At 43.5% G+C, this 72,089-nt stretch overlaps 2 protein-coding genes and 1 long non-coding RNA gene across 4 annotated transcripts; 1 reads left to right on the forward strand and 2 right to left on the reverse strand.

The window, feature by feature from the left end:
• Window positions 1-13,830: 13,830 nt before the first annotated feature.
• LOC121870292 (extensin-like) lies at window positions 13,831-15,449 on the reverse strand. The gene is made up of 2 exons (XM_042372082.1): window positions 15,436-15,449; window positions 13,831-14,614 (listed from the first exon to the last, which is right to left on the reverse strand). Exons 1-2 carry the CDS (start codon window positions 15,447-15,449, stop codon window positions 13,831-13,833), a joined length of 798 nt encoding a protein of 265 aa, XP_042228016.1.
• A 6,221-nt stretch (window positions 15,450-21,670) lies between these two features.
• LOC121870269 lies at window positions 21,671-28,220 on the forward strand. The gene is made up of 3 exons (XR_006089686.1): window positions 21,671-21,789; window positions 25,028-25,213; window positions 27,614-28,220. It is a non-coding gene; the product is annotated as an uncharacterized LOC121870269 (long non-coding RNA).
• Window positions 28,221-40,464: 12,244 nt separating this feature from the next.
• Window positions 40,465-52,144, reverse strand: LOC121870290 (estradiol 17-beta-dehydrogenase 8-like). 2 transcript variants are annotated; one of them, XM_042372079.1, is made up of 6 exons: window positions 52,033-52,144; window positions 48,803-48,919; window positions 48,406-48,599; window positions 44,514-44,695; window positions 43,044-43,171; window positions 40,465-40,695 (listed from the first exon to the last, which is right to left on the reverse strand). In XM_042372079.1, exons 1-6 carry the CDS (start codon window positions 52,073-52,075, stop codon window positions 40,553-40,555), a joined length of 807 nt encoding a protein of 268 aa, XP_042228013.1. In that variant the 5' UTR covers window positions 52,076-52,144; the 3' UTR covers window positions 40,465-40,552. The 2 variants fall into 2 exon arrangements, with proteins under 2 accessions (XP_042228013.1, XP_042228014.1); XM_042372080.1 differs by having other exon boundaries at window positions 40,465-40,644; window positions 52,033-52,141.
• Window positions 52,145-72,089: the final 19,945 nt, after the last annotated feature.

Here is a 72,089-nt window from a genome sequence, read left to right on the forward strand (position 1 = left end):
AGGATCGTGACCTAAATGCCTGTAACAAGTGATATATAACCCAACCTAGATGACCTGTTATCTTCATGACCTCTGTGAAGGGTCATATAAAGGTCAAGGTCATATTATACTACACGTATTGGTCATGTACAGTATTCCTATGTTATGTTATGTTATGTTATGTTATGTTAGGTTAGGGTTAGGTTAGTTAGGTTAGTTAGGTTAGTTAGGCTAGGCTAGTTAGGTTATGTTAGGTTAGGTTAGGTTAGGTTAGGTTAGGTTGGCTATGTTATTTAGTACAGTATATGAATCTATCGATAGTTATTTATTTCAGTTCATTTTACTAAATTACCTTAAAATCCGTCATTAAATTTGACCCTAAATTACACTTAAAATTAAAAAAATCTAGAATTTATTGGTTGGAAAATTTAATTCCTTTGAACACGTGTCTGTGAATGCATTTCTTTCCCTACCTAAAACCGTCCCAACTTTCCCGCGAACAAGACTCATATCTCGTAAATCTCTCTAGGAAATTCGATCTTATGTGTCACTGTGGGTTAGCGTTGAGTTGCCCCGAGGTGAACTGGGTTTACAAGACTCATATCTCGTAAATCTCTCTAGGAAATTCGATCTTATGTGTCACTGTGGGTTAGCGTTGAGTTGCCCCGAGGTGAACTGGGTTTACGTGTAAGCCGCCTCGTACAATAGGTGTGGGGGGGAGGAGGGCAGTCTATATGGGGGGAGTTTCCAACGTCCCCAGAATAAGGTATTTAGGGGTGATTGAATCTCAGGTGTCCATAAATTGGGTTTTCAGGGGAATGGGGGAGAGGTGGTGGGTGGAAAGTGAAAGAAGATGGAGGTCAGTGTTGATGGATTAGACAGGTGGGTGAGGGGGAGATGGGTGGGTGAAATGGGGAAATGGGGTGAGTGGTAGGTAGGTGAGAAAGAGGTGGGTGAGAGGTAGGTAGGTAAGAGATAGGTGGATGAAGGTAGGTGGGTGACATGGATGAGGTGATGGATGAGGTGGGGATAGAGGAAGAACGTGAATGAATGTGGATAAAGTCTGCGTGGCGGATTTGTGGGGAGGGCGGGGGGGGGAGGGGGGTTATAATAGGCCAATTTTCTAAACTGTTATGGGTCACAGAACCAGCTGGTGATAACCCCCTCCCCTCTTCCCCTCCCTCCTGTCTTCCCCTCCCTCCCCCCCTCTTCCCCTTCCTCCCCTCTTCCACTTCCTCCTCTTCTTCTCTCTCATGGTCTTCCTCTTTCCTATCTCCCCTTTTATTCTCTCTCTCTTCATGTGTTTCACGTTTACAGGACTGTGTGTATGTGTGTGTGTGTGTGTGTGTGTGTGTGTGTGTAACTTAGAGGCTGGTTAGATTAAGTTAACATAGGTAAGAGGTTAGTTAGATAACATTAAGTTGAATTAGGGATTAAGTTAAGTTATGTTAGAGATTGGTTAGGTTAGGTTAGGTTAGGTTAGGCTGTGATGTAAAGACGACAGATTAAAACAGTCATTTACCGTAACTAACTCTACGTCTCGCCCTGTGGAGTTTTAATTTGGTTTTTATTGTCGAATTAATTTTTAAAAACTTGTGTCTGGGTTAAGGTGACGTGAAGTAACTTAATAATGGTTACTCAGTCAGAGGAGCTTGTGATGATTGAGGTGTATGGGAGGAATACAAGAAGATTTGTCTCTCTTCCTCCTTCTTCTCCTTCTTCCTCCTGCTCCTTTTCCCTTCTTCTTCCTCCTCCTTCTTCCTCCTTCTTCCTGCTCCTCCTCTTCCTCCTTCTTCTCCTCCTCCTTCCTCACAAGTTTATGTCACCTGATACTACCTGGGGTTTAGGTGTGTGTGTGTGTGTGTGTGTGTGTGTGTGTGTGTGATCAATAATATCTCCCTTCACCATCTTTATCAAGTTTTCCCTTCATTATCTTTCTATTTCCTCAATTCTTCTCCTCTTATTAATGTTGTGTTATATAAGTCTTCATTCTCTCTCTTCTCTTCTTTGTTAATCCTCCATCTCTCTCTCTCTCTCTCTCTCTCTCTCTCTATTTCTCTGTCTCTCTCTCCCTCGCCATGTCAGAAAATGATACCCTATGATTAACGTATTATCCCTCCTGCCCCCTTCTCTCCACCTTGTCCTCCCCTTCCCTTCACCCCTACACGGCCTCCCCTTCACCTCCTTTGTTCCTCCTCCTTTTCCTCCACCCCTACACGGCCCCCCACCTCCCCTTTGTCCCCTCCCCTTCCCTTCACCCCTACACGACCCCCCACACTCCTTTGTTCCTCTCCTCCCCCTCACCCATTCCTTCTTGGCCTTCCCTTACCCTCCCCTGTCCCTCCTTCCCTCCACATGACCTGTAAGTGACCTGTTATGGCGTTGACAAGTGGGCGGGGCGAGTCACGAGACCTATCTCTCCTCCCCTTTCCTGCCCTTTTTCTCTCCCCTTCCCTCCCATCTCTCTTTTCCAGGTCACGTGACAGTGCCCTATTGCTATGTATGTATGTATGTATGTATGTATGTATGTATGTATGTATGTATGTTTACGTCATCCCGTCCATGATAACACCTGCTATGATCACGTGACTATCTTTAAGTCCTCTGATAGGTTGTTTAAATCACGTGGCCGCTTCTGGGCTTCTTATTGGCTATCCCTATAGTCACGTGATCGCCTCCAGGCCTCTCATTGGATATCCCTAGTCACGTGATCGCCTCTGGGCCTTTCATTGGATATCCCTAGTCACGTGATCGCCTCCGGGCCACCTGATTGGATGTCCCTCGTCACGTGACCTCCATATGGGCAGCTAAGTGGACGTCTCCTCTTAATGGCGCTGCAGTAAGGCACTCTGTCTGATTAATGTGTACCTTTGATGTTAGTGGCGCTGTGTGTCCATTATGTCCACTCCCGCCATGTTGAATCAATTACATAATGGTGTACATGGCATCACGGTGACTTCACATGACATCTCTTGACTTTATATGGTCTTTCATGACTTCACGACTTAAGGGGGGACATCACGGTGACTTCACATGACATCTCTCGACTGTATATGGTCTTTCATGACTTCACGACTTAAGGGGGACATCACGGTGACTTCACATGACATTTCTTGACTTCATATGGTCTTTCATGACTTCACGACTTAAGGGGGACATCACGGTGACTTCACATGACATCTCTTGACTTCATATGGTCTTACATGACGTCACGACTTAAGGGGGACATCACGGTGACTTCACATGACTCGTTAGATACAACACATGGCACTTCACTCAACCACTTTCACTTCCTCATCTGTAAAAGAAGATAAACATTTATAGTTGACATCATTTGACATCATGTGACTTCAGACTCTACATACATCCTTACGTGACATCATAAAACACCAAAATTGAGTGTAAATGGGACTGCCCAGTATGGACCAATAGACCCGCTGCAGTTTCCTCCATTCTTATGTTCTTATGTGTGTTAAACAGAGGGTAATATACACCGTCTGCCTATGATACTAATAATAATAATAATAATAATAATAATAATAATAATAAGCCAGGTAATAGCAGTAATGAGTTATATAATAAACAAAGGTAATTATCCAGGTAGGGCCTTAATGACTTCATTATTCACCTGCACTAAATGAGTGGATTAATTAGCACTTAACCTGATTAGTCCAGGTAATTAATTAAGGTCGGGTTGTTTTGCTTTCCAATTTAGAAAGTTGGTCACCGAGAGCTGGACTTTCTTTTCACTTTATTTTGGGTGTAGATAGGTGTAGATAGGTGTAGGGAGGTGTAGAAGTAATGTAGAATATTCCATAGGCAAGGTGTAGGTGAGTGTAGAGTGGTGTAGAAACAGTAGTAGTAGTAGTGTAAAGTGAAGTCATAAACACGATTAGGGGTGTAGGAGAGTGTATTGAGGTGTAGAAGCAGCAGCGGTAGTGTGTAGAAGTGAGGTCGGGTCATGGTAAAGGTGTAGGTGGGTGTACTGTGTGTATGGTAGTGTAGTGATGGGAGAATATGGTACATTTTATAAAGGAACACTTGGTTATAGGTTAGGTTATGGTAAGGTTAGGGTAGGGTAGGGTTAGGTTAGGGTAGGGTTAGGGTAGGGTAGGGTTAGGGTTAGGGTAGGTTAGGGTTAGGGGAGGGTAGGGTTAGGGTAGGTTAGGGTAGGTGGGATTAGTGTTGGGGAGGAGGTTAGGGGTTAGGGCTGGGTAGGGTATGGTATGTAGGTTAGGTTAGGTAGGGTAGGGTAAGGGGGTTAGGGTTAGGGTTAGGGTAGGTAGGGTTAGGGTAGTAGGTTAGGTTAGGGTAGGGTTTGGTAAAGGTGGTTAATCTTCGAGTGATGGAAGGTGGGGTGTCTAATCTTCATATGACCTTAGATGTTGTTGAACGCTTAAACTACAACAACAAGAGGACAGTGTGTGTGTGTGTGTGTGTGTGTGTGTGTGTGTGTGTGTGTGTGTGTGTGTGTGTGTGTGTGTGTGTGTGTGTGTGTAAGATCTTCGTGAATATCAACACCAACAAGATATTTGGTATTCATGGAAGACCCGGTATCCTGTTAGATCTTTTTCCCTCTCCAAAATAACGTTCTGGGCCTTGATTTACATATTATAAACCACAATCTTAATTTAGAGGTGATTATCATTTATTGAGAGAGAAAAATTTGGCCTTTTTTGTCGTCTTAAAAGTTGTTTGTGGTTTTAAGTTATACCTGGTGTATGTTATAGGTAAGGTTGTAGTATATTGTGGGTCTATTTAAGTAGCGGTTGTGTCTCAGGTTATACTTGTAACTGTGTCTACCAGGGAAACTATGGGTAAGTTTCTTTACGCCATTTACCTCTGTCTACCCAGCAGTAATTGGGGGCCTGGATGTTAACCCGATTTACTGATCTTATTTCGGGGTCATGGTTAGCCGGTGCAGTTGGTGGGTTGTCCGGTCTTCTCGGACTATACCTTGGCACTGGGTCATGCAACTCGTTAACTTAGGGTGTGGTTGTTGTGTTGGCGACAGCTTCTACACCTTAAACAAATTCACACCTAGGTGGCCCTTGAGCCGGCCATCCTCGTTACACAAGGGGCAACCATTATTGTATTTATCTGTTCTTAACCTAACCTAACCTTACCTACCAAAATAAGAAGGAAATTGATCAAGACGTGACAGTAACGAAGACAGTCAAATTTTTTCTCTGTCTCGCCCATTGAGTGAGTTAAAAAGTGGTAGTGCAGAGACCTGGTGAGGGAGATCTCTTTCTTTGAGACAGTGTGTTGAGTGAGAGACAGAGAGCTGGATAGGGTGAGAATGACGATGATGGAGTGTGAAGAATTAAAGAGAGAGAGAGAGAGAGAGAGAGAGAGAGAGAGAGAGAGAGAGAGAGAGAGACAAATCATACCCAAATAAAGGACTGAACAATAAATTAGCCAACTGGGAAAAGAGAGGAGAGGGGGAGGGGGAAGAAGAAAGAAGGGGAAGAGGAAGGAGAGGAAGAGAAGAGGGAAGAAAAGAAGGGGAGAGAGAAGAGGAAAAAAGAAACACACCTGTAATATCCCCAAGTTATATAAACACTTACCTGTGGCTGGGCAAATAATGAAACCCCCCCCACCCAACACTAACCACTACCACACTTAATTAGCATATAGAGTGTGGGCCATCCTACTCAGGTGACACGTAAGATATACACCTGCTGTTTATTCCTTTAATGATGGTCGTCTTGAACTCTTGTACACCTTTGCAAAGATATTTATTTGAGACACTGGTGAAATAATGACAAAAATGTGTGTGTGTGTGTGTGTGTGTGTGTGTGTGTGTGTGTGTGTGTGTGTGACTGTATACATGTGTATTTCTATCTATCTGTGACTGTATGTGTATGCATATGTATGTGTGTGTGTTTGTATACATACTATCAACACCAACTAAACAATATACACATTCTTTTATCGATCACAGGTGAATGTAAATAAGTTCCCAACATTCAAAAATTACCCCCAAAAAATAATATTAAAATTCTACAAAAAACACAATTTCTACGTGAAAAAAAATTCGAGAGTCGGTAATTTTATGTAAACTCAGAGTCGCGGAAAATTTGTCTCAGGCAATAAAAGTTTTAATGAATATGCAAATTAGGTTTAACAACAGGCAGACGAAATGGGAGACAACTTGTTCTGTGGGGGAGTAGACGAGGTGAGTGGAGGGAGGGGGAATAGGGGAGAAGGAGGGGGAATGGGGAGAAGGTAGGGGGGAACTGAGGAAGGCAAGGGAAATGGGGAAGAAGTGAGGGTTAATGGAAGAGATGGGAAGCAGGAGAAAAATCAAGAGAGAATCAAGAGAAAAAGAAGCAGAGGGAGAGAACGAAAGAGAGAGAGAGAGAGAGAGAGAGAGAGAGAGAGAGAGACAACAAAGAAAAAATAACCCACCAGTACTTTCTAAAACAACTCCGCTAAATTTCCTCTCCAAAGTTTATAAAAGTATATTAGAAAGTATAAACTCTGGAAAGAAAAGTTACAAATGTTAGTGAATGAGTTTGGGAGGAGAAAGTTACCAGTGAAAGTGAATAAATGGATAATGTTGAAGAGAGAGAGAGAGAGACAGAGAGAGAGAGAGAGAGACCCCACATTCCTCACCACTCCTTCTCTCCCTTCCTCTCCTCCTTTCCTCCCCACATACCTCACCTCCCCACCCTACCTATCTCCCTCCTCCCCACCCTCCCTACCTCTCCTCACCCCAGCCTCCCTACCTCCCCATCTCCCCAACACCACACCTGCATCCAAGAGTAAGAATTTCCCCAACAGCAGTACGCAACTCTGCCAAACTTTACAAACTTTGAACGAAACAAAAAGTAATATTAACTTTTATTTTCGCATATTTTTGGTGGGTAGGGGGTGGGGGAGGGGGTAGGGGAGGAGGGGGTAGAGGGTGGGGGGTGCTACAGGGAGATTCTCAAATGAACGATCGCTTAACAATATCTATAATGTGTTTTAAGTTTGTGTTTTGGTGAGACGTAACTAATCCTGAGGTCATAATGTGGTTTTGGATTAGGATTAAAGTTAGGTTAGGTTAGGGCAGGAGTAGATTAGGTTTGAATAGGTTAGAAGTATATTAGATTAGGGTTAGATTATGCTAGGGTTAGATTAGGGTAGGGTAGGTTAAGTTAGGGGTAGATTAAGCAAGGTTAAGTTAGGGCTAGAATTAGGTGAAATTTAGCTAAGTTAGTGGGTGATTAGATTAGATTATGTAACATTAGCATTAATCTAGGTTAGGTAGATTAACTAAGGTTAGAGGTTAAATATAATTAATCAAGTCTCAATGTAAGTCTGATGGTAATTTCCCACGCAATTTCTATACTTTTAACCAACCAATCAGGCGAATTCTTCCATTTCCTACTAACCAATGAAAATACGTATCCTAGGTCAACTATAGCGGAGGTCAATCAGGTCAACCAATAGGAGCGCTAGTTTGCCATGATGAAAGAACAGTGATTTCCCTCGGTAGGATGTTTCCATAGCAACGCCGGATGAGGTCAGAGTCGTTTCGTTATCTCGTGGGAAATTCGGTGCCTGAATAAGAATGAATTTACTGAGAATACAATATAGGATGAGGGTTTACTGGTGGTATGGGCCCCAGTCCTAATAGGCCCCAGTTCTAATAGGCCCCAGTTCTAATAGGCCCCAGTACAAATAGGCCCCAGTACTAATAGGATCTAGTTCTAATAGGATCCAGTCTTAATAGGCCCCAGTCTTAATAGGCCCCAGTTCTAACAGGATCTAGTTCTAATAGGTCCCAGTTCTAATAGGCCCCAGTCTTAATAGGCCCCATTTCTAACAGGATCTAGTTCTACTAGGCCCCAGTTCTAATAGGCCCCAGTCTTAATAGGCCCCAGTTCTAATAGGATTTAGTTCTACTAGGCCCCAGTTCTAATAAGCCCCACTTTTAATAGGCCCCAATTCTAATAGGCTCTGGTTATTTTAAGACAAGGAGTGAGATGTGTTGAGACTCTCCCTTCCCTTCCCTTCTTCATCCCTTCCTCCATCTACATCATTTACGGTTTTTATCATTCTTTCATTTCTCCCTCCCTCTCTCCTCCTCTCCTTTACACCCTCCTCTCCATACCCATCCTCCCTCCTTTCATTTCCCCCTTCACCTTTCTCTGCCCCCCTTTCCTCTCCATCTCTCCTCATACTCCTCCTCCCTCTCTCCTCACCACACACCCCACCATCAGGTAACAGCCACGGAGCAACACTGCAACACACACAACCCCACCCCACTGACACACAACCCACCTGCAACACACCACCCCACTGCAACCTTTTGTACACTGACCCTTGCTAACACAGCCACCACTGCAACACACATACCACTGCAAAACCTAGCCCCCACCCTGCAAACACAAACCCCACACACCTATTTTATTTACCACTACAAAACTGTACACACTGCAACACACAGCACACAAAAACACATTCTGTTCTGATGCCACTGTCAGACTCATTGAGAATAATTTTTGGTTCAGCCACCATGCTCATTTAACCTTGCTCAGGAACAAACATGAGACCCTCGTGGTGTGTTCATTGTGGAATTACAGCTGTAAATCAGTGAGCTAAAGGACTCTGGATGCTAAATTTAATGAAGGTGATTCAGTGACTAAGGACACAAGCATGATAGGATGACTGGTGACTTAGGACACAAGCATGATAGGATGACTGGTGACAAAGGGTACAAGCATGATAGGACTGATTGGTGACTAAGGACACAAGCATGATAGACTAACTGGACTGACTGTATGACTGGAAACAGACTCTACATGGTTGGCTGATCAGACGATAAATCCTATAATAAGGCTCAGCAAAAAGACTCTCTGGAGATGGAAAAGTCTTATAGTAAAGTGGCCATAAGTCTGAAGACGAGTTTTATCAGACTTACGACTTGGGAAAGGTCACTGGGGGGAGTATACTTACTTATAGATTGTTATTGATGACTGTCTGCCTGTCTGTCCGTCTGCCTGTCTGTCTGTCTGTCTGTCTTTCTGTTTATCTAACTGTCTGTCTATCTGTCTGTCTATCTGTCTGTCTGTCTGTCTGTCTGTCTGTCTGTCTGTCTGTTTGTCTGTCTGTCTGTCTGTCTTTTTATCTTTTTCCCTCTTTGTTCTTACTTTTCTATTCCCCCGTCACTCTCTCTCTCTCTCTCTCTCTCTCTACACGCGCGTGCCAGAAGCATATGGTATCAGATGGTGTCAAGTAAAGGGGCTAAAGACATACTGTAGGAGCCAACAATGAGGCCCCAGTCTGTGTTACCTTATCTCTACCCTCTACCAAACCCCTAAGACCAGATTCCTCACCTACTGAACGACACAGAAACTCAGATCTTTCTCCACGAGTTTAAAAGGGTTAAAATCTTATCCTCCGTGAGTAAACAGTACCCAAAAAAAGAGTAAAAGGACCTCTAACACCCGACTCCATATGGGTCAAATTTCAGATCTAGTGTAGTGTGTTATTGTCAATGTCAACCAGGAAGGCGGGAGAAGGGTGAGGGTTTTTGTGAGAAGGGGAGGGTAAGAGGTGTCGGGTGTAATTACAGGGTTAACAAGGGCAGATGGTGATTCAGCTGGCAGTTTAGGTCATTGAGAAAACGTACTGCGTGTGGGGGTTAATTTCATTAATGTTCCACTGAGAGACGCCCGCCACCTCCCCGCCCTCCCTCCCTATACCCTAGCTCGATGGGATCCAAGATGTTTGTTTACGTTCCCGTTTTTTGTTGGCGTCTTAAGGGTAAACGACGGTATTTATTATATACACGTTGAGTTAATGCCTTGTTAATAGTTTATCTCTCCTCGAAGAACCAAAAAAGATACAGTTTGTTACTAAGTGAATATTTATGCGTTGTTAGAGGTTAATTAATGTTTTTCATATAAGCACAAAGACTAATATTGCTGTATATTTAGTTTGCGCGTGTACATGAATTAGTTACCATCTGACTAACTTAACCTAATCTAACTTAACCTAACTTAACCTAATCTAATCTAATCTAACCTAACCTAACCTAACCTAAGTGATGTTTCTCTATTGGTTTTTATTTAGAAGGTAAGAGGAGGGGGGGAGGAGGGTGTAGTGACAAGAAGGTTCAAGGAGTCTTAAATAAGACGACTCTTATCACCCCCCCCCCTCTCTCTCTCTTCCATCTCTCCTTATCATCCCCTCTCTCTCTTCCCTCCTTCCTTATTACCTCTCTCCCTCTCTCTACTCTTCCCTCCCCCCTCGTGTTATCTGAGCATTCTCCTCGACCCTACCTGACCCCTCACTCTCCCCTCGCTACCTTATCTCCCTTACTTCCCTCCCTCCCCCTCCTCCACACACACACACACACACACACACACACACACACACACACACACACACACACACATTATTCTATAGATCAACACCAAACCACAACCTTACCTCCGCACGTGCGCCCTCTGTCAGCACGTGGTGACTGTAATAACACGTGTTCAGGGCGCACGTGTATTGCGGTGGACCACAGGGTTAGTTTGTAGCCTCGAACAGTGAAAACCTCGACCATATGGCCACACTTCATCTCCAGGTTGGCCACAGTGGTAGTCTCTGATGGTGCCTGTGGTGGTGGTGTGGTGGAGGAGGTGGTGTGGTGTGGTGTGGAGATGATAGTAGTGGTAATGATGTAGTTGTGTTTGTTATGTTTAGGTTAGATTAGGTTAGGTTTGGTTAGGTTAGGTTAGCACCGAGCTTGCAGTCATACCCGGATGTCGACCATAAATTCAGTGAGAGCTGGCTCCGGTTCGGCAGCCACAACCAATTAGGAATTAATAACACACTAACTCCATCAATCAAGTTGTTTATTTGTCATTGTAACAAAACAATTACAGTGATTTTCCTCTTAACCACAAAAACTGGAAATTTCATGCTTCCGGCTTGCACATCACTCACGGGAACTGAGGTACACTGGTTCGATGTTTTGCTTGAATGTAAACAATGGCTTCAAGCGGATTTGTTCACGTGAGAATCGGATTTGTTTGGATTCATGATAAAGTGTTAGGGGCGGTTTGGATATAGCACACTGTATACAATTAGGCAGCATGGTGGGATGGAGAGGGGTTGGGAGAGGTGGGGGAGGGGCAGATGAAGGTGAGGAGGGGGAGATGAAGAGGGAGTTAAGGGAGGGGGTCTACAGGGGGTTAACGTTGGCTCGGTGCTGTTTATAGTGTGTGTACACCACCACCACCACACCACCACCTATCACCACCACCACCACCACCACCACCACCATCATCACCACCACCACCACCTATCACCACCCTGACCCCCAGTAATGTCACCATCTGGTCTCTGTGTTGGTCACTGGTTCAGACCTTACGACCACTGGACCACTATAGCCTGTGGTCGGCCCAGGACCATTAAAGGTGGTCTCTGTGGCCATCTAGTTTTCCGTTCTCTCTTCGCTTGTGGTCCCTGGGAGGCGAATGGTCTCTTATGGTCCTGGGAGGCATATGGTCCCATGTGGTCTTCTGTCTCAAGGGGATTTTGTGGTCTGAAAAGGAGACTTTTGCAATGGCACGATTTGGTGGCTGAGTGACTACTGTAACTAACCTAACCTAACCTAAATTAACTCCAATATTATCAACTACGACGCCCCACAAAATATACCTATCCTGAATGATTATTTATCTCATATCTCACACTGATAAAAAAAAAATCCCATTAACATTTTCAAAAAGAGAAGAAAAAAATCAAAAAGAAAAATATTTTAAAAGTCAATTCAATACAAGATCTGTCTAAACTTCAGATCACGGAGTAGGTACCGAGAAAGCTTTGGAACCTACGTACATAAATTTTCCCAAAACTCTCTGGGAAAAAAAAAGAGCAGCTCACGTAAAAGGGTTTCAAGTTTGTGAAAAGATATTTGTAAGGCAGGCGGAGTGGTAGAGGCGGTAGCTAAAGGGAGCAGGAATTGGGCACATAATGGTCTACTCTGCTTAGTGACTTGTATAGGAAAAGGCGCTGGCTACTCTAACACGTATTCAAAGTTTTCTAAAAGGATGTCAACATAAAGGGTTTTTCTTGTGGCTGTATTATTATTATTATTATTAGTATTATTATTATTATTATTATTATTATTATTATTATTATTATTATTATTATTATTATTATTATTATTATTTGCCCAGTGCCGTAAGTTATTTCAGAAAATAAACTTTCTAATAGGTAATAAAATTATCCGCCAAATTCCCTTTTCAAAATCCATTACCTGAATAATGAAGGAAAATACGTCTAACCAAACCTAACCATTACCTAACTTAACCTAACCTTGTCACCTACAGAGCATGGTATAATTAGTCCCCCTTATTATCTTACACCCAGAGTACATTAAACACTAAATTAATAATCCCCTAAAAGCTACAGTAGTCGACCTCCTTTGGCCTCGTGTTTACGACCTGCCTAACTGTGGGTCATAAATTCCTCTGGTATCTTGCGGCCATCAAGAGTGGACGGTCGTGGTGGTGTGGGAGGGAGGTGACAGCTGCCTTGGCGTCTTGCTTTGTGTCTCCCATCGCTCAAAGAGGTGGCGGAGGAAGACGCGTCGTCTCAGGAATGCATGCTTCCCCTCCGTACGTCCGTCTGTCAGGGTTGTCCGCGTGATAACTTGGACTCTAAGCGATGGATTTTGATCATACTTGGTGTGTAGGCAGAACATAACAGGAGTAAAGGCTAGTTCGGTAATTAGTGTTTTGTGTTGATATTAAACAGAGTTATGTTGTGTTTGTTGTGGTGTGGCTGAGTGGAGAGGTGAGGGGTGAAATTGACTACTTTTGAGAGGAAAGAGAGATTGAGAGGGAAACAGAAGGAAATTAAAACAAGGAATAGGAAATGCTAAAGTGGGAGGGAAAGACAGAGGAGAGGGTGAAATAAAGACAGAAAATGGATAGGAACAGAGAAGGTGAGAGAATTAGAGATGAAGAGAGAATTGTGATAGAAAGGGAAAAGAGAGATAGGGAGAAGGGAAGAGAAAGATATAGAGGCATAGAGAGATAGAATGATAAAGGGAGAAAATGATACACTGAAACAGAGGTACACACACACACACACACACACACACACACACACACACACACACACACACACAGAGGATATTCACATCACCTTCTCCTGAGATAATTCATCATCCAGAAGGTAGTTAAAACCCCCAGACCACCGCGGGTCAATTAGCCTTCCCTCCCCTACCATTATGGCTCATTTTAAGAGAGTCCCCCCTACACCACCCCCCCCCCCAGAGGCGATACTAATAGAAAACGGAGACGAACCGCATTCCTAAACAATTTTATTATTTTTCTTTTAATTGAAGATATTTTAAGGGATGATTATGTTTATTCTGGAACTAAGGCGTCAGGGTCTAGTGTTCAGGTCCTTATTCTGCTGTGTGGCCCTGATAGATAGGGTAAAGGGAGGTATCTATGGACACTAGCTCAGTGTTTCTGTTACTTGATCGAACTCTCGGCATCTTGATCAGCCCAGTGCTTGTCGAGCGGTCTTTGGAAGATTAGAAACAAGGGGTTGGTATTCTCTCATTTTCTCTCCCTCTCCTTCCTTCTCCTTCTCCCTCCTCTTCCCTCTCTTTTTCCCTCCATCCCAGCCTCTGTACCTCCCTCTCTCCCTCCCCCACCCCCCCTCCTTCCCTCTCCCTGCACCTGTACCTCTCTCACAGCATTAACTAGGTGGTCACCCTTACATAGCACCACCATTCTGTCCTCCTCCACCAGGGATCGTGGGAACCTGGCAGGCTGAGGGGGCTGAGAAAGATCATTCCTCACGTCTTGGGGAAACAGAAGACCCATGTCGCATCTCCCTTTATGGAATGACCCTGTTTGTGGGAGGACGCCGTGAGGACTGTGGGATGACCCTGTTTGTGGGGAGGGATGTCGTGAGGGACTGTGGGATGAGCCTGTTTGGGGGAGGATGCCGTGAGGACACTGGGATGACCCTGTTTGTGGGAGGATGCCGTGAGGACTGTGGGATGACCCTGTTTTGTGGGGAGGGATGTCGTGAGGACTGTGGGATGGAGCCTGTTTGTGGGGAGGGATGCCGTGGGGACTGTGGGATGACTCTGTTTGTGGGAAGGACGCCGTGAGGGACTGTGGGATGACCCTGTTTGTGGGAGGGATGTCGTGAGGGACTGTGGGATGACCCTCTTTGTGGGGAGGATGTCGTGAGGGACTGTGGGATGAGACTCTGTTTGTGGGAAGGACGCCGTGAGGACTGTGGGATGACTCTGTTTGTGGGGAGGATGTCGTGGGGACTGTGGGATGAGCCTGTTTGTGGGGAGGATGCCGTGAGGACTGTGGGATGAGCCTGTTTGTGGGAAGGACGCCGTGAGGGACTGTGGGATGACCCTGTTTGTGGGGGAGGGATGCCGTGAGGACTGTGGAATGACCCTGTTTGTGGGGAGGACGCCGTGAAGACTGTGGGATGACCCTGTTTGTGGGGAGGATGCCGTGAGGACTGTGGGATGACTCTGTTTGTGGGAAGGACGCCGTGAGGACTGTGGGATGACCCTGTTTGTGGGAAGGACGCCGTGAGGACTGTGGGATGACCCTGTTTGTGGGGAGGATGCCGTGAGGACTGTGGGATGAGCCTGTTTGTGGGGAGGATGCCGTGAGCACTGTAGGTAACCCTGTTTTATCATTTCCGCGTCCCAAGAAATATTTCATACCACTGAAAATATTGAAAGTGACAAACGATATGTTTATGTCCTTCCTTTCTTCATTCCTTCCTTCCTTCCTACGTGCCTGCTTCCATCTCTCCCTCTTTCCCTCCCTCCCTCTCTCCTCCCCCCCCCCGCCCTGTAACACATGTGTGAGAATCTTCACACCTGCACCTTCATCCTCCCCTCCCTCTCTTCTTGTTCCTTGTGCTCTCTCTCCTCCCTTCCATTTATTCTCTTCCTTCCCGTCTCTCTCCTTCCCTTTATCCAAAACACGAATGACAATCTATTCTTGTCGTTGTACTTTCCTCCTCTTCTTCTCTTCCTTCTTACCCTTCCATCTTCCCTCCTCTCCCCTTCCATCTTCCCTCCTCTCCCTCTTACTCTTCCATCTTCCCTCCTCTCCCCTTCCATCTCCCCTACGAAAAATATCCTTTAGAAATCAATCTTTAACTTCCGTCTAATTCAACTTCCACCACTACGATAAGGAGTCTACTTCACCCTCTGTTATTGGCTATTGTTTTGATGTTACGTCCCATTTACTCGGTGTTTTATGCCATTTATTCCTTAAACTCTCTCATTCCCATTGGGTGAGGGTGTAGGGGTAGGTGTAGGGGTGGATGAGGGTGTAAGGTTGGGTGTAGGTGTGTGGGTGTAGGTGTGTGTGTGTGTGTGTGTGTGTGTGTGTGTGTGTGTGTGTGTGTGTGTGTGTGTGTGTGTGTGCAAAAGCAATTACCGAGATTATACATTACCCAGAGTCATTCATCATACTTATTCACTACTACGACCGTCAACCCAGATTATAAAAACACAAACCTCATTTTCTTTAATTAAAAAATCAAAACAAACGAACTCAACCTTTTTCAACCTATAAAAACAAACTAATTATTACACGAACAGTCATTAAAATTTCAATTAGCATTCCTGTGTAGATGAGATATGATAGTAAGTGTAGTGTCATATGCCACCGCAGTTCACCACTAACATAATTGACACTCATGACACTCATGAGTTACAGTCGTTTTGTGTCATGCCACGCAGCCGTTCCCTGTATACCGCATGGCAGATGATTACCGCATGATAGATGACTACCGCATGATAGATGATTACCGCATGACAGATTATTACCACATGACAGATGATTACCGCATGACAGATGATTACCGCATGACAGATTATTACCACATGACAGATGATTACCGCATGACAGATTCTTACTGCATGACAGATGATTACCGCATGACAGATGATTACCACATGACAGATGATTACCGCATGACAGATGATTACCACATGATAGTTGAGTACCGCATGACAGATGATTACCGCATGACAGATGATTACCGCATGACATGATTACCGCATGACACTCGTGGAATAACTTGTACAGCTGCAGGGTGGAAGGAAGCTACAAGGTGTCTCAGAAAAATGTATACACGTTACCCTCCACCTTTAACCCTCCACCTTTAACCCTCCACCATTACCCCTCCACCATTAACCCTCCGCCATTAACCCTCCACCATTAACCCTCCGCCATTAACCCTCCACCTTTAACCCTCCGCCATTAACCCTCCATCTTTAACCCTCCGCCATTAACCCTTCACTTACCTCAGCAAAAAAGTCCCTCATACACACACTTCCGCCGCCATTAAGTGTCTCACCTACACACTCACCTCAGGTAAAAACTCACTTTACAAGTCAAAGGTAAAAACGTCTTTCTCTTGTCGTCTCTCTTATCGTCTCTCTCTTATCGTCTCTCTCTTGTCGTCTCTCTTATCGTCCCTCTCTTATCGTCTCTCTCTTACCGTCTCTCTCTTGTCGTCTCTCTTATCGTCTCTCTCTTATCGTCTCTACTACTACTACCACTGCCACAACAACAACCACCACAACAACAAGAGATATACTTTGGACTATACCATATCCCCTCCCCCCCTCCTCCCTCCTCCTCCCTCCCTCCTCCCTCCCCCTCCAGCGCGTCAAAAAAACACACCGGGCGGAGATATGAGGAAATATACCAGGTGAGGGAAATAAAGATGATGTGAGGTATTCAGGTAGAACTCTTGGCACCTGTATGGGTTAATTATACCTTGTCTCTCCCCCTCCCTCCCCACTCCTCTCCCTCCCATCTCCCCCCTCCCTTGATGTAGGTAAGTGAGAGAGAGAGAGAGAGAGAGAGAGAGAGAGAGAGGGGCCTAACAACAGCTTCTCTTTAATTTAACATAATTTTTTTTAAAGATATTTTGGGTCAATCTCTCTCTCTCTCTCTCTCTCTCTCTCTCTCTCTCTCTCTCTCTCTCTCTCTCTCTCTAAGTGCCACCACCATACAGTGCCAACTACCGGGCATCATAATTAGCTTGGCACTCGTGACTCTTAAATTATGTTGCTTCAAAAAATACATATAAAAACAGGTGACGTGTAGTGAACTTCCTGAGAGGGTCTCATTTAGGGGCCTGGTTAATGGGGGGTTAATGGGTAATGGGGGAGAATGGGGGAATGGGTAATGGGGGTTATGGGTGATGGGGGGTTAATGGGTAATGGGGTTGATGGATAATGGGAAGTTGATGGATAATGGGGAGTTAATGGGTAATGGGGGTTTGATGTCTAATGGGGGTTAATTGGTTATGGGGTTGAGGGATAATGGTAGTTATTGGGAACTGGAATTAATGGTTGAAATCGTATTGGAAGTTAATGGTTATCATGGATTAATTAGTAATGGGTTAATGGTTAATGTGGTTTAATAGGTAATGGAAGTCAATGGGTAATAGGAATTAATGGGTAAGAGTTTAATAAATAATGGTAGTTTATGGGTATGTGTCACTGTCATAGAATCACAATTACACTGCATATGACATGGTTTGATTGTCATATATACAATGTCACTGCCATAAACACATTTCCACTGTCGTATCTCAAATCTGTCACTGTTTATTGCATGACAGTGACTCATATCCACATTACACTGTCATATCCTAAATATATCACTGTTTATGACACGGAGAGGCAGCGTTCTCGTGACGGGCAGGAAGCGTTACTCAGCGCTTCTCACAGCTGGGTGGGTGACGGAGCGTGTGACGGAGGTGTGACACGGGTGTTTGTGACGATGGTGTGACGGTGTGGGGCGAGTGGTGTGTGTGTGACGGAGACAGAAGGAGGGGAGGAAAGGTGATAGAGTAGAGGGAAGGGAGATAAGGAGAGAGGGGGAAGAGAGAGGAGGAAAGTCCCCAATTCTCTTAGACCCCAAGCGAAATGATGAGGCTAGGACGGGATTTATTAACACAGGGGCCTATTTGACCTGCAACTGTGTACAAACGGACCCCGGAGTGTCCTTGGTGATCTGACTGATAATGTCTTAACGTGAGTGTGTGAGGGATATTTTCTCGGTCTCTTGTTTATCTCTGTGTTTTCTATTGTTTTCTCTTCATTAATTGTGTTTATTCCTATCACTCTTCGTGGTCTTTTGATCTTTGAGATTTTTTTGAAGTGGCGAATAATTGTTTGTTATTCCACTCATAATCTGACTTATAGACGTTGTTAATAATAATAATAATAATAATAATAATAATAATAATAATAATAATAATAATATACCAATTTATATATAAACTAAATACCATAAACCATCAATCAGACAGCTCTTTGAAAACCCATTTCCCTTTTTTCAATATTTCTCTCCCACTCGAACGCTGTTTATGACTCCTGTCCACCATTTACGCTTCACTTGGAGACTATCTCTTGGCTCGAAAGCTGTGTCATTAGTGCCTTTGTTAATGACGTTTACCAGGTGCTGGCGGAGGCCTTCCTATCTGGTCACATCTCCCGTAAACAACGCAGTCTGTCTCTTTGTCTCTCAGTGGCAGGATATGTTCAAACCTTGGACCTAAGTGCTGACCAAAGCCGCTTGTATTTACGTATTCTGAATCGATTTTCTTCTTTCTGATGATAAACTATGATTCTGGGATTATTTTATGATAGTAAGATTATTTTATTGTCTTTTTTAAAATACTTTGGTAATATCCGAGAAATAGAAGTCTCAGTAATGACAAGAAAACATAAATGGGTAGAAATATCGTCTCTAACTTACGTCTCAGAGACTAGTGTATTTCTTGAGAGGGGAACTTAACTATTTCTTATCTTTGTAACTGAGTCAATCAAAGGCTTCAATCTTAAGAGTGGGCCAACCTAACCTAACCAACCAGAATTTCTATGTAAACATTATCTGTCACTGTGTGTTTATATTGGCTGGTGAAGTACCTCTCTCTCTCTCTCTCTCTCTCTCTCTCTCTCTCTCTCTCTCTCTCTCTCTCTTATCTTGGAGTAATTAAAGGTTGTATTAAAGTTAAGGAAATTCTTAACTTCCGTAAATGTTTCATCCATACAAACATCATAAAGAGAGAAGAGAGAAAATGAGAAAGGAAAAATAGGAAGAAAGGAATATAAGAGAGAAGAAAATAATATAAATAATAAGAGATTTAAAAAAAAGACAGAAAGACAAAGAAAAAACGGAGATATAGAGAAAGATATAGAGAGAGAGTAACATAGAAATGAAAAAGTTCTCTCATAAACAAACACCATTTGAAAACTCCCATCTGTGTGGCCCTCGAGGTGTTATCAGATCGACTCTCCTCCCCTTCGATCGCGGGCGTTTAATGTCTCCCCGGGGAGTGAGAGGAAGGGAGAGGTAATACTTGGTGTGATTAGGAGAAGAAGGAGAAGGAGGAGGAGGAAGATAGGATGAGAGGATTATGGTAAAGATGGAGGATTTGGTCTGTGTGGGGTAGGGTTAGGAAGGCTGTCTTGGAAGATCTAAAGATAGATAAAATTTGCTTGAATTAATAGAGATATAATTATTCGTTAAGCATTAATTAATGTCCTGTATTATACGCCTATACACACTAATAACTATTTACTTACATAGATAGAAAAGCAGTCATAAACTCCTCACTCACACACACACACACTCTCAAATATTCACGCTGACACACATTACTACTTTGCTGCCACTCGGAGACGAATATGACGATTATCCAGCTGTGATACAATGATATGAGTTATTAAGTATGTCATCTTTGTTGGTGAGCTCTGAGGTGACTCGAGAGGCCGATGCGGGACCGGCAGTGTCCTCCACAGATGTTATACGTGTGGAGGGCTACATCTAGTGCAGGAGGGGCGGTGGCAGCGTCTTTCCGGTGTTGGCGCTTGTTTCCGTCGGTATGCAGTCGGGCTAACTCGAAAGTATTGACACCTTTTTGTGTGGTGCTCCTCCAAGCGTTACGGTGTGGAGTAATTGTCTCCCAGGTGAGGGGGTCGATTTGGCACTTTTTCAGGTTTGTCTTAAGACTATCCTTGTACCGTTTCAGTTGCCCGCCAGCGTTACGTTTACTATTCGTTAGGTGACTGGAAAGTAGCTGCTTTGGCAGTCTACTGTTGTCCATGCGGGTAACATGGCCAGTCCAACGCAGTTGTTCATGGATAATGGTAGCCTCGATGCTCCTACAGTTGGTGTCAGCGAGAATACTGGCATTTGTTCTCTTGTCTTCCCAGTGAACTCGGAGGAGGGAATGTAGACCACGTTGGTGAAAGTTTTCAAGTGCCTTGAGGTGCCTCCTGTGTGTGACCCATGTGTCGCTGCCATACAACAGGGTGGAGACCACACACACACACACACGCGCACACAAACACACACACACACACACACACACACGCACACACACACACGCACACACACACACGCACACACACACACACACACACACACACACACACACACACACACACACACACACACACACACACACACACACACACACACACACATGTATATGATGCCTTAAGCGGCTTATACGTGGTGATATTATTAGGCCGTAAACCTTTTATTGTGTTTCATCTTCCAATAGTATTACTGCCCTGACCAAACACTGTGTGTGTGTGTGAGAGAGAGAGAGAGAGAGAGAGAGAGAGATGGATCACCAATGGAGGGAATAAATAATACAACAGTATCATAACTGCCTCCGACACTGACACCTCCCTCTCTCCTCCCTCCCTCCTTTCTGTTCTTCCCCCCACTCTCCCCCTCCTCTCAATATAACCGCCCCTCTTTTCCCACCCTACCTCCCTTTCACCCTCCCTCCTCTCCATCCCTTCTCTCCTCCCTCCTCTCGTTATAACCTCCCTCCTCCCTCCCTCCCCTCCCTCCTCTCTCTCCCTCCCCCCTCTCGTTATAACCTCCCTCCTCCTCTCCTCCCTCCTCTCCCTCCTTTCTCCCACTTTCTCTCCACCCCTCTTACACAATCAAATCACCCTTCATATTTATAAATATATTGGTACTTGAAATCCGAGCGATGAGTTTTATTTGTATTGCTTGACTCGGATAATTTCCGATGTATTAATACAACGTTCACTCATCACTCACTCACTCCTCACTCACTCACACACTCACCATTCTCTCACTGTCACTCACTCACCCACTCATTCACAAACTTATTCGGAGTGAGAGTTGTGAACTCTTGGAACAACCTACCAGTAAGTGTTATGATGGCACCGAGTGTGAGCTGTTTCAAGGCCAGACTTGACCAACACTGGAACGGGTTCGGGTACATTCAGGAACCGGTGCATGCCCAGTACTCGCCAACAGTGCGGCCGCCCGGTGTAAGAGACGTGACGAAAGAGGATAGGGGTTAGTGGTGGTGGTGTCACGTGTGTGTCTCGCTACTATGTCATGAGAGAACTGCTCAGCCCAGTTACACATGAGAATTGTGTGTCCCTCGCTACCAAACATCACAGGTTTCCTCCAGGTAATATAGTTCCCTCCTGTATTAACAGTGGACAATAACAAACTAACTAAGAACAGAAATAATTAGATCAATATCGATGGTAGTCACGTTGCGTATAAAATCAGCAGGAACTATTAGAGTTACCGTTAAGGAGAAGAAAACGATTCTCGAGCCCTCCAATATCCATTTTCTATTGTTTCTGGCTGGTCTATTAGATGGCGCTAGTGTCAGCAGCTGAAGGAAATATTCCTTAAACGAGGGTGAAGTTAGTGAACTTACTTGTCTGAGATTGCTAAATGTGTGGATCATCATAGCAGGTTGCTTCTTCTGCTAACCGTAAGTACATAATTCGTGGCTTTTAATAGATTCCTGCATCGCAGAAACTATTTAATATTCAACATAAAGATTCCTGGTACATTAGAACCACAAGACAACGTTATTTAATGTTACTGAGTCAAAATTTAGGGGTTTTAAATCACTCGCCGCAGGTGATACACCAGCTGACTTTGTTATGGAGTTGATTTTTCAGTCTTCAATGCGATATAATACGGAAATTTAGTCTTTTATAACCTATATGGTATTTTAGGTTACCGTAGTTGCATTTCAAGTGTTTGTGTATCAAGAAGAACTTCATATTTCAGTGGAATGAGTCGTGGATACTGACATTGGCTTATTACTGTGGCATTTAAAGTGATCAGTTGAAGTTTTTTTTATTTCACTGTGCCATGTATTAGTTTAGTTAATATTTGTCCTCTGTTTTATTTGGCATTATTTAACTAGTTTATACCCTAACATCTCACCATGTTAACGTTCACATTCACATTTTATTAATTACCTTTTAACTGGAAGAAATTGGGATTGAATTAAAATGTTTCCACAGCGGACTTTAAATTCACTCATTAACTATATAAATGACTTATTTTGCCTTTTTATGTAAAGAAACTCTTTATAAACCAATTATACAGTTAAAATTCACATTATATTCATTTAGGAACAATGTCTTATGACTAAATTATTTCAATATTTTACTACAAGGGAGAAATAAATTTATGAATGGGTTTAAAGGGAAGCATTTTTACTCGACAGTGTAAATGGCGATGAATGGGCACTTTAATTAAATGGTATTGGTTAGTTTGAATGAGAACTTTAATATCAGACTTTCCTTATAATGTCCCGTGTTTATTTTTAAAAATTTTAGAGGAAAACTAATTGATCTTACAAAATTTTGGTTAAGGAATTAATATGAGTTTCATTAGTGGTTATAAATGAGTAATGTAAATAAGGTATTAAAATGACCAAAACAGAGAAACTGATTTCCCTCTCAAATTTAAAGATTTATACAGTATTTAATGAAAGAATTGTAAATAAGTGAGTTGTAAAGAGGATAAGGGTGAACTACAGTATAGAGTGATATTTATTCTGTGGAATTATTGAAATCTTATAAAAGTTAATATTCATGTACACACTACTTAGATATGGCAGGTGTGTAGTGACAGTAATAGTATACTGTTCTTATACTTGTTTTTAATAAGGTAACAATTTTAATTCCATTTCATAAGTGTCAAATACAATATATAGTCCATAATTAGGGTGCAAAGAAAATACAGTATTCTCCAGTAATCAAAGATAACACAAGACATTAAAAGCGTACCGGTATATAGTAATATTTAAGGACAGTGGTCTTACGTAACCAGCTACCTAATTAAAAATATTTATAGAAGTAAATTTACTGCCCACCTAAAGAATAAAGCAAATTAGGTGGAGGAATAGAACTTTCTCGGCTATCATCCGAATTTTATTAACTAATGAGTGTCGTACTTTATCCCCCAAAAAATATTAGAGGGTGATAAATTATTTTTGTTAGTTGAAAAAAAAAAAATATTACCAAAAAGGACAATTACAGTAATAATAAAAGTATGAGTTGCATTTTTTTTAATATTAGTTTGATGATGGACACAAACTAATGAAACCTAACCTAACCATTAGGGTGGAAGTTTTTTATTTAAAGTTAGTTTCGTGTGTACAGATGGTAGATGGCATGTAAAGTTTGTGTTAGATTAGTGAGCATTGTTTGTTCCTCATGGTGGCTCTACTCATGAAGCAGGGGCAGCAGTCGTGTCTTTATTTACGGGAAACTTATAACAAAAACATGAATAATCTAAAAGTGCTGTTCCTCCACCCAATTTAATTTAGTTTTGAGTTAAGAAATACATTATCCTCTATAGAAGTTTAACATTAAGTGGCTGGATAAATCAGACCATTGTCCTCAAATATTACCACATAATTTCACTGGAGTTCTGAATAAAGTGAATTATCTAAGGTGGTATGGATCACCTAAGGAATAATCAAGTTTATTTCACCTAATGATTAGTGTTACTACCTGGGGGGTAAGGTAATCTTTTTCTCATTTGTGGTACAGTAATAATTAAACTCAAACATAATTTTTTTTTAATCTGTATACCACACCAAGCATTACCCAAAAAACTAAGTAAAGAATCTCAATAGTATGTGAGTGTTGATGGTGTATGTATATTATGTATGCTGTATGTATATTATGTATGTGCTCCATTTATATACACTATTTATTCAGCCTAGCTAGCAGCGTGTGGCAATGTATTTACCATGTCCCACATGCTTAATTAATGTGCCTGGCGACATATGGAAGCTGCTACTGTATCACTTACCACATGTCGCCGGAGAGGCTAGTTGACCCCCGTACAGAGTAAGGAGCGCCACCTCCCTTGTGTACATATCTGTTTATCCAGTAAATAGAACCTACGAAACTCTACAGGTGCTTGTGTTCGCTCCTGTAGATAGAACTTGATACCTAGAACACATGCAGATGGTAGGTGACAGTATGAACGAGACTTGAATCATAATTATCATTGTCGTACGTGTGAAATTAATATATGTACAGTTGGGAGTCAAAAGTCTTGAACACTCCGCAATATCTGGCATCTACTTCTGAGTTACATATATATGATTGGGATATACTAATAACACTACTTGTCATCATATATTATGCCTGAACCACAAAATGGGATAAAAACTCTCCTTAATACCTAAGATCTTTGGGTACTTACAACCCAAATACTGTCAAGTGTTCGAGACTTTTGACCCCGACTGTACTTGTGTGTTCCAGCTCCCAGGTGGCTGATGGCATGGTGTAGTGTCCAGTTAAATGTCCTTCACCTCCAGCCCCCCCTCTTTTTTTTCTCATCCACTCAATTAACTCTGACTGAAATAATTCATAACCTGATCTGGTTATGTGTGGTTGTGGAGTTTGTGTGGTTGTAGAGAGTTTGTATGTGTGTGTGTGTGTGGCTGTCAAGTGTGTATAACATTTATATAAATGCCCTGAAGTGTGTATTGTATGTGGTGTTGGATATCCTTATTCCCTGCAAGTGGTCGATCATTAAGTTTTGCATAACTGTTGTGGAGTCATTTAGATGTACAAATATATGATGGCATATAGCGTTTTACTTATGTGATTTTGCCAATAGTATTTCATGATATATCTTTTATTTAAGTTGTTAAAAATACAAATATTTATAAAGGTTTTTCTTTTTTATAGGGGGAAGACGACCTTGAGGATAAGGCTCCACCTGAAGCTGGTGCTCTGTGAAGATGCTGGAGGCACTCAACGGGCACCCAGACTAAACCCCACAAGGTACCTCACAAAGTCCACAGGCACATTGCTGAAGAACCTGTGGTGAAGAGCCCTCGGAGGACGACATAGAGTAACCGCACGACACAGAACGTAGGTACCAGGTAACTTTGTCTCGTATGGGGTCCGAATTTGTGTACTTAATGAGTTTGGTCACATCTCTGTTAGGTCATATCTTTATTAGGTCACGTCTCTGTTAGGTCACGTCTCTGTTAGGTCACGTCTCTGTTAGGTCACGTTTCTGTTAGGTCACGCTTCTGTTAGGTCACGTCTCTGTGAGGTCACCTCTCTGTTAGGTCACCTCTCTGTTAGGTCACGTCTCTGTTTGGTAAACTCTCTGTTAGGTCACGTTTCTGTTTAGTAAACTCTCTGTTAGGTCACGTCTCTGTTTGGTCACGTCTCTGTTTGGTAAACTCTCTGTTAGGTCACGTCTCTGTTAGGTCACATCTCTGTTTGGTCAACTCTCTGTTAGGTCACGTCTCTGTTAGGTCATGACCAGGGAGCTGATCATACTAACTAAACTCACGAGGGCCATACGAAGTCAATCAAAACAGACAAGTACCTTCGTCTACTTTTTATCCTATTGATAAACAGTTGTCGAGGCTAGAGAACCCCCCTTGTTATGACACAGGCGCCCACTTATCTTTATTACTTTATTCTTATAAGACCTAACAATTTAGTTTCTTGTTTCACCTTCTCACAATAGCCCGAGAACGTCAGTTCATTGTCAACATACACACCCAGGCTCTTTTTCGCATTGTCTCAATTAATTCAATTTCTTCGTCCCGTTGGGATATGTGATACGCCTCCTCACCGTTGGTACGTCCCAGTTGCAGCCTCTTACACTTCGTGACATTGAATCTTAACAGCCATTTCTTCGACCATTCTTGAAGCTCACGGAGATCTTTCTGCAGCTCTTCACAGTCTGCTTGGCTCTTAATTTCCCCAAAATAGCTTGGCATCGTCCGCAAACATTTGTATGGAGGAGTATATAGCTTCTGGCATGTCATTTATGAAGCAAACAAACAACAATGGGCTTAATACACTGCCCTTTAGTACCCCGCTTGTCACGGGTACACATGGAGATTTCGTACCATAAATCACCTCACGCTGCTTGCGATCATAGAGAAAGTCCCGATCTACACTAGGACACTTCCCCGATTCCAGCACCTTCCCAGTTTAATTTCCAGCCTCAGCCTTTCATGGGGTACATTGTCGAAAGTCTTGGCAAAATCTAGGTATATATTGTCGATATTACCACCCTGTTCCAGAATTTGAGTGCAAACATCCACTACCTTGAATAATTGTGTTAAGCAGGAGCTTCACGGCATAAAGTCGTGTTGGCAATCCTTTGTAAGGTTGTTTCGTAATAGGTGTTCCATCATGACATCTCTTATTGTAATGACCACGGTCGTACACGTCAGTTAACGTAAAATCAGACGATTCATATTATGCTCAATAGTCCACAAAACATGTAGCTATGCTTTCTTTATTTGAGTCCCCCGTCTGAGAAGTCCGTTTTCTCATCACTTCAGGACGCCTGAGTCCTTCGTTTTTTCTCAATCCTAGAGTGCACCCGAGACTTCATTGTTCCCTAGTAATGACACAGAATTTGAAAGTGCAACTGTGGTTGCATATGTTGAGGCAACTTAGATATGACTGATTACAGTTGGAACATTCAATATCCATTGTGAGTGATGTTGAAAGCTTCAATGTCCTTATTGTTGGTAAAACTTGTCAAGTAAGGGAGTGTCGAGTTTGTCAGTATGAGTGGCATATCCTTATATCGTCCTTGGGGATAGCCATGAGTTCCAAGTGCGACTGAAGTTAGATCATTTTGATGCCCAAACATCAGAAAATCGGATGTTTGTAGTTTAGTTAGTGTCAGTTGTCTATTTTAAAAAGTCATCAATCTACTGAATAAATTCTGTCAAACTCAAAATCTCCAAAACCTAACGGCTCTTCTCAGGAAGAATTCCTTGGCTGTGGTTTGTGGTTTCCGGTAAGTAGAGTTGTTTAGTGCGTGTTTAACGTCCATTTCACTTTTTCCTGACAAACTCGATCTCTGATTAGATTATAAAAATAGACATAAAAATTAGCCTGACCCATGACACTGATTTTCATAGTTGAATGTACAACAACTGAGTGGAATGTAATTTCTGTCATTGAGTGATTAGCATATCTGGCATGTGTTCCGCATAGGCCTGAGTTGCCAGTTAGCCGTATATAAGCTCGTGCGTGAGGAGAAAGTCACTTCTCTGACGCTTCTCCATCTTTATCTCAGGTATGTGTAAGATTCTCCGCCTGCCATATTAAGTCAGTTTAACTCAGTAAATTTTGTGAATATCAGTGTTCATGTTGTAACAGTGAAATTGTCATTTACCCAGTGAAAGAATTTATGTGACGTAAATGTTGTCTGTCGTTGCCAGACAAAAGATTGTTTGTGATTGAGTTATTATTCACTTCTCTGATGCTTCTCCATCATTATCTCAGGCCCAGTGTGTGTGTTAGCTGAATACCCAGCAGCTACCAGGGATCGGTAGCTGCATACCAGCTGGTTGTATTGGACGATGTCGTTAATTCGGCAGGATTAAACTGTGCGGGTCCGAGCCCTGGGAACTAGGCCCAAACTCCCTCGCCGTGTGTCGGACTACAACCGACCTTAACAGCTTTCTTCATTTGTTGTTACACCCTGGGGCACTCCTTACAGTTATATGGGCCAAAGTATTATTGTTGTATATGATTAGTGATAATTAGCAGACATATAGTTATCCCAGGTTGAGTATTGAACCCATGAATGTTGGTGTTACCGGTGGTACTGTTGTAAAAGGAGTTGAGTCCACCAACCAGGTGTACTACCACTGTACTCTAGCTAAAGTGCCATGTTGTTCATTCCGAACTAACAGGATGTGTTTGATAATATCTTAATTTTGGATCCTGTCGAGTGCGTTATGTAATCATCTGTATTGACAATGAAGTAATATCATGAGTGTACAATGTTGTAATCAAGAAATGGTCTATTTTGCTATTAATTTAAAGTAAGACCTAAGCGGTCCGGTCTGATCTGAGTGTAATTAATTAACATCTTATTTACTCCATATGTTAATAAATATTAAATTAGTAAACTATGAGTATCACCACACTATTCCTTCAACACATTGGTTCTCAGAAAGTAACTATTGTAACTCATGTGCCTGGAAGCTTGCTAGCAGGCTACCTAACAGTTCACTAAGATATGTTATATTCTAATAAAATTCTGAGTGGTGGCAGGCTACCGTTGTAAGTAATAAGTGTTATAATATAATGACATAGTTTCCCCAGACTAATCCATGGTTTAGAATATAGTTAAAACAGGGTATACTTCAGAAAGGTAAGGACATAGAAATTCAGAAAATACAATACTATATACGAAAAGAAATGAACTAAAGAATATTGACTTGGAAAATCTAAGCAGAGAAATATAAGATATATACTTAGACTGTAGAAATAAAGACAGCATATGAAATTATTAAATAGATACACCAGAAAAGATTAATATAAAAGATAGACATGAGCAAGAAAATAAGTAAATAAAAATTTAAGAAAGAATTTAACAGAAGAGAATAAAATGAGAAATATTTGAAATACGAATATAAGTATGTAAATATATTGAAGAATAAAAAGAATAAGTATGAAGTAAGGAAAATTTCCCGCCCTTACATTATAATGCTCTCAAGTATTTTACACACTATGCCATTTTCCAATCACTGGGAACATTACCTCTACACCACTAGGATACTAAAAGCAGTCCTAGACTCTGTTATATTTCACACAAAGCCTGTTCAACGAGCTTATGGCGCCGTGAACCTCCAATGGGGACTACCCGTGTCACTTAAGTGGTCAGAGTAACGTTTTACCAAATCCGGCTTCGAAACACGAGGATCCATATATATTTCACGGGTACTCCCCAATTGGAGGTTCACGGCGCCATAAGCTCGTTGAACAGGCTTTGTGTGAAATATAACAGAGTCTAGGACTGCTTTTAGTATCCTAGTGGTGTAGAGGTAATGTTCCCCGGTCACAATCATAAGATCGTGGGTCTGAATCTTAGCGGGGTGAGGTGTTGTGTGTGTGTGTGTGTGTATATATATATATATATATATATATATATATATATATATATATATATATATATATATATATATATATATATATATATATATATATATATATATATATATATATATAATTGCATGGTAATTGTGTAAGAGAAAAGATTTTGTCTTAATTTCTGAACTCATCTAATATCTTGAGGCAATGGAGTCAGTAAAACTTATACAGTAGTGTTTTCATTCTCTCTTTATATGTACAGTATACATGCATGTATACGTAAATGAAGATTGATATGTCTAAACAGTGCCTGATTTGGACCTGTGGAGGCCCATGGGCAACCTGTTTGTGGAGGCCCCCCTCATTATAACTACCCAGGAGGGTGGGGTGGCGAGTGAAGCGAGCCTAAACATCTGGGCGTTCCGAGGGGCGCTATAAGGCCCCCGGGAAAATTTAGAAATTTGAACACTTCTTTGGAGAATTTTGAAGCCCTTTGCAGTTATATTGAGGAAATTAGAACATTGAGAAATTTTTAATTAACTGTATATTTATTGATAGTGTACAAATTCACAACACACACACACAAAAGTGAGACATGACTGGAGTTATTCATGTGGTTTCAAGTCGACCAGCCCTGATATAGCTACTACCGCACATGTCAAAAATTTTCAAGAGACTTCACAGAAAAGAATATATTATTAGTTATTACAGAGAGATGATTCTTTGCATTATTAATCAGATAAACCTCTACTCAAATAATGAAAATAAAAATAATCCAAATGAACAAACAAATAAAATATTGTAATATGCGGAGGCCCCAGATTGTGGAGGCCCCGGGGCAGCTGCCCACTCCTGAATCTGGCCCTGTGTCTAAATTAATGGAAAACGTAAAATATATCACTCGAGACGTCACACCAATGTCTATGGCGTCAAGAATAGCTTCTGGACACAGCCAATAGATGGCGCTATTGTTGAAATATCTGGCAACTGTACCGTACACATATTTCATGTATTTTAGCTAGAGCTTTCCTATCTTGAGTAGAGCATCTTTGTACACAGAGTTTAGAATTAGTTAGCTAGTCTGTACTGCACTGGTGAGTGGTGCCTGGTCTGGTGTTTCATCTCGGCTTGGTAAAGCATTCTTCGTGTATTTGAAAACGAAGCCGCTGCTATTGGCATTTTGAGACTCATGGTATATTGCCAACCTCTGTGAAGTGCTATAGACGTTCAAAATATAGAGCGATTGTTGAAGAATATCAAGAGTTGGGTGTTTTGTGCCGGCAATAAGAAGGAACATTACCGACAATATTTTGCTCTGGATTCAACGATCACACGAACTATACTCCACCACTTCCTCCTACAAGTAGCATCATTTTATCCTCTAACATCTGTTAATAAAGGTAAGTTTTTTACACAACGGCCAGAGGGACTAGGAGGTTAAATCAGGTCTTTCTGGTTACGAGGTTTCGTTAGGTTTCGTTTCGTTATTTATTTATTTATTTATTTATTTATTTATTATTAATTTTTTTTTTTTTGGGGGGGGGGTGATTTTATCCCACAATTTCCCTTTACGTCAAAGCCCTGGCCACTTTGTGCAACCAATATTGCTGGTAAAAGACAGATGGGTGCCACATATCCATAGCGGCTTATTTGCGACGGAATTGGACAGTCAGGTTTGCTTGAAACACCTCAAGATAAACTAATAAACCTATTTTTGTCAGTACTGTAGTTTCTGTGGTCGACCTTTTTCTGAATCCCAACCGTTTCGTTTATATGTGAAATGAAAGTGAGTTTTGCGTACGTGAATTTTATTTACTTTTTCATTCACACAAATTGCCCAGTTCATGAACTAGTTAAGACTTCACAAACGTTGCTTAGTGAGATGAGGGAGCAGACTTTGTAGGTAAACCAACAAAGTCTAGTTTAACTAATGAAGTTCGTGTAGTGTCAGTAGCGTCCCCAGTTCTCGGTCCTGGGTTCAACTCTTGACTAGTGAGGTAGTGTTTGTATATTGAGGTCCGCGTGCATTTGGACTTATTAGATACTGCTTAATAATTTATCCCACATTGACCTAAAATAATCATTAACGGCTTATTGAATGAACATGGGAGCCAAAAGGCAAAAAATATTACGCTACATAGTTGAGGAATGGGTCACTTGATTTACAAATATAGACGAGTAACGTGAGTGGTACAAATATGAGTAAATTTGCATTTTCAATCAATATGGCTCTGTAGTTGAACAATGTGTTTTACCGATGGTTTAGACTATTTTAAGACACATTTCTCCTTCAACGTTCCCTCGCAAATGACCTAAAATTACCTAACCTAACCTTGTAACTGGGGGGCTCCGTCCCCCTGGATCCCCCAGTATATTCAAGTCATATGAGAGGGAAACGTCATAAGGGAAAAGTGTCTTAAAAGTGTCTAAACCACCGGTAAAACATATTGCTCAACTCGAGAGCCATAGTGGTTGAAAACGCAAATTTACCCAATTATGATATAAGCTATAATAACAAAGTGAGGTCATACTTCAGGATATTTCAATATATTATAGTGCAAAAGTAAGATTGGCGGGGACTCAACACACTGGCTAACTCCGAGTTATTTTTACTTTTATCCTCTTCACCACTGATCGGCTCGTTAGCAACTTGGGCGATCGGTCACGTCGCTGTTACGTACTGTTACTTTTATCCTCTTCACCACTCATCGGCTCGTTAGCCGCTTGGGCAATCGGTCACGTCTCTGTTACGCACTGTTGGCAAATACTGAGGATGCACCGGCTCCTGAATGTACAGTCACCCCAAAAAAGTCCTGTCGCGAGCCATGAACCCCGAGATTCAGACTCTTGAATCCGAAGCATTTATGGACAGAATAATGTATCAGTGTCTACTGCTTCGGGTTCACGAGTCTGAATCTCGGGGCTCGTGGTTCGCGACAGGACTTGTTTGGGTGACTGTACCTGAGCCCGCTCCAGTGTTGGTCAAGTCTTGTCTTGAAAGAGCTCACACTCGGTGCTGTCACAACACTTTCTGGTAGATTGTTCCAAGAGTTCACAACTCTCACTACGAAAAAGTTTGCCCTCACAGTTTTCTGGACTTACGGCTTCTTCAATCTTGAGCTGTGACCCCTTGTGGGGCGAGCGTCCGCCAGCTCTAAGTAAGGACACTCGACTAAGTAGTGTTCCTTGAGATGCTTATACGCCTCTATTAGGTCACCCCTTGCCCGTCTGTAGTATAAGCTAGGCAAGTTCAGGCGCTCAAATCTCTCAGGGTAGCTGAGGTGCAGAAGGGCAAGCACCAGTCTGGTGGCCTTCCTTTGAACATTTTCAACCAACTGACAGTCCCTAGCATATCTCGGGGACCAGACGGGGTGACAGTACTCCAGATGGGGAAGCACTTCACTTTTGAAGATCGTTACGAGGGACGGAACGTCTAGATATCTGAACGACCTTCTTATAAGACCCAATAATTTATTTTCCTGATTTACCTTCTTCTCGCAATGACCCGAGAACTTCAGCTCATTGTCAACATACACACCCAGGTCCTTCTCAATTTCAGTCTCAAATAGTGCAGTTTCTTCATCCCGTTGGGAAATATGATACGCCTCTTTACTGTTGGTACGCCCAAGGTGCATCCTTTTACACTTCGTGACATTGAATCTCAGCAGCCATTTCTTCCACCATTCTTGGAGCCCACAGAGGTCCTTCTGCAGCTCTTCACAGTCCGCTTGGTTCTTGATTTCCCGAAATAACTTGGCGTCATCGGCAAACATTTGTATGGAGGAGTGTACAACATCAGGCCTGTCATTGATGAAACAAAGAAACAGCTGCGGGCCCAATGCACTGCCCTGTGGTACCCGCTTGTGACAGGTACTGATGATGATTTCGTGCCATTAATCACCACACACTGCTTGCGGTCACGTAGAAAGTCTTCTATCCACGCTAGGACATTTCCCCGAATTCCGTACCCTTCCAGTTTGATTTTCAGCCTTTCGTGGGGGTACACTGTCAAAAGCCTTGGCAAAATCTAGGTAAATATTGTCGATATTACCACCCCGTTCCAAATATCCATGAGCGCCCCGGCATAAAACCGTGTTGGCAATCCTTTGCAAGGTTGTTTCGTAGTAGATGTTCCATCGCGGCATCCCTGATAATACTCTCAAGTACTTTACATATTATGCTGGTCAGGCTCACCGGTCCATAGTTGCTCGTGGAGTGACGATCGCCTTTCTTGAAGATAGGACTCACATTAGCCACTTTCCATTCACTGGGGACCTTTAGCCTGGACAGTTTATTTCTAATACTCTCTTCTGTGAACACAATGTGGGTCAGTGCTTTGTCGAACCGTCTGTCGTCAAACGCAGGAAGGTTAATCGTATCCTCTCTTGTGAACACCGAGGAAAAGAAGCTGTTCAATGCCTCAGCTTTATCCTGGTCAGAATCTGCGTAACTATCATCTTCAAGCCTCAGGTCTGATACTCCTACTCGCGTTTTTAATTTCGACTTTGCATAGCGGTAAAACGCCTTTGGGTTTGACTTAACCTCGCTTGCAACCAGCCTCTGGAGCTCCTCTTCAGCCCTTCTACACTCTATCTTTGCTTGGTTTCTGGCTCTTGCATACATCCTCCTGTCCTGCTAATCATTTGACCCAACCCACGTCTTGAATTCTGGGTTTTCTTCTTAACTTTGTCGATCGCCTCATGGTTCATGTGTAGGGATCCCCTCGCATTCCTGGAGGCACTGGGTTTGGTCTTGGGTATGTATTTATCGATCAAATGGGTCACTTTACTAGTTATGATATCAGCGTACTGTCTGCGTTCTTGTGCCTTAATGAGTCAGGCCAGTGGATACCCCCTCATCTCTTCCCTCACCCCGTTTAGATTTCCCCTGTAATATTTGCACCTTGACTGAAAGGTGGAGACAGTCCTCAGAAGCCTACGGATTGGCGTTCGTCACTCAGGAAGTTTATAAACCATATTAAAAGACTTCTTCAAAACCCGATGTTGATAGCTTTGTTGATGATTAAATTGTGGTCGACTAGGTCGAATGCCTTGGTGAAGTCAATGAAGGAGACAGCCATATACGTCTTTCGTTTTTTCAGATGGTGGTATATGTAATTGAGAAAGCTGACAAGACAGTGAGTGGTGGAAGAAGTTTTCAAATTGCTGAAGATCTATGGTGCCTGTAATATCAGCATAAGCCCAGTCAAAACCAAACTCGCAGATTAAGCTGGGTATAGCGCTGATCTGCAACCCCCGAAAATTGCTATAAAGAGAATCCGCCCTTACGCATATGTGTGTTGTCAGCTGCAAAGTAGGACAAACATTCTGATTCACTGCACCAGTTTGAATGATAAAGCGCGACCTCCACACCGTAACAAAGGACGTCTGGGGACAATGGAATTAAGTACAGGTGTTGATTAAGGTACAATAGGGAAGTCTTTAAAGAAAGGAGCCACTCGACATTGTTGTTATGGTATGTTGTATTGTTTAAATAACCAGCCATATTGACATGCAATTTATAAATCGAAGTCATAACACAAACAACGATATATTGTACTAATTTGTAGCCATTTTCATTGAACATTTTTCGTTACCTTTGCACTAATGCTGGCTTATTTCCTGTGACTGGCAAGCCTCTACATTCCAGCCATCTCTTTAGCTGACAAACAGAGTGTTGTGTAATATCACTGTGGATAATTCTTGCCCCTGGTACATTATTTTCGGTGAGTTTAATACGACGAAATTCACGTGTACTGGCCATTGCTTGCGCCAGCAGTGGCAGTAGGTCAAGAATCTTTGTCCTACCCGCGCGGTGATGCGTACACAACTCCGAAACTGATGGTCACCGCCGATCATTGCAATTTTGGTGATGGCAATGGGTCGTAGCTCATTTAAGGATTATGGGCTCGTTGAATTGGGTACTGGGGACACATAAGAGGTCTTCCAGTCAGCTGTGCAACTTGCTTGGCTGAGGGAAGCATTGATGATGGAGCAGAGGGGTTTAGCTAGTTCCGCGGAGAACTCCTTGTAGAGTTTCATTGGTAAGTCAATAAGGGTGGTAGAGCACTTTAACTTCAGTTTGTCCAAACGTCTTCTACTGGGTGGGACATGAGACGGTAAATATTTAGAAATTGCCAACACCAACTTACAGTATATATTGAGTCATATACTGTATAAGGTGAAAGAGAAAAAAATAAAAATAATTTATTCTATGACGTTTTCGTTGGAAATTTATATTTTCGAGTATTTTAACCGATAAAATTACCAACAATAGAACTTGTTCAAAGTGGGCAGGTACTTGAAGTAGAGGGAAATTTTATTAATTATTTTATTTATTTATTTATTTTTATTACGGGGATTAGTCCACCCGGGCACAGGTTCACTGACCCACATCAGGGCCTGGAGGACGAAAGTGTAATAATAATAATAATAATAATAATAATAATAATAATAATAATAATAATAATAATAATAACAACACTGTAATAATAATAATAATAATAATAACACTGTAATAATAATAATAATAATGAAAAAAAAGAAGATAACAAATGAGAAACAATATATGTAGGTTCTGTTGTTAATAGTAAGAGAAACAATTGAGACCCTCCAGTTGTGTGTAAATGAGGCAGAAAGTCGGATCAGCAACCTGGACTTGGTCCCAGGCAGTAGTACCTCCCTGTTTTGTAGCTGCCTACTACCTATGAAACACAACACCAGCCAGGTCTCAAATTACTTTATTTTTTTCTTATTCCAGCATTTTAGTCTTAAAGATGAACCGAGCGTACCATCATGACGGCATAATATATGAATTTATAGCGCGAGTAAGTGAAACGTGGCTGGCTGCGACCGTAGACTTTTCCACACTCTTAGTCCCGTGTCTAGCGACTGACACATTATTATATACAGGGTGTCCCATAAGTTTCCATACATATGGTTTTTAACATTGGATTGGTCGGCGTGGTCCTGTGGAGTGGCCTCCCAGAGCCCCAGACCTTACCCCACTTGATTTTTACCTTTGGGGGCATTTGAAGGCCATGGTGTATCAGGAAAAGATACAAAACATAAATCATCTCAAGCAACGTATCACCAACGCCATTACAAGCATAACTCCAGCTGTGCTTGAACGTGTTCTACAGCAGTGAAGGACACGCATTGAAGAGTGTTTTCAACAGAATGGTAGTCATGTAGAGCATATTATATAAATAAAAATGGATTTTCATATAAAAAGGTTTATTTTTCCTATGTATGGAAATTTATGGGACACCCTGTAGTACCTTTCCTAACTTAAGGCAATTTTAATTATTTATCTTGATTGTACCATTATTATTATTATTATTATTATTATTATTATTATTATTATTATTATTATTATTATTATTATTATTATTATTATAATATGCGAGTAAGTGAAACGTGGCTGGCTGCGGCCGTAGACTTTTTCATGCTCTGGGTCCCGTGTCTAGCGACTGACCAATTATTATATAAGATGCTAAAAATAACAAAACAAACTTTAGAAATTCTGACCTAATCTTTCGTATTGTGGTATAAGTGCATTTATAAATCTTCTACCAAAACTTTCAGTTTACAATCATGGTTTGATCGCTCCTGCTCTCTTGCATGTAGAGAGAGGGATAGGGCATATCAAGTTATGAAACTATTTCCTCCTATTACCCACTCCTCTTCCATTACTTCTAGGAATCGTTGTAAGGCTATTCTTCGTAGGACCAAGCGTAATTTATAAAAAAAACAAAAAACAAAGACCGCTGTCCTGACGAACTCTTTTTCTCGTAAATCATTTTGGTACTTAACCAAAATATCTGTAATAAATTCTGCACTTCCTCCTCTCTTCCGACCTGATAACTCTATAGCCAACACCTGCTCTGAATAAAGCCAATCTCTTTGGCACCTTATTCTCCTCTAATTCCACCTTAGAAGATTCCAACTCTACTCCTACCCCTATTCCTCCTACTGAACCTATGCACTTTCCTATAATCTTCACTCGTCGGGTTGCTGGTGTGTTATCCAGGTTGGATGTGAGTAAGGCGCATGGACCGGACGGAATACCCCCTCGTGCTCTGAGGGAGTGTGCTGAGGTTCTGGCCCCTGTGTTTGCTCATCTCTTTCGCCTTCGCCTCAAAACTCAAACTTATTCTTCTTCTTGGAAGTATGCTCTGTTTCAGCTCATTCCGAAGAAGGGTGACCATTCTAATCCCTCTAACTATCGCCCCATTGCCCTAATTTCATCCCTCTCTTAAAAGTTTTTCGAAACTATCTTAAAAAATCGTTTTCTCCGTCACCTTGAAAACCTTTCTCTTTTATCGAATCACCAGTATGGCTTCCGTCAAGCGAGATCTACTGGTAATCTCTCTTCGGGATTATGGGGAAACCTTTGTGTTGGCTCTCGACATCTCTAAAGCATTTGACAGGGTATGGCACTAGTCTTTGCTTTATAAACTTCCTTCTTATGGTTTCTCTCCTCCACTCTGTTCTCTCATTTCTAGCTTCCTTGAGAATCTATCTATGGCAGTTGTTGTCAAAGGTACGATCTCTCGCTCTTCCTCTACTGTTTTTTTTTCACTTACTCTCTTCCTTCACACTACTCCTAGTTCTACCCATTCTTACGCTGATAATTCTACTCTTCACTCTTCTCATTTTTCCTTTCCCCTTAACTCTCAAACTAGATCTGTTTCTAGAGTTGATATCGTTTCTTTTATCAATGCCGATCCTTACTGCATCTCAGAGTGGGGAGGAAGAAATTTGGTTAAATTCAATAGTAATAAAACACAGTATTTACCTATTACATTTTCCAAAATTGAAGATTTCCCACCAATCACATTGCAGGACGCTACCATTCTGCCATATTCTAAAGTATATATGCTGGGCCTCACCATTTCCTCTAATATGTCATGGAAGCCACACATCCTCAACATTGCTAAAGCTGCCTCCCGAAAGCTGGGGTTTGTCGGACAGATGCCGTAGCTACTTCATTCCTGAGCAGTTGCTTCAGAAATTAAATGGTAGCGTTGGGGTGGATCGTAGCGTTGGGGTGGATGGTAACGTTGGGATGGATGGTAGCGTTGGGGTGGATGCTAATGTTGGGGTGGATGGTAACGTTGGGGTGGATGGTAGCGTTGGGGTGGATGAAAGCGTTGGGGTGGATGCTAATGTTGGGGTGGATGGTAGCGTTGGTGTGGATGGTAGCGTTGGGGTGGATGAATACTTTGTCCAAATTGTTGTAGCTTTATATGTGGTCTTAAAAACTTCTGTGAGATATGGTGAGTAAGTGAGGAATCTGAGGTGAAAGTAGGGGTCCATTTGGGGTCAGTCTTGAAGCTCCTTGTGGTCATCTTGGTCCTGGAGACAATATCACAAGGCTTTAGGACAGGTCTGCCCTGGGAGTTGTAGTATGCTGATGGCTTATTGCTGCCAGTGGAAGGTATTGAAGAGGTTGTGGAGAAATTTAAGAAATGGAAAGATAGAATAGTTTAAAGGACCTGAGAGCGAATGTTGCGAAAAAGAAATATTGACGAGTAGTGTGGGTGAAGGAAAGTACAAAATGACTAGAAGGTATAGCCAGGCCCCCGTTCTGTGAGTCGACCCTCGTCTGGGAGCTGGGACTCACTAATGGCTGCTATGTCGATGTTATACCTAGCCAGCTCTTTGTGCCACATGGGCAGTTCTTCTTCCAGGACACCCATTTGTGCCAGTATCCAGAAGGGTCGTGATATTCCATACGGGAACCATAAGAAGTTGTATAGTTTTTTGTTTTTGTTTATCTGTGATTATGATTGTGTTTTCCACCGCATAAGGATGACCTTACTGGGTGCGGTTGTCCAGTCAGGTTGGTTCTTTTGGTAGGCTATGCTTAGGGCACCTTTTACCCCCTACCCATGTAGGGTGCACGGAGTGGCTCCTAGAAAGGGTTGCTCAGTCGCACAGAGAGGACCAGATTGCACTGCTGCCTAGATCCCACTGCATAAACTATCATCAAATCTATGCTGCCCCTGTGCAGAGTTGTGACTAGAGACTCCCGGCAGTCATCTCTGCCTGTCCCGGTCGCCAGTTGTCCGTCCCCATACTACTTTTGGGGTTATAGGAAGTTTGATAAGTATGATGACCTGGATGATGTCTGCACATGAGTTGATTTATGTGGTGAGGCAGGAGCGCAGGCTGCAGTCACACATCTTGACTCTACCTTTTCGAGATCTAGTGGTGCAATTGTTGCAATGACTGGGGGGAGGGAGAGTTGCAATGGACTGCCGATAGCCCAGTTTGTTGGGTTTCGCCTTAGTAGCCTGTCCATCATGCATTGCTTTCGTCCGCCGGTGCAGTCGTTGGGTTCCCATATTTTTACCTCTTCTGCCTATGCCGCCGTTGGGGTCTTGTTAGGCTCTGTAAGCATGTCTGCCTGATGCGGGGCTCCACCGCACATTTTTCGTTCGTGATTTACTCCCATAGCCTTATACCTACGAAGGTTAATCAGCAAGACAGCGGGGCAGTGGTTGGTAGGCGGCAGGACGTGTGCACAGGCCAGTCGGCCTATGTACCGTCTCACTGGCGCCCACTGCTACTCCGGGATCCTCTGTTGGTCTAGCTTGGGCCCAAGAGGCACCCAGTTACCGTGTGTTGCCACGAGGAGGCACAGGAGGAGTCTTGGTGGTGAAGAGGCTGTGAATTGGCAGGGGAGGACTTATGCAAGTTGCTTCCCTGCTCGCCACAAGGGCTAGCCAGCGGCGGTAGCTGAAAGCGAGAGGAAGCAAGCAGTGCTTGCACCTTAACACTAACAGAAAGCTGCCACACTAGACGCATTACACCAAATTGTGCGGACTCTCTCTCTCTCTCTCTCTCTCTCTCACACCACACACACACACACACACACACACACACACACACACACACACACACACACACACACACACACACACACACACACACACACACACACACACACACACACACACACACACACACACACACACACACACACACACACACACACACACACACACACACACACACACACACACACACACACACACACACACACACACACACACACACCTTATTCTCCCATACATCTTAGAGTCATGGATGACATATCATTAATACACACTTCTTTTATTATATCACATATACTGTAGGTATTAAATTTTTTATATGGAGTAAGATAAAAAAAATTCTTTCTATTATTCCTTAGAATGAAAACCTACCTGAGAATGTGGACATATTTGGGAAAATTAGGTAAACCAGTAACTTGATTTGTTTATTTTAATGGAGGTAGCTGCCTCAAGGTCCACCTCAAATACTGTCCCTGGAGGTTTCATCCTCAGAGCCATCCTCACTGGCCGTGCCCACCGTTGACCTCCACACATGTCCCGACCATGTAGCTGCTCTTGTCCGACAGTAAGAAAGCCACCACCTCGGCCACCTCTGATGACGGAGATGAACACCTTATTTTTTTTAGCATGATCTTGGTCATCTCTGTTGAGCGGGATTAAAATATTCTTTTATCCGGGGATTCCAGGACGACTACAGTCACCTTTTGGGGGGAAATGGTATTTGTTTTTCAAAGGTGTTTTTAGTTCAACAAATCACAATGCTCTCCCAATAGATATGTTACACACACACACTCTCTCTCTCTCTCTCTCTCTCTCTCTCTCTCTGGAAGAATTTACTCCATCTTTGTTAGGAGAGTTTAAAAGATCCATTTTTGGCAATATATGAATTTCACATTTTGAGATAATGTCTGGTGAGTTGCTACGTCTAGGTCCAACGTTTGTGTTTTGGATGGGGATAAACGTCTGCTTTATCACAATATGAACAGATAATATTATACACATTGACCACTGTGAGATGAATAGTGGACACTTAAAAACTTCTCTCGTTAAGAATTCTGAATATATATTATACGGTGTTGGAGATAGAACACAGCCTTGTCTCCCTCCCTGTTTAACTGTGAGCCAATTAGCAAGTTCGTTATTACTGCAGCCTCATGGGTTTATAGGCATGGTAATAACACAAATATTGATTTTTTGAAATAACTGGGAAGGTCTCCTTTGACGTATAAAGAATTACATATTGTAGTCATACTTTTTATCCCAAACTTGTCATAGGCAGCTGCAAAAGCGTTGTGCACTTTGTGAATATTGTAGGTATTTATGTGGGGAATTAATGTTATCTTTACGTGTTTTGTTGATGCTTTCATTACATTTGGTCCATCACTGAGCATCTGTAGAAGTATACGAGTGTACAGAAGAGTAGCAACTTTAGATCTTCTTTTATGGGAAATAGCAGTTTGAACCCTGCCAATAGTGCTGGAAACAAGATTGACAAGCAAAACTATTTTGTTATTCGGAGAAGTACCTGACCAAAACTTCTAATTGTCTACAGTGTTTGGTAGATGTCGTTTCGTCAGTCACAAGTGTGTTTGCTAAAGCAAAATTTCGAATTTCATTTTCAACTAATTCTCTGAAATGTGGTCCAATTTCATCTGATAGTTTGTAACTTGTTTTAGAGCGCTCATAATTCATTGCAGTAACAACCTTTTAATCTAGAAACATAATGGGGTTAGGTTAGTACAATTTTGTCACCAAATAGCTTCAGCAGCAATCACTTGATCTGGAAGCGACAGTGTACGCTTAGAAGATGATGCGCGGCTGAAGCTCTCAACGATGCTTGTTTTGGAAGCTTGAGTTTATTAAATGTCCATATTTATTACGGTATATATATATATATATATATATATATATATATATATATATATATATATATATATATATATATATATATATATATATATATATATATATATATATATATATATATATATATATATATATGTATATATATGTATATATATATATATATATTTTTGGGGGGGTGGGGGCATTTTCAATGTGAAAAAGCTTCTTTGGATGATGAATCAATGAATCACGTCCTGTAATTTGACATCAACATTTTTATTATATATTAACCGGTGGACGATTCTAAGCACCAGAAGAAAAATCACCTATTACTCTCTTTTCTGTGTCAGTGAATCCTTATTTTTTATTCCCGCCAATATATAACATCAGTTCTGTGAACATGTTTAGTTTGTCATCAAAACAGACGCCAGCATTTTATTTATAAAAAAACACACAATATTTCGGTATCACAACACTGTTTTCACCCGTACTGCGTTATTGTACACTGTGAAGATTCATTACAAAGCTGGCTGCGAGGAAGAAAACGGAGGCGGTGAATTCGAATGGCAGACTAAAACTAAATACCTCTGCGTACCAATATAAAATGCAAAGCTAAGTTATAACACAAAAATTGCTAATTTTGAAAGAGGTTTATAGCAAGTCAAATACATGAAAGTTTTACATGTAATTTTGTCGCATCCTGTTATCTCACAAGATATTCTCACTTTGATCCATGACCGCACCAAGACACCATTTTGACACACTTTGTCACAGCTTTCTCATAATTTTAGGATGAATTTACTTTGACACATTTTGACAAATCGTGTATGTTCTTGTCTGATATGAACGTATGATCGTGTGAAATATTCTGCTGCTGGCGATAAGTAAAAGTTTCACCACATTTTCTGAGGACAGAGTAATGTTAATGTGTAGAGCAAATATAAAATATAAATAATAGATAAACGGTTTGCAGGAAATCCGAACACGACATATGGTGGTACACATCACTGCGTCCATCTTTTACGGCATATTCTAATTTTAAACAGTATTACAATTCTGAAAGAAGAGGCCTTTAGCGATGAACAGACGATCGGAAAGTCACACGCGTTATATGGAAAGTACAGTTATAGTTGCTACACTACTGACCTTCTGGTTGTCCTATTCTGCCAATCGGTGTTTGAGCAGCAGCTGCCTCCAAAACTGCCTTAGGAACGCCAGCAATCATTGGTGTTTCAATGGCTCCAGGCAGCACACAATTGACCCGAATTCCCTTCCTAGAGTGACGAAATAAGAAGATAAAAGAATACATATATATATATATATATATATATATATATATATATATATATATATATATATATATATATATATATATATATATATATATATATATATATATATATATATATATATATATATATATAAAGTTGTGTGTAAATAATTGCAGATTCGCAATAACGTCTATATATTAATTTTTGGCGACCTTTGACAGGCCTTAAACGACCATGTAGCATTCCCAGTATTCCATATTTCCTTGCAGTAACATGTTTGTTTTCACCAGCTATGGCATTGAAATGACTCACTACCTTGAACTGATGTTTTCATTGCATTTGTTCATGTCTTCCCAAAACATCTTCTTTCTTACTCCCTGATTCATACACAATCACAATAACAGATTTTCACATTCTATTCTTATTCTGATCTATGATATCCTGAGACTGAGCTCAACCTTACTTCATAATGTAAATCAGGTTATGCAGATAAGCAGTGCCCGGCAACCCGGCCATGCCTTGACTAGGGGCCGGACAAGTGATTTATGAAGCTCATGGGCCCGGCACTTGCCTGGAGGACGAGCTAATATTTTGAGAGTAAAATATATAGACGGAACTTTGTCAGGTGCTGTGTGACTCCACCTCACCTGTATAACCAGGGAGGTCCGTTAACGGCAGCGAACCAGGATTAATGACCAGTATTAAGTGCAGGTAATTTATCTCTACATTAATCCGCCAACCGGTCTCTAGTCAACCGATGTAAAGTTATGAGCATTACAAAGGAACTACTAAGCCGAGATGATGTAGACGTGAGGTGACAGGAGTTATGACGTCACTGACACCATCTAGACGGACACAAGTGATGTGTGAGTTGATACACGCAACATATTTGACTACTTTAAAATGTTTATTTAACTGTTCCCACAAAAAGATTCTGTCAGGCAAATATCCTCCCCAAATTTACCAGGGCAAGTGTTAAAAATGTCTGGGTAATTAAATCTCAACAGTCACTCACAGGGACAATTAATATGTTCCACATAATCTGCACAGCCTGATGTGAATATATTTCAATCTTTTCTTGTCACCATTGTAGGCCTTCCCATAATTTACTCCCCTCACTTGTCCTAAGTTAATATAAACTTTGCCCTTCTGCTGTGCTTCACACAAAATCCAGACACTCAATTTTCAGCCATGATAGTTTCCATCACTTAAAAAAAAATTATCACGCCCCCGCACACTTAAACATCCCAATGTTATTTTCTGTTTATACTTCGTGGTGGAGTTACTGGCCCCGTAATGGTAACACAAAGGATCACGTTATGACTTACACATAATTTTAACTCACTTAATCAATTCTGAAGAACATGTCTTTGTTAAGGACACCACTCCCCCTTTGCTGGCAGCATACTGGCAGTGAGTGGGGAGCCCTAGCACGGCAGCGTAGCTGGCTATGTTTACTATAGCGCCCTGGACTTTTCCTCGCTCTAATAGTGAATTAGCCATTGCTTGACTCACCAGGAAGGTTCCCTGCACAGTATATGGAATAAGAATATGCATTATACAGTCAATATCACAACTACTAACTAAATTAACCATATTTACAGAAAGGTTGATTATAAAAAAAAGTGTTGGATGTCGTAAGTGATGTAAGGTTAATTTGACCACACTAACACTAATATGTTAATGAGAATAGAATCTCTTGGCTTTTAAAGCTTCAATAGACGATTTTCCACACACACACCTACTACTACTACTACTACTACTACTACTACTACTACTACTTCTACTACTCTCTGGCACCTTATTCTCTTCTAACTCCACCTTAGACGATTCCAACTCTATTCCTCCTACGCCTATTCCTCCTACTGAACCTATGCACTTTCCTATAATCTCCACTCGTAGGGTTGCTGGTGTGTTATTCAGGTTGAATGTGAGTAAGGCGCATGGATCGGACGGAATACCCCCTCGTGTTCTGAGGGAGTGTGCTGAAGCTCTGGCCCCTAAGCTTGTTCGCCTCTTTCGCCTTCGCCTCAAAACCCAAACTTAGGGTGACCATTCTAATCCCTCTAACTATCGCCCCATTGCCCTAACATCATCCCTCTCTAAGATTTTCGAAACTATCTTGAACTCCCATTTTCTCCGTCACCTTGAACGCTTTTCTCTTTTGTCGGATCACCAGTATGGCTTTCGCCAGGCGAGATCTACTGGTGATCTGTTCTCCTATTGCACCCATCTTTGGTCATCCTCTCTTAGGGATTATGGGGAAACTGTTCTGTTCTTTCACCTACTCTCTTCCTTATTTTTATCAATGATTTACTTCACAATACAACTAATTCTATCCATTCTTACGCTTATGATTCTACTCTTCACTCTTCTACCTTCCTCCTAACTCTCAAACTAGATCTGTTCCTAGAGTTGATATCATTACATCTACCAATACGGATCTGTGTTGCAAATACAAATGGGGAGGTAGAAACTTGGTTAATTTCAATTGTAATGAAACTCAGTATTTACCAATTACACTTTCCAAATTAGATGATCTCCCACCAATCACATTGCAGGACGCTACCATTCTGCCAAATTCTAAAATAGATATGCTAGGCCTCACCATTTCCTCTAATATGTCATGGAAGCCACACATCCTCAACATTGCTAAAGCTGCCTCTCAAAAGCTGGAAATGCTGTACAGATGCCGTAGCTACTTCATTCCTGAGCAGTTGCTTGAAGTTTATAAGGGATTCATTCGTCCTAACTTGGAGTATTTCTCTCATATCTGGGGTGGCTCTTCTTCTGTCCAACTGTTAGATAGGGTGGAATCCAAGGCATTTCGTCTTATTAACTCTCCTCCTTTAGTTGACAATGTTTCTTCTCTTTCTCTTCGCCGCAATGTTGCTTCACTCTCTCTCTTTTACATATATTTTAACGGGCAATGTTCGGTGGATTTGGCATCCTGTGCACCGCCGGCAAGGCTGTGGGTTTGTAACACACGTCCTGCCCGCGGTGCCTACTGTTTCTCTGTGGATGTCGGTCACTTTAGAATAACCCGTTACAGTATATCCTTCTTTCCTCACACAGCCAAACTGTGGAATGCTCTGCCTTCTGTCTCACTTTAAAAAGCTGGTTTTCCGGCATCTTCGTGGTGTAGCTTCATGTAACCTTTTCCTTTTCTATTTTCGATTTTTTTTATCCTTTATTTTTTCGCCCCCTAGGCACCGTTGTGGGTCGTTGACCTGTGCCCGGCTATTCCTGCAAAAAAACCTACTACTACTACTACCTTGCTGTCACTCGGAATCGAATATGACGATCATCCAGCTATGATACAATGATATGACCTATTAGGGATGTCACCTTCATTGATGAGGTTTGAGATGACCAAAGAGGCCGATACGGGACCGGCAGAGTCGTTCACATGAGTTGCACATGTAGAGGGCGACATCGAGTGCGGGACGGGCGGTGGCAGCGTCTTTCCGGCGTTGACGCTTGTCTGCCTCGGTTTGCAGTCGGTCTAACTCGAAAGTATTGACACCTTCTCGTGTGGTGCTCCTCCAAGCGTTACGATGTGGAGTAATCGTCTCCCAGGTGAGGGGGTCGATTTGGCACTTTTTCAGGTTTGTCTTAAGACTATCCTTATACCCTTTCAGTTATCTGTCGGCGTTACGTTTACTATTCGTTAGGTGACTGTAAAGTAGCTGATTTGACAGTCTAATGTCGTCCATGCGGGTAACATGGCCAGTCCAGCGTAGTTGTTCATGGATAATGGTAGCCTCGATGCTCCTACAGTTGGTGTCTGCAAAAATACTGGCATTTGTTCTCTTGTCTTCCCAGCGAACTTGGAGGATGGAACGTAGACTACGTTGGTGAAAGTTTTCAAGTGCCTTGAGGTGCCTCCTGTATGTGACCCATGTCTCGTTGCCATACAGCAGGGTGGGGAGGACCACTGCTCGATATAGGTGTAACTTTGTAGATAATTTCAATTCCCTAAAGCTGAAGACACGGATACGGAATCTGCCAAAGGATTGAGATGCTCATCTAATCCGATGCTGAATCTCACCGATGTCCGAGGTGGTGGACAGGTGGGAGCCGAGATATCGAAAGTGGGTAACATTAGAGAGGGTAGTACCGTTAAACTGGATGGATGGTGGAGGTGTGTCTGAACCAGGGGCAGGTTGAAAGAGAATCTGAGTCTTACATACATTCACCTCAAGGCTGAAGTGTGCATATGCATCTGCATAGATGTTCAGGATCTCCTGTAGGTTGCATTCAGTGTGAGCAACAAGAGTGAGGTCGTCTGCATATTGAAGTTCAGTAATGGAAGCTGCCGACACCTTTGTTCTTGCCTGGAGTCATCTTATGTTGAAAAGACCCTTCATCTGGTACTCAATGTCCACCCCGCCGGCTAAATTGGCACTGGTGCGAGTAAGGAAGGCAGCCAAGAAAAATGGAAAAGAGAGTTGGCGCCAGTACACATCATTGTTTTACCCCCATTTGGATGGGGAAAAACTCAAATTGGGTGCCATTGTGCAGGACACTGCCGTTCATGCCGTCGTGGAGTTGCCTCACAATGGCGATTAATTTTGGGTGGAAGCCAAACTGGCTAAGGGTCCGCCAGAGGGCTTCCCTGTTGACCAAGTCGAAGGCCTTGGTTAGGTCGATGAAGGCCATATTCAGGTCACGACGCTGTTCTCTGCACTTTTTCTGTATTTGGCGGGCAGTAAAGATAATGTCAGCGGTGCCACGTGATGGTCTAAACCACATTGAGATTCTGGGAGGAAGTTTTCCGCCTCAGGAAGAAGTCTTATCAGGAGGACTCGGGCGATAATCTTGCCAGCTACGGACAGTAAGGAGTTCCCGCGGTAGTTGCCTCAGTCTAACCGGTCTCCTTTTTTCTTATAAATATTGATGATGGAGGCGTCTTTAAGAGCTTGGGGGATTTCCTCCATTTCCTATATATTCTTCAGGAGAGAGTGGAGACGGCTAGTAAGCAGAGGTCCTCCTGCCTTACATACACACAAACACACACACGCGCACACACACACACACACACACACACACACACACACACACACACACACACACACACACACACACACACACACACACACACACACATAGTACAGGGGCGGCACAATCCATGCAACTTTGAAAACAAACTCGCTGTACCCAACAGAATGCTAGCAAAATATATTATAAAAACATTAACCTCAACATAACACAAACATCTGTTATGCGTCACGGACCTTGAGGTTGACGTCTATCACCCTCATAAAAGTGTTCTCATCCATGTCGGTGAAAGCACACTTGCTGCTGATGCCGGCACTGTTAGCCAGGAGGCTGGGAGGAGTCTGGTACTTGTCTATGATGGCTTTAATGCCGGAATCCACAGAGCTCTTCTCTTTAACGTCCATGAGTAGAGCCAGATGTTCTCCGGGTCCTGTAGGTGTTATGGTAACAAGTTATGATATATTATGAAACACCATAACCAGAGCAATGTTGTCCCCGGACCCTGTAGGTGTTATGGCAATGACATATTCAGGTATAATGAAGGCATATTGAAGGTGTGGTAGACTTACCGGGGAGCATGTTGAAGGTGTGGTGGACTTACCTGGGAGCATATTGCAGGTGTGGTGTACTTACCTGGGAGCATATTGACTGTGTCTTGGCTGTTTTGGAGGTTGACGTCAGCCACAACCACACTGGCACCGTCCCTGGCCAGCACCCGGCAGATGGCACGACCAATGCCGCTCCCGCCACCTGTAACATCTCTGTCCATCACTTTGTCTTACTGTAACAAATAAATGAGTATCTTGATCCGTCTCCTATGCATAAAGTACATAGCTCCCCCACGCCCCCACCCCCTCCCCACCCCCACTCTTCCATTCTCGTCCCCGATCGCTGGAGAGCACCCACTCACTCGTCGTCTCAATCAATCGTACTCCCAATCACTCACCTCCCCGATCACTCGCACCCTCGACAACTCGCTAAGATTCTCCAACTTCCATCACTGTTTCTGTAATTGACGGTGCCCATTATTTAAGTTAATTTCAATGACTGTCTCTAAAGAGTTATTGTTGGCTTCCTGATGCTGGGAATTTGTTGGCTTGTTTATCGTTAGTTTTGGACTAGTTAATTTTTTATAAACTTATTTGATTTGATTAGTTTAACTTTTGTATTCTAATTGGTAATTCATTGGGATTGATATAAGCCTTAAAACTCCACCTGAAAAACAAAGATAACTCAAACGGATGCCATCCATTACTGAAGCATCAGCAACACACAAGCTAAAAGACCAACTTAGTCACAAAACGAGCCATTGTGCAGTCAAACTGATACCAAGCTGTTGCTGTAGATCAGTTGCCGGTCCTGATAACGGCAGACAATGAACGTACTGTAATACGTGTGACCTCAACGATGATAAGGACTTACATGCAGTAGACGGTACAGAAGCACCATAGGAAGATCTGAACTCAACTGACTGACCTACACGTTTTGCAATTTGTAAGCCACTGAATAAATATCGAGAATTCTTGCATATTTAACAAAGTACTTGTATATATGATAAACCTTAAGCTGGCAGCGGCTGACTGGATATATTGATCGCCTCCTGTCCTTAGCGTAGCTGGTTCGAGCGTGTCTAACAAGCTGTAAATGATTTCTTTTCGTACTAAAGGTTTAGTATTCAGTCCAAATCGGGCGGTTATGTCTACGGTACCCACTTTCATAATATTCTTTTACTGAAATTACATTCACTATCCATATACCACCCCCCCCCCCCCCCGCAGAAAACTACCCATCCCTGGAGCGGTGAGAGATGCCGGCCAGAACACGTGTTGGGATCTTTACTGTTTCAAGATTATGAAGACAAATTATAGCTGGTAACGGAGGAACACGCAAACCGTCGACAGTGTATTACGTTTAATATAGATGAATACCGTAAATTGATATTTGTTTTATTGTCTGCCATAACTATTTTATCTCACACCGTTAACAAACTGTGACTCGTTCTGGGGTGTATATTAAAGCAGGTGTCCTTGGGATTTGTCTAAATGTTCTTATCAATATGTTATCACCTTCACTATCAACCCAACCCCAGGTAACCGGCGTCCTTATCACCCTGCTGTTAACCAAACCTGTATGACCATAAATACAAACGCCTTAAACCTTTATGAGTAAAAGTAATATTTGCTATATGTTTTGTTTCAATCACTACAAACACATTTATAAATAATTATCATGTATCAGTATTGTAAACAAATAAATTGGACTTAGAATCGGAAGAAAAGTTTAATATAATATCGGCGTTATCTGTTGCTATCTCTAGTCCTCGTGTTGATCATGATAACTGAAGTATTTGGTGACACTTGAGTTATTAAGATGTCGTATGCAACTATGGTGATATTTATGAATAGTTAAATGTCCTTTGATCATATGCAAAAACATTATGAAGTTTATCCTTAATGAATTCAAATGTTAAGATGTACTCCAAGATAAGTTTGATGCATCATGTTTTTCTGATATAGCCATTAACAGCTATCTTGGAATTCACCGGCGGATATCATTTTAATTAAGTCCCTATCACAAAAGTAATACCAGAAATGAGTTTCCCAACCCCAAATTAGTAGAAATTGATATATCACACAAGTTTGTAGATCAAACGGTTCAAGAGTTGTAGACTATGCCTACATTCAAAATGGCGGCCAGTGGTCATCTTGGTTTTGAGGGTAAAAATGGCCGCCAATTGTCAACATAACCCCCTCTGCATTATTTTAACATTAAGTAATTCACGAGATGACAAAAATATATATCTTGGGACTTTTTCGCAAACTCCTCATCTCACTTGCACTGTAACTGTGCATAACATGGACCTTCCTCTGTCATCCCACTAATTAAGTGTCGATAAGTTATACAGTAACACATACATGCGACCATTACCCCTTTCTTGTGGCACAAGTTTATTGTAACATTCTACGTTTTCAAGCAAATTCCAAGATTTATGGAGGCAAAATCTCTCTCCTGTATTCTCCTTCCATTGTTGACATTCCCGAATAACAGTTAAACAAAAGCCGTTTAAAATAAATACAAAAACAAAGGACAAAGGAAGACAAAAGTTAAATGGATAACAAAATGGGTAAGTCGGTTGAATAAACATCGCCGAAGACGGCATGTCTGTCCAGGGTCACGATTGGCTTGTATTATATATATATATATATATATATATATATATATATATATATATATATATATATATATATATATATATATATATATATATATATATATATATATATATATATATATATATATATATATATCAGTGAATATAAGTTGCTTTCCCATCTTGTTGGTCATCACAGAACCAGTGAGAAAGATACGTGTTACTTGTTATAAAAATTGCATTTACTACTCGTACATGATTGAATTAAGTAGAAACAATGATATAAATATTGTTCATAGGTTGAAGAAAGTTTATGTGTGTATTTTGTATGGTCGCCGTATCGGCAGTTGAAATATACTTAACGATAAGAACACTGAAGGGAATCGTCAAGTTGACTGTTAATTGAAACCCAGAATCGGTTAATATTGAAAAAAACAAAATCCACTGATCCCTAAAAAAAAAAATATGGGTTGAATTCTAACATCAGAAAATTACTATAGTAACTAACCTACCCTGAATGTTGTTTTCGATGCCTGCCAAGTATTATCTAGTATGAAGATGCGTATCTAAACAAACCTTAATGACTTAATCACTACTCTCGTGAGCTTTCATTCTAAACCAAATTTAGTAAAAACAAACCTTATTTCACTGTTATTTTCTGTTACCAATCATGTATTCAATTATCCCAGCATCATATACTTTATAACGTTACCTGTGACCAGTGCCACTCTGCCAGTAAAACTTGGACCCGACATGTTGGCAAAAACAGCAAGTTGTTAAGTCGCCCCTGAACCAAGGCTGCCTGGCGCGTGTCTACATCACAGTAGGCTTTATTCTCCTCTGCTGATATAACACAGTTGCCATGTCTAGCCACAAATGGCTTGTATAATGTTTTAATTTGGGGAACGAATACAAAATGCCTCATAATAGGGATAATTTTAGTATTCTACATAATTATTCTATAGTTTAAAATTAAATAATTGTAAGCAAACAGAACAATTTTGACTTACTTGGTTATATTGAATACCCTTTAGGAAGTGAGAAGCAATGGAAAAGACGAATTAATTATAGGAAATAGAAAAAGAGAGACATGCCAGGAATAACATAGAACACGAATAAACCTGTGAATGAAACTTGAGTTCTCAGTTTAGTGAAAAACACCTTGATGATAGAGTAGAAGGCTGAGAGGCGGCTGGTAAGTACGGCAAGAGGTGATAAGTTATGGAGATAAGATACTGTGATATTAAGGCCAGGTTGAACAGTCATATAGAGAGATTGGGATGACCTGTCACACCTGTCATTTGAGTCCACATACCTCATCACCATGCTGAGCTGCTGCATGCAGGCAGAGTCAGTTACCTCATCAGTTATGATAGATAATTTTTTTTTTAACCTTCTGGAGGATATGGTCATGAATTTGTTCTCCACAAATGTGAATCAACTGGTTCTGGATATTACAAGATGTGTACAGAGCATTCTTGGCAGCTGTGCCTAGGTGCATACCCAGAACCCTGTCTCCAGCCTCCACACAGAAGTCAAGGAGGGCCAGAAAGTTGCCATGGTTGGCAGTCTCACAAATGTGAATCAACTGGTTCTGGATATTACAAGATGTGTACAGAGCATTCTTGGCAGCTGTGCCTAGGTGCATACCCAGAACCCTGTCTCCAGCCTCCACACAGAAGTCAAGGAGGGCCAGAAAGTTGCCATGGTTGGCAGTCTCACAGTAGCGATCAGCTCCTTCAGACTGGTGGCGCGTGTCTCTGTACCCACCGTGGCAGGACATGTCTGCCCCTTATTCATTGACTCCATTGAGGTCGAAGGTCCAGGACTTGGGTTCACTTCTCTGTTTCCTGTTCTGTGCCTCCACTTCGTACAGTACTTTGGGGCAGTGACTGTACTCCCTCTGGAGGGAGTCTCTTGGCTCCGACCCTTTCTGCGAATGTTGCAACGCTTCACTCCCACTAGGCTCTCCCTGGTGATGGGTCCGTGTCTCTTTAGTATATTTGCTCTCCTAAGTACTGCCACTTCGGACTGATCCCCCCATTGACCTTTCATCTACCTCAGGCAACACTCGTGTCGTGACGTCAATCATCCATCCAACTTCTGCTGCGCCATCCAGTTCCGTCAAGCTCTCCTGAAGCGCCATGGTCTGGGTTTGAAGCATCCTTATAGCCTGTATAATACTTTGCCTGTAGTTGTCGTTATGTCTTCTTTCTTCTCTGTCCCTCTCAGCTGTCCATGGCTGTAATCGTCTTCCTTGTTTAGTAGGTCTACTGGTGCCTTCCACACCCCTTGGTTCTATTTGAGTTAGTGTCAATCCTTGATCAGGAACCATGGGCCCATCTGGGGCTGGTTTTCCCCTTTCAGGCGTTGCCGGGGCTCGTATTACTCCTCCATCTACCTCTTCCTGCCCGTTCCCAGGCTCAAGTGGTATCTTCCAAGTGTTAAGTTCCTACTGGTATATGAACGTTTGTTTCACGCCGCTATTTTAAGTCAGTTTAACTCGGCTGAATTTTGTGAATGTCGGTGTTCATGAAGAGCTGCAGAAGGATCTCTGTGAGCTCCAAGAATGGTCGAAGAAATGGCTGCTGAGATTCAATGTCACAGTGTAAGAGGATACACCTGGGGCGTACCAACCGTAAGGAGTAATAACAACGTTATAGCTCTTTTGGTGTTTTCCAAATATTCACGAATTAAGACAGCGGCCACCTTGGAATTCTGACGTTTCGTCAAGTGGTATTTTAGGCGACTTTACTGTGTGGTATTGGGTAGACATCAAAACAGCAATTCTGAAGAAAACAAATGTTTTATAATTTTTTCTAGGTTAGAGTTAATGCTACTGTACTATAGGATTATTATGCTGACAATACTGTATCTGGTGTTCCCATGAAGTCACCCATCCAAATACTGTACAAAACTGACCCGATGTTGTTATCCTTTGCTATGTAGACTATTATAATGAGATTGTGTAATGTATGCAAACATAATTCCAAAACTCTGGTGTGAAATGAATTGAGTGTCTAAACAATCTTTAAAGGGGTCAGGGATCAGCGGGGGAGCCAGGGACTAGACAGGGTGTTGTTTACAATCAAGTGTTGTTAGAGAGTTGTGGCATCATACAGGACCCTCTGGACCTAGATAGAAAAACATATATTTTTGTTTGCGGATAACAACCACCTAACTCTTACAGATTAATTTATATACAGCAAAGGTCATGATGATGTCTTCATTGTTGTGACGCCAGAGTAGTTTTATATTAAATAAAGTTCATCAGCCGATAATAAAGTGAGGGATTATCTGTCGTGCAGTTAAAGCTGTGAACAGGGTTGTTATTTTTTATATCAAACAAATCGGATTTATTTGATTCAAGTTGGATTTTTTATTTCAATCAATTTTGAAGAAAAAATAATCAGGTCTTTTTCCCTTGTTGACAACAACTGTTCCTAGTCTTCTCCTTCGATGGACTTGTTCATTCGAAACTGAGGAACCGCCTTGGTACGGAAAAGCAGCAAAACTGGTCTTTCACATTAACTCTTTGAATGCAGACGCTGGTCATGGTTACGAACCAACAGATAACCTCTCTCGTGTTTTAAAGTGTGTTAAATGTAGGGATTCTAATAGTGTTAAGAATTAAAAGTGTTTATTATAAATAATGTCTGAATATCTCCGAACATATCTGTGTTTCAGAAAACTCTGGCGCTCGGTGAGGAGCGAGGCTACTCGGCGTCAGAGGTACAGGTCTCCAATACCTTGTCGGAGAAGATTTACAATAAACAAGGTTTTGAAACAATTAAGACCCTTGATCTGGCGACTGTGGAAGATGAATTTGGCCTTGACATATCTCTCATACCCGGTGAAACTATCATGAAGTTGATGGTCAAACGCCCTCCCAGCATCGTCTTGGGGCAATAGAGACTTCACCGGCTCTTCTTCATGAAATTTATATATGTAATGTGAAATAACGGCATTATTTTTTTTCAGTTTGTCAACTTTTGCAAATGTTTTCATAACCTGACAACACATTATCTCAGTGTTATAATGTAAGGAATTCAAGAACCTTTGTCAAAAAAACAGCTTTTAATCAGTAAAACCATAAATTATATTTATGTTGGTCTTACAACCACTCCAGCTCTCTCAGTAAACCATGACTGGTCTGAAAAATGGCAGATGAGATTTAATGTGGACAAATGTAAAGTACTTAGTCTAGGAGATATAAACCAGATACCAGATGAACAACGATGTTATAGAGAAATCTGACTGAGAAAGACTTAGGAGTAACGATAAGTAGGAATGTTAAGCCAAGTCAACAATGTGCATTTGCTTGAAACAAGGCTAATAAAGTACTTGGGTTCATACAAAGGAGTGTTAGTTACAAGACTAGCGAGGTAATCCTAAAATTATATCTTGTCTTGTGAGATCTCACTTGGATGACACAGTTCAGTTTTGGTCACCGTATTACAGAATGGATAGAGGATCCCTAGAAAGAATTCAGAGGAGAATAACAAGACTAATCCCGAATATTCTACACTAGAAGTAAGTGCTATTGGCTAGTGTTGCAGAATGAGGGAATGCCAGAAAAAAGTTAGGTTGCACGAAATTTGTTTCAGGAGTTTAATACAGTATACGCACCATCTTGCTCTAATAGCGCCCAGCCCTCTGGTCAGTCACTCTCCTGCCAAGTTGCCAGATACAACTGTTTGAACTAATCATACTGAAACTGTGACATAACTTTGTCGGATGATTGTACAGCTTTAAATTATTTTAGGTAAACTGTATGTTGAAGATCTATTATGTACCAAGCCATAATCATATTACTATCTGTTACTATTAGTACTGTACACAACCGTATTATTATGAAAACCTTTTTTTCTTATAGTTTCAAGAAAACTTCTATAATAATGAAATATAAACATCCCTGTAGTGTAAAAATGTAAGAAATTTAAAGTAAAAACAGTTTTTGTTTTCAGTATGAAAAGATAAAGTAAATGTCTCATGATGCAAACTCTCAAACACAAGGCTTGATTAATTTGATCCAGACTTATCTAAAGGTTTACCTGCATGAGAAAATTACTCCATAGTTAATATTATGAAACATTGTAGACTATCTGGTGAAAGATGTACTATACCTTTTCCACGCCAACCTGGCCCATAAGCCACGCCCCTCGTCTATAGCTACAAATAGCTGATTGGTTCCCCTGAGCGTCTTAGGTCCCCCTCTCTGAAGTGCTAATGCCTTGAAATCATTTGCATTTTTATAGTTCAGATACTTATTTAACATTATTTTAGATAATTTTCTATGAACCAATCGGCTATTAGTACAGTATGGAAGAGGGACGTGGCTTATGGACCAAGTTAGTATGGAAATATTACTATAGGTGTTCCCTGCAGTGTTAATATCTTGACTGTATCTGGACAAAAACTTTATTATTAATCGCTGTATAAACTGTTAAATGAATAAGCTAATAAGTTTGTGTACTGTCGCCTAAATGTTATAACTTGAAGGACTTGGTGTCATTTCTTCAAAGTTGCCCTTTTAATAGTTTGATGTCAATAATGGCTGCCACACGACTTAACCATTCATCTGGTACTGCATCAAGGTTTGGTTAGGATAAATGTTCTATTTTGATAGAATGGAACTATTTTCTCTGAAATTTGGGATATTCTTATCAGTTAAGGCCCCTATTACAGTATCAGAATTGTTATTGTAATTTCATATTTTATTCAAAGGTACAAGAACTGGAGCCAGAGATACTGGCTCAAATAAATAACAGTTTAACACTTTCCAGACGAAGCCACAGACAGCACGGGAAACCACATGAAGCACTGATGTACCCAGCCAACCACAGTATATCCTGGACTGTAATGTGTAGCTTCTGGAAGTAAGTTGTCAGGTTTGTTGATACTGTACAGTGACAAGCTTCTAGGACCACTGTCCTGGGTTTAATCAGACATTGGTCAGATGTGAGAGGGTGACTCTACCAAACATGGCAGGCTTCCTCCTGTAACACTGGACAACAAAAGTTATGACAGACAAACCAACTGCCCAAAGAGCTAATAACCTGACAACTGGCGGATATAAAGAAATAAGTCAATAAAACTAGTGTACAGTAATCACAAACCACTCGTTAAATGAATTAAATATGTATACTAATTGTATACAGTTAACCAATCTACTAACTTTGAAATTCCATCTAATCTTTAGGTAGCAGTTCAGAAGGAATAGTTTAATTGCCCTAAAGCTGTTAGCTATTAGAATTGTGATGATAACTTGTAACTTGGTGCTTCTTTATCATTAATTTGGGAGACTGTTGACTGGCAGTGAAGCTTGAGTGCTTCCTTACCATGTGACCTAAACAACTATAACATGGGCTCCTGCAGCAGCCACACTGATGGCCTTGTTGAGTACATCAATTTGTGTATATTAAACCTGAACCATTAACCATGAACTGTGTCTTCTGCTGCAGGTGACTGAAGGATGTCTGGGATGTCTGAAGAGGTTAATGTTGCATCGTGACCTTCTGCTTGCCCACCCAACATTTTACTGGCCAGTCCTACTGTTTACTTGGCTGTCTGTGACACTTGGTGAGACTACCTGGCTGGACTCCAGAAAGCCAAGACCACCCCACAGTTGTCAACAGCTCTCCAGTGTTGTAATAACATGCCATGTAATGTTTGTAGTAGTTCAGGTTATTATTTGTATGAATAAACTTTCTGACACTAATTTTTATTACTGTTGTTCTTGTCAAGTCACAAACTACTCAATAAGTGAAGGGAGATGTACCTATATTAACCAATTTCTTCAGATATTAAGTTTCTTGTATACTTGTCACTGCCAATGGTATATAACTTTTCATTGTCCAGGAATAACGAGACCTTCTCAAGGGAACACATTAGGACTTAATGAAAGAATAGAATTTGGCTTGAAAAGGTAATGATTCACAACTTGTATGTTGGGTTGTTTGTCCTTGTTGATCATTTAAAGGTTTACATTTTATGAATCAACAGCCACACCAGGCTGCCCTGCCAACCTGCAGGAGGTTTACTGTTTCAACACATTATTCTTGATCTAAAAGCATGTTGATGCTCTGTACACCAAACAGCCTGGTGAGTGTCAGCTTAGATGTACTGTACAGGTAGCTATTGAGGGAAAAATGTGTAAGGGAGCAGGGCAGTTGAGGTGCCCCAGGGAGGTTAGCATCCCTGCCTATGCCAGCTCTTATCTTGGGTTTGGACCATCTGAAACACACTTTGAGGAACCCCAGGTCTGAGTAAGTGCAAATGAGAACGTAAATTAATGGCAGGATATACTTGTGGTTATTCAGTAGGATCATTGTGGACTCCTTAACAGTGGGTGTAGAAAAGATGAAGATGGTTGTTGTAGTCTGAAAATAATATTGCAGTGCTGAGTGAAGAATTAATTAGCATTTGTCCAGTTGTTGTTGCTGAAAGATTAAGTTGGGGGAACTGTAAGGCCCAAAGCATAAAGCTGGGTGAAGGCAGCAGCAGTTATAGGAGCCTCTTAACTGCACATTTAATTGAACAGCTTTTGTTTTGTAGTGTATAAAAGGATCGCAGAATGACCTGAGATGACTGTTGTAATAGGATGGTAGACAGAGTTGGGAAAGACCCTTTTCAAAAACTCCCAAGGTGAAGTGCAATAAAACTGACGGATGTTAAAGACAGATTAATTGAAATAATGAATTAGACTAAAATGTGACTATTTTCTGAGGTTGATATAATAATTAATTACCATAATGAGCGTTTAGTTGTTCAGTCTTTCGGAAAAACAAGCACAGGGGTAGATGGAGCATAGGAGGAGGAGGAGCATAGGAGATGGAGCATAGGAGGAGGAGGAGCATAGGGGAGATGGAGCAGAGGAGGGGCATAGAGGAGAACATAGGAGGAGGGAAGCACAGAGAGGAGCAGGAACCGGGAGGAGGAGAACACATGGAAAGGAGGCTGGAGCACAGGGAGAAGCACAGGGAGGAGGAGGAGGATAGCATGGGGACATGGGCATGGGAGAAAGGAAGAAGCACATGGAGGAGCAGGAACGGGAGGAGAAGGAACACATGGAAGGGGGAGCAGGGAGCACAGGGGAGAAGCACAGGGGGAGGGAGGAGGTAACAGCAGGAGGAAGACACATGGAAAGGAGGATCAGGAGCACGGGGAGGGCAGCAGCAGCACGGGGGAGGAGGAGGAGCAGCCAGGGTGGAGGAGGGCAGCAGCACAGGGTGGAGGAGGAACAGACACAGGGGAGAGCAGCAGCAGCACAGGAGGAGCAGCAGCACAGTGTGGAGGAGGAGCACAGGGGTGGAGGTGAAGCAGCCAGCAGAGGAGGAGGGAGCACGGGGAGGAGGAGGCAGCACAGGGGAGGAGGAGGAGGAGCAGCAGCAGCACAGGGAGGAGGAGGGCAGCAGCACGGGGGGAGGAGCAGCAGCACAGAGGAGGAGGAGGAGAAAGAAAACGGGGGAAGGAATTCCTCCTCCTGTGGTCCTCCCCCTTCCCTCCTCTACCCTGTGTCCTCTCCCCACTCCCCCTGTAGTCCTCCTCCCCCTGACCTCCTCCCCTGCTCTGCCTCCTCCCACCCTGTGGCCTCCTCTCCCTCCTGTGCTCCTCCCTCCCCTGTGTCTCTCACCCTGTTCCTCCTCCCCCCCCTCTGTGCTCCTCCCCTCCTCCACCCTGTGGTCGTCCTCCCCACCTGTGCTCCTCCTCCACCCTGTGCTCCTCCCTCCCCCTTGGTCCCTCCCTCCCACCCTGTGGTCTCCCTCCCCCTGTGTCCCTCCCTTCTCCTCCTCCCCCACCCTTCCTCTCTCCTCCCCATGTGGTCCTCTTCCCCCTGTGGTCCTCCCTCCCCATGCTCCCTCCTCCCCTGTGCTCCTCCTCCACCCCTGTGGTCCTCCTCCCTCCTCCTGTGCTCCTCCTCCCCCCTGCTCCTCCTCCCACCTGTGGTCCTCCCTCCCCCCTGTGCTCCTCCTCCCCTGTGCTCCTTCTCCACCCCTGTGGTCTTCCTCCCACCCTGTGCTCCTCCTCCCCTGTGCTACTCCTCCCCCCTGTGGTCCTCCCTCCCACCCTGTAGTCCTCCTCCCACCCCTGTGGTCCTCCTCCCCCTGTGATTCTCCTCCCCACCCCTGTGGTCCCCCTCCCACCCTGTGGTCTCCCTGTGCTCCTCCTCCCATCCTGCCCTCCCCTGTGCTCCTCCCTCCCACCCTGTGCTCCTCCTCTCCCTGTGCTACTCCTCCACCCCTGTGGTCCTCCTCACCCTGTGGTCCTCCTCTCCCCCTTCTCCTCCACCTGTGGTCCTCCTCCCACCCTGTGGTCGTCCTCCCCCTGTGCCTCCTCCTCCAACCCTGTCCTCCTCCTCCACCCCTGTGGTCCTCCCTCCCACCCATGGTCTCCTGTGCTCCTCCCTCCACCTGTAGTCCTCCTGTGCTCCTCCTCCCCCTGTGCTCCTCCTCCTCCTCGCTCCTCTTCCCCTGTGGTCCTCCTCCCCCTGCCCTCCTCCCCTGTCTCTCCCCACCCCTGTGGTCCTCCCTCCCTCCTCCTGGCCTCCTCCTCCCCTGTGCTCCTCCCACCCTGTGGTCCTCCCACCCAGCCTCCCTCCTCCCCCTGTGCTCCTTCTCCACCCCTGGTCTTCCTCCACCCTGTGCTCCTTCTCTCCCTGTGCTACTCCCTCCACCCTGTGGTCCTCCCCTCCACCCTGTGGTCCTCCTCCACCCTGTGGTCTCCTCCCCCTGTGATTCTCCCCTCCACCCTGTGGTCCTCCTCACCCCTGTGGTCCTCTCTCCCCTGTGCTCCTCCTCCACCCCTGTGGTCCTCCCCTCCACCCTGTGGTCCTCCTCACCCTGTGCTCCTCCTCTCCCTGTGCTCTCCTCCACCCTGCTGGCTCCTCCCACCCTGTGGTCCTCCTTCCCCTGCTCCTCCTCCCACCTGTGGTCCCTCCTCCCCCTGTGCTCCTCCCCCACCCCTGTGGTCCCTCCTCCTCCTGTGCTCCTCCTCCCCTGTGCTGCTCCTCCCTCCACCCCTGTGCTCCTACTCACCTGTGCTCCTCCTCCACCCTGTGCTCCTCCTCCACCTGTGGTCCTCCTCCCACCCCTGTGCCCTCCCTCCCCCCCTGTGCTCTCTCTCCTGGTCCCTCTCCCCCTTGTGCTCCTCCTCCACCCCTGTGGTCCTCTCCACCCTGTGTTCCTCCTCACCCTCCTCCTCCCCTGTGCTCCTCCTCCCCATGCTCCTCCCTCCCACCTGTGCTCTCCTCCTCCTGTCTCCTCCTCCTTGTGCTCCTCCTCCCACCCTGTGGTCCTCCTCCCCCCCTGTCTCCTCCTCCCCTGTGCTACTCCTCCTCCTGTGCTCCTCCTCCTTGTGCTCTCCCTCCACCTGTGGTCCTCCTCCTCCATCCTGTGCTCCTCCTCCCCCTGTGCTCCTCCTCCACCTGTGCTCCTCCTCCACCCTGTGCTCATCCTCCACCCTGTGGTCCTCCCCTGTGTCCTCTCCCACCTGTGGTCCCTCCTCCACCCTGTGCTCCTCCTCCCCTGTGGTCCTCCTTCACCTCTGGTCCTCCCTAACCTGTGCTCCTCCCCACCCTGTGCTCCTCCCTCCACCCTGTGGTCCTCCTCCTCCTGGGCTCCTCCCTCCCCTGTGCTCCTCCTCCACCCCTGTGCTCCTCCTCCACCCTGTGCTCCTCCTCCCACCCTGCTCCTCCTCCTCCACCCTGTGGTCCTCCTCCCACCCTGTGGTCCTCCTCCTCCTGTGCTCCTCCTCCCCTGTGCTCCTCCTCACCCACATGGCTCCTCCCTCCACCCTGTGCTCCTCCTCCCCTGTGCTCCTCCTCACCCTGTGGTCTCCTCCCACCCTGTGCTCCTCCTCCCCTGTGCTACTCCTCCTCCTGTGCTCCTCCCCTCCCCTTGTGCTCCTCCTCCCACCCCTGTGCTCCTCCTCCACCCTTGGTCTCCCTCCCACCCCCTTCTTCCTCCACCCCCGTGATCCTCCTCCCCTGTGCCTCCTTCACCCTCTGGTCCTCCTAACCCTGTGCTCCTCCTCCCCTGTGCTCCTCCCTCCACCCCTGTGCACTCCTCCTCCTGTGCTCCTCCTCCCCCTGTGCTACTCCTTCACCCTCGTTCCTCCTAACCCTGTGCTCCCTCTCCACCCTGTGCCCTCCTCCCACCCTGTGGTCCTCCTCTCCTGTGCTCCTCCTCCCCTGCCTCCTCCCCTGTGCTCCCTCCCCCCTGTGGTCCTCCCCCTCCTGCCTCCCCTCCTCCTCCTGCCCTCCTCCCCCTGTGGTCCTCCCTAACCTGTGCTCCTCCCCACACCTGTGCTCCTCCTCCCACCTGTGCTCCTCCTCCACCCCTGCTCCTCCTCCCACCCTGTGCTCATCCTCCCCCCCTGTGGTCCTCCTCCTGTGCTCCTCCCTCCCCCTGCCTCTCCTTCACCCTCTGGTCCTCCTCCTCCTGTGCTCCTCCTCCCACCTGTGGTCCTCCCTCCCCCGTGTGCTCCCTCCACCCCTGTGCTCCCTCCTCCCACCCTGTGCTCCTCCTCCCCACCCTGTGCTCATCCTCACCCTGGTCCTCCTCCTGTGTGCCCTCTCCCCTGTGCTCTCCCTCCACCCTCTGGTCCTCCTCCTCTGTGCTCCTCCCTCCACCCTGTCCTCCTACCCTGGTCCTCCCCTCCCACCCTGTGCTCCTCCTCCCCTGTGCTACTCCTCACCCTGTGGTCCCTCCTCCTCCCCTGCTCCTCTCCACCCCTATGGTCCTCCTCCACCCCTGTGGTCTCCTCCCACCCCCCCCTAGCAATTCTCCCTCCTCCCACCCCTGTGGTCCTCCCTTACCCCTGTGGTCCTCCTCCTCCTGTGATTCTCTCCTCCCCTCCTCTCCTGATTCTCCTCCTCCCACCTGTGCTACTCACCTTGTGGTCCTCCTCCTTCTCATGCTCCTCCTCCCCTGTGCCTCCTCCAACCTGTGGTCCTCCTCCTCCACCCTCGCGCTCCTCTTCCCCCCTGTGGTCCTCCTCCACCCTGTGCTCCTCTTCCACCCTGTGCTCCTCCTCCCTCCGTGCTCCTCCTCCCACCTGTGGTCCTCCTTCCCCTGTGCTCCTCCTCCATCCTGTGCTCCTCTTCCACCTCTGGTCCTCCTCCTTCCCCCCTGTGGTCCTCCTCCTCCCCCTGTGCTACTCCTCCACCCTGACACACCATCACCAAATGACTGAGGCACCACCACCACCAGATGACAAGAGGCTACATCAACACCAGGTGACTGAGGCTACATCACCACCGCCAGTGACTGAGGCTACATCAAGTACACCAGATGACAGAGGCTCATCACCATAGAATGAAAAATTACAATGATGCTTATGTTGTTGTTTGGGAGCTACTATATGTAGTCTGCAGAGCTGGACTACTGTAGTATGTGGTCTACAAAGCTGGAGTTGTGTCTTTGATATTGACACTGCAGCATCCACTAACATAAGATAACCTAGGTTATGTTAGGTTCGTGGATACTACAGTGTAAATATCCTGGTAGACACAGTTCCAGCTCTGTAGACCACATACGACAGCAGCACCAGTTCCGTAGACCACATACTACAGTAGCTCCAGCTCTGTAGATCACGCCTGCCTGCCTGCCTCGGGGCCTACCTGTTTGCCTGACAGCCTGCCTTCCTACCGAACGCTCGGCCTGCCTACCTACTGGCCTACCTCCATACCGAGAGCCCGGCCTACCTCGTGTAAAGAGGATGGCCGGCCCAAGGTTTTAAGGTGTAGAAGCTGTCGCCAACACAACAACCACACCCTAAGTTAACGAGCTGCATGACCCAACCCAGGGTCAAGGAATAGTCCGAGAAGACCGGACAAATCGCCAACTGCACTGACTAACCATTACCCCGGAACACATTCCGCATATCGATTAACATCCAGGTCCCCAATTACTGCCGAGTAGACAGAGGCAACCGTGGTAACATTATAAGATGTTCTTATTACCACCATGCTATTGTACTATTCCAGATGATACTAAATGTTACATAATACTTCCTTGAGATAAATGTATAGTATATATCAGGTGTCAACGAGAGCTCAGGTTCTCTCTTGGCTCAGCTATGTTAATATTGTTATTATTATCCACTCTGTATCTGTGATTTTCTGGCTAAATAAACTGTTTAAATTCAATTCAATTCAATTCATTTCAATGCCTACCTACCTACCTAGCTATCTACCCACCCCCCTACCTACCTACCCACCCCCTACCTACCCATAAGTAGATTATCTATTTTTCGATAAAGTAGATTATCGACGTTTTGGGGAAGTAGATCATCGAGTTTTGGGGAAATATTACCTAATTTTGCAAAGTAGATTATCATAGAAAACGGGAAATTTGTATCATAGAAAATGGGAAATATCTACTTTCCGGGAAAGTTGGTTATCTACTTTCCTGAAAAGTAGATTATCTTTTCTACTTTTCGGGAAAGTAGATTATCGACTTTTTGGGGAAGTAGATCATCAATTTTTGGGGAAATATTACCTAATTTTGCAAAGTAGATTATCATAGAAAACGGGAAATTTGTATCATAGAAAATGGGAAATATCTACTTTCCGGGAAAGTTGGTTATCTACTTTTCTGAAAAGTAGATTATCTTTTCTACTTTTCGGGAAAGTAGATTATCGACGTTTTGGGGAAGTAGATCATCGATTTTTGGGGAAATATTACCTAATTTTGCAAAGTAGATTATCATAGAAAACGGGAAAATTTGCATTACAGAAAATGGGAAATATCTACTTTCCGAAAGTTGGTTATCTACTTTCGGAAAGTATGAATATACCAAGTAGATATTTCTATGATACAAACCTATGATAATCTACTTCTAAAAGTCGATATTCTCTTTATCGAAAAAATGATAAATCTACTTATGGGTGGGTAGAGAGGTGGGTGGGTGGATAGGGGGTGTGGAGTAAGATGGGTGGGGTGGTGGGCAGGTAGGGGTTGAGTAGGTGGGTGGGTGGATGGGTGGGGGTGGGTGGGTGGGTAGGTGGGGGTGGGTGGAGTAGTGGGGGGTGGGTGATGGGTAGGGGTGGTGGTAGTGGGTTGGGTGGAGTGGGGGTGGAGTGGGTGGGGGTGGGTGGGTGGTGGGGAGGGGTTAGGTGGGGGTGATGGAAGTGGCTCAGAGTTCGATTCCGGCTCTTTTCGTTGTATTATATCCTAAAGTGAATCAAAAGTGAAATTAGACACAAATTTGACGTTTATACGTATTTAACGTATATTAGTTTTGAAGCTTCGAATGCCTCAATGAAGCATCAAAATGATTCAATGAACCTTCGTGACGTCCTTGAACCTTCGTATAAAATGGCTCTAAACCCCGCCCTACCTCTTTCTTACCGACCACTCACCTCACCAACTGCAGCTGACAGGCAGGTAAGCTCTCACCCATCTCTAGTCTCATTATATACGTGTAAATATTTTCCCAGGCGTGTGTATGCAAAGTGGCCAGATAACTCGGATATTCTTTAGGATAGTGTTTAATATAGTTAATTAAGGCGTAATAAAAGCTGATTTAAGTAAGAAAAGTTGCCGGCCGGTTGTTGGAGCAGTTCACTTGCCTCATTGGGTCATGCCACCCAAAAGTTTCACTGGGCTGTAAGGCCTATGGTACCTACTTTGCAGCTAAACTAATACATTAAGATGGTTTAGTATTATATTAAGCGTTTCTCTAACTTCTAACCAGTATTTTTAATATTTTAGAGCAAATATACCGCCAAATGAGTCATGACAAACGAGCCTGAACTATAAGCCGGAAGGTAACGAGCGTAAACCATACATCCGTATTCACGTAATAATTACCAGTAAGTGAGTACAATGACAGATTAGGTTAGATTACTGTATTTATTTTATTTCACATTTCCTCTGCTTCGAAGCTCGACCCACTTATGACGGAGCCGGGTGGTCATAACTCAATAACTACGCATTTCCCAAAACGTTCATCACACTACTGTACTCTGCATTTAAACCTGCGCCATAATGACTCGGTTTAACAAAAATATGTAACTATTTTTTTGCGGAATTGACATATTTTACTGGCTAGTTCTTTGCTTACTCTTTACACGATTTCTGGGAGTTGAAACAATTTATTACGGGTTTAGCCGGGCAGGCGGCGCGAGGTAGGTGAGGAGCCGGGCAGGCAGGAAAGGTAGGGAACCGGGCAGGGCGAGGTGGGGGAGCCGGGCAGGCAGGTAAAGTGAGGAGCCGGGCAGGAGCAAAGGAGTAAAGTAAGGGAGCCGGGCGGGGCGAGGCAAGGTAGGGGAGCCGGGCGGAGCCGGGAGTAGGGAGGGAGCCGGGCAGGGCGGGGGCGGGAGTAGGTAGGGAGCCGGGCAGAAGCGAGGTGAGGTAAGGTGGGGAGCCGGGCGAAGCGGGGCGAGATAAGGTAGGGAGCCGGGCGAGAGCGAGGGTGAGGTAGGGAGCCGGGCGAGACGGGTGGGGTAAGGTAGGGGAGCCGGGCGAGGCGAGGTAAGGTAGGGAGCCGGGCGAGGGTAAGGTAGGGACCGGGCGGGACAGGCGAGGTAGGGAGCGGGGCGAGGCAAGGTAGGAGCCGGGCGGGGCAGGAGTAGGGGAGCCGGGCGGGGCCGAGGTGGGGGCGAGGTAAGTGAGCGAGGTGAGGTGGGGAGCGGAACAGGGCGAGGTGAGGTAGGTAGGGAGCGGGGCGAGGTGGGGTGGTGGGGTAGGGGGGCCGAGGCAGGGCAAGCAGGAAGCGGGGCGAGGCAGGAGGCAGGCAGGCAGAAGCGAAGGGGCGAGGCGAGGCAGGCAGGCAGGAAGGGGCGAGGCGAGGGAGCGGAGCGAGGTAAGGTAAGGTAGGGAGCCGGGCGAGGTAAGGGAGCCGGGCGGGGCGAGGTAGAGGGCAGGGCAGGGCAGGGCAGGGCGAGGTAAGTAGCCGGGCAAGGAGCAGGGTAGGGCAAGGGGCGAGGTGAGGTGAGGTAGGGAGCCGGACGAGGTCAGGTCAGGGAGGCTAGGCCGGGCGAGGCTAGGCTGGGCGCCGGGCGAGGCTAGGCGCCGGGCGAGGCGAGGAGAGACGAGACGTTTCAGTAGGTCGAGGTTGACGTGTTTCAGAAGACAGTATATATTAAATTCAGTAACATTAAGGGTTCCTGGTAATTTTTAAGTGGACAACCATGGATTTTACCACCGGAAAAACACATTGCTCAACAACCAAAACTAACCTAACACCGTAGAGTAACCTAACACCGTAACGTAATCTAACCTAGAGGTTCGTTGGTTGTCTACTTGTAAAACAAAAAAAACAAATTACACCGGGTTCCTAAAATAAATGTTGAGATCTATATATAGACACCGTTAAAATGTATTGGTAAAAAAGGCAGCAACCATCTAATTAACCTCTGGAAAATGTTAATGTTTGGCTCGACTGAAGATTCATCCCCCAGCTTATTTAACCTGAAGATCAATTTAACCTTTGCCAATCTACGTATTACAATGTGCTGGTGATTTTTTTTCCAGATCAAGGAATGACTACAGATCTAACTACAGTACAAAGCCCTCTGTTATTGATGTGGTGCAGTATGTGGTCATCAGTGCGGTGCAGTATGTGGGGACAACAGACTACGAGTGAGAAGTGAAGCTTATCACACTACATAAAAGTATTCCTTGAGGTAAATTTGAGCGTTTTGTGTGAAGGTGTGAGTGGGTGTAGCCTGCTATGGTGTCATTTAATGTTTTGTGAGGGGGTGTGGGTGGGTGTAGCTTGTTGTGATGTCATTTAACATTTTGTGTGAGTGTGGGGTGTTGTGTATAGGATAGGTTGTTCCCATACGAAGGAATTGTACATGGGGTGAGCAGGTGGTTGTGGTGAAGTTTGTCATTCAAACCAAGTGTAACCAAGCTGTCGAGGGGGACACTTAAGGGGGCTTGAGGGAGGGAAGGTCTAGTAAACCTTGTGTATAGTGCGTGAAGCAGTGTAGAGACGTGTAGTACAGTATAGTGTAGCATTACTGTATTGGTGAGTAGTAATTGAGTAAACTGATGTGGAGGTAATGATATATGTAAACAGTTGGGGACAGTTTTAAGTACAAGTGGTCTAGTGGTAGATGGAAGTTGCAACTTTAATTTTCATTCCACATAAATAACCACTTTAAACATGTTGCAGGTGACAGCTGATGTACGTGAAGGCCAACGGAGAAGTGACAGAACCTTGAGCAAGATTTAACACCCAGCATGTTACTTCAGCCTCATCAGTTAAGTTACTTGTATATCTTAGCTAGTATGGTCAGCCCATAAACCACTCAACACTGCTCCTACACTGGGCAGTGGAGTGTGTATGTGGGGCTGACTGTGTTTGGGGCCTAATAAGTCTGTGTGTCAGGTCTGGCAGACACTGTTGTCGTTTTGGAGGGCTGTGTGTGTGTGTGTGTTGGAGGGCTGTGTGTGTGTGTGTGTTGGAGGGCTGTGTGTGTGTGTGTGTTGGAGGGCTGTGTGTGTGTGTGTTGGAGGGCTGTGTGTGTGTGTGTTGGAGGGCTGTGTGTGTGTGTGTGTTGGAGGGCTGTGTGTGTGTGTGTGTGTGTGTTGGAGGGCTGTGTGTGTGTGTGTGTGTGTGTGTTGGAGGGCTGTGTGTGTGTGTGTGTGTGTGTTGGAGGGCTGTGTGTGTGTGTGTGTGTGTTGGAGGGCTGTGTGTGTGTGTGTTGGAGGGCTGTGTGTGTGTGTGTTGGAGGGCTGTGTGTGTGTGTGTGTTGGAGGGGCTGTGTGTGTGTGTGTTGGAGGGAGGCTGTGTGTGTGTGTTGGAGGCTGTGTGTGTGTGTGTGTGTGTATGTATGTAATAATAATTAACAGTTTATTGAAAGAGCTTGGCAGCCAGAAGGCTGAAAATATACAGTTACATATTTGGGGAATGGGTTACGAATTACAAATAATATACAAGCAACATAAGTGACACAAATAAGACATATAATAACTTAAGATGGGGATCGAAAACAGGCTACGATTCATTTCAACATAGTGACAGTGTAAGGAGTAGTGTTTACTGGGAGTGAATACACTGATTTATTACAAGTTATTGATAATTTTTACAATGGTTGGGATTGGGCTGTTCTTATAGCGATCAGTTCGTGCACGTATGGGCTGGATGCGGTTGTGGTGTCGAACAGCAATTCTCGGACAAGGGATCTCAGGTGGTAGTAGTGTGTGTGTGTGTTGGAGGCTGTGTGTGTGTGTTGGGGCTGTGTGTGTGTTGGAGGGCTGTGTGTGTGTGGAGGGCTGTGTGTGTTGTTGGAGGAGCTGTGTGTGTGTGTGTGTTGGAGGGCTGTGTGTGTGTGTGTTGGAGGGCTGTGTGTGTTGTAGAGACTTGTGTGTGTTGGAGGGGCTGTGTGTGTGTGTGTGTGTTGGAGGGTTGTGTGTGTGTGTGTGTGTTGGAGGGCTGTGTGTGTGTGTGTGTGTGTGTGTGTTGGAGGGCTGTGGGTGTGTGTGTGTGTTGGAGGGGTGTGTGTGTGTGTTGGAGGGTGTGTGTGTGTGTGTGTTGGAGGTGTGTGTGTGTGTGTGTGTTGGAGGGCTGTGTGTGTGTGTGTGTGTGTTGGGGGCCTGTGTTGGGGGCTGTGTGTGTGTTTTGGGGGTTGTGTGTGTGTGTGTGTGTGTGTGTTTGTTTTGGAGCCTGTGTGTGTGTGTGTTGGTGTGTGTGTATGTTGAAGGGCTGTGTATGTTTGTTGGAGGGCTGTGTGTGTTGTAGGTGTATGTGTTTGTTGGAGGGCTGTGGCGGACTGTGTGTTGGAGGGCTGTGGCGGACTGTGTAGACTAACCGTAGATAGACTGATCTTAGAGTAAATTAATATTAGTTGTAGTGGCAGTATAATACACAGGACTACATGCCTATTAGTTATTAGAGAATATTAGTAGTAGCATAGTAGTAAATATAGCAAGTAAAGCAAGATGTTGTGGGTGCGTTTTAACTAACTTTATTAACCTAACTTAACCAACCTAACTTTGATTAAGACTTAACCAAATGAATATTACATTTTCTAATAAACAGTAAATATGTTAGACATAAACTTATCCCAAAACGTAAATCCAGTTTATTTTATTAACCACCTATATTAACTGATCATGAATTCAGAAAGTTAATTTTGAAGTTAGATAAAATTGAGGCTTGTGTAAATTATTAAAAAGTGATAACTTGTGTACAGTTGGACACAGTTTAAGTACACGTGGTCTAGTGGGAGTTGTATATTTGATGTTTAACCTTCATTGAACATAAATAACAACTTTAAACATGTTGCAGGTGACAGCTGATGTACGTGAAGGCCAACGGAGAAGTGAGAGAACCATGAGCAAGATTTAACACCCAGCATGTTACTTCAGCCTCATCAGTTAAGTTACTTGTATATCTTGGCTAGTATGGTCAGCCCATAAACCACTCAACACTGAGCGTGTTGTGGGACTGAGCGTGTGGTAGGGCCTCTGGAGGACTGTATGTGTGTTGGAGGGCTCTGGAGGACTGTGTGTGTGTTGGAGGGCTCGGTATTATTGCAGTTTCGGCCAGTGCACACCTGACTTTTAACCATCCCCAACCTTCAGATCTCCTTATTGAAGTATTTCCATTGAATCGACCCAAAATTCACAGGATAAACTAATTTCTAAAATACTAGGGTATATTGGACGAAACTGCAATTTCACAAAGGGCTCTGGAGAACTGTGTGGACTGTCTAGATAGACTGAGCTGGGAGTCAAATTAAGATGAGCTGTAGAGATTTGGGAAAGCTTAATTAAGTGCTATAAAAATGTATAGGACTAAATGCCAATTAGTTACAGTATTAGTGAGCATTAGTAGTAGTAAAGTGATTAATAGTAAGTAAAGCTGGTTGTTTGTAGGTGGGTTTTAACTAACAACTTAACTAACCTAATCAGCCAAACTTAGATTAAATGTAACTTATCTAGACTGACCCAAATTAATATTGTCACCTATTATATAGGTTTATATATTGGATAACAAATATATTAAAGAACTTAACTTCAAATTTGCCCCAAGTTAACTGATCATGAATTCAGAAAGTTAAACTAGAACAAATTTCACTTGTTTAGATTATTAAAAATCAATAGCTTGCATACTTTGCAGTTTCCTTTTCAAAATCTAATCGTGCACTGTACTGAATTTCTCCTCAGGTTAAGCTGGCCAGAAGTAACATCATACTGAACCTAAGGAGAAGCAACTTAAAATGCCAGAACAGGTAAAGTCGACTTAGAGTTTTATTTAGGCAAAGGAAGCTTGTGGGACTTGTGAAATCATTAAACATTGTGTTGGTGTGGCTTGTTGTAATTAGGGTGGGGGGGACAATAAGGCTTGTGTATTGGCATATGGGGTGAGCAGGTGTATACTATAAGTTGGGTGTGTTGGTAAAGTTTTTCATTCAAGCTAAATGTGACCAAGTTGTCAAGGGGAACACAGAAGGGGGCTTGAGGGGTGGGAGGAAGGAAGGGAGGGTTCAGTAAGTGAACTGTGGTAAACTGTGTTGCGTATAAAGCGGTGTGGAGAGATTTAGTAGTGTAGCAGTATTGGTGATGAAGGCTTGTTATGATTGGCTATACTATTGTTGTGGTAAATGTTAGTTGAGGTATTAAGAAAACTAAAACACTAATGCAACTTAAAATAAGATCTTTTGTAGATAAGGTATTAAAGTAAACAATTGGGGACAGTATAAGTACATGTAGTCTGGTGGTAGATGGAAATTGTATGTTTAATCTTCATTGTACATAAATTACAACTTTAAACATGTTACAGGTAACAGCTGACGTACGTGAATGCCAA

The sequence above is a fragment of the Homarus americanus genome, unplaced genomic scaffold, assembly GCF_018991925.1.
Source record: "Homarus americanus isolate GMGI-L3 unplaced genomic scaffold, GMGI_Hamer_2.0 scaffold18710, whole genome shotgun sequence".
Lineage (NCBI taxonomy): Eukaryota > Metazoa > Arthropoda > Malacostraca > Decapoda > Nephropidae > Homarus > Homarus americanus.

Bases quoted from the DNA above. Each gene is read 5' to 3' on its own strand.
- LOC121870290 (XM_042372079.1), bottom strand. From the start codon at position 52,075: ATGTCGGGTCCAAGTTTTACTGGCAGAGTGGCACTGGTCACAG. The intron at 48,920-52,032 runs GTAACGTTATAA...GAGATGTTACAG, and splicing joins CAGAGTGGCACTGGTCACAG to GTGGCGGGAGCGGCATTGGT. The intron at 48,600-48,802 runs GTAAGTACACCA...TAACACCTACAG, and splicing joins CACAGTCAATATGCTCCCAG to GACCCGGAGAACATCTGGCT.